The sequence below is a fragment of the Podarcis erhardii genome (assembly GCF_964252035.2).
Source record: "Podarcis erhardii genome assembly, chromosome: 7".
Classification (NCBI taxonomy): Eukaryota; Metazoa; Chordata; class Lepidosauria; order Squamata; family Lacertidae; genus Podarcis; species Podarcis erhardii.
The window spans coordinates 69,239,168-69,310,532 of record NC_138511.1 but is presented as its reverse complement, the minus strand read 5'-3'; the positions used below and the strand labels follow the sequence as shown (position 1 = coordinate 69,310,532).

Below are 71,365 nucleotides of genomic sequence, written 5' to 3'. Positions count from 1 at the left end.
TGGGTGCCCGGCTCCCACAATGATATTATTGTGGGTGCCCAAGCACCTACAGCTTCCTGGAGTTGGCTCCTATGGTTCCCAGGATTTTGTGTGTGTGTGTGTGTGTGTGTGTGTGTGTGTGTGAGAGAGAGAGAGAGAGAGAGAGAGAGAGAGAGAGAGAGAGACTGATAAAGCGACCGGGCTTTGAATGTATGTTATGTACACAACCCAAGCCTCCTTGTTCTGCTCCAGTGGAGGCAATGCTCCGAAAGGTGGAGTGATTTCAAGGTGTGTTAATGATGGGCTGGTGAGCCAGCCACACGGGACCTTCTAAGTGCTGCTGCTCACAGTTTGAGGGTGGCTGACCTAAATTCTCCAGCTCCGGCTTCAGTGGGATCTAAGATAGCTTTGTAAAATGATTCCACTTGACAGATAACATGAGATTTGTTGTCTGCCTTGCATTTGTGATGGAGAAGGAGGGGAGTGGAAACTTTCAGGGTAGTGCTCAAGGTCAGGGCTAAGAATAGGGATAGGCGAATCTGTCCATTTTGCTTTCCCTCCTTTCCTCATTTTTCCCATCTTAAAGTTCCATGCTTGATATTTTCCACATTAGTTTGCATCTTTGTTTTAAAAAAGTGCCCCTGAAAATTCACTAGCATTTGAATACACACACAATTGCACGCAATTTTGCCTAATATTCACATTTCTGCAAAGCACTTTCCCTTAATATAATACACTTTTGTGTGTTATTTTTGACTAAAGTGGCCCCCATCTAGTTCAGATTCCCAAGAAATTGAAATGTTAGGGTTACCACCTGCTTGAATGAATTCACTCCCATGATCATCATCACAGGTGGCTAATATAATTATCTCTTTACTACCCCTTAATAGAAGTGTTTCCATATTTCCAAACCAGTGGACAGGGTGGGGAACATATTGCAAATCCGCAGGAGAGCCAAAAGGTGCAGAATTGATTTTCTTTTTAAAATCCCATTTATTTCTTAATAAAATATTTTAACCCCTGCCTTTTGATTCATAAACCCACAAGGCAGTTCACAAAAGATCGCAATACAAATGTTGAAACACTAAGAACAGCAAAATAACACCAATGGTAAACCAGGGCAGTGCCAAATATTCCAACAGAAACAAAGAGATATGAATGAAAATAGCAATCCATATACACACACTTGCATGGGGCAAAGACTCACGGAGCTCAGTGGGACTTAATTCTGGGTAGACCTGGATACGATTGCACTGTAAGGCTACAATTTTAAACACCCTTATTGCATATGTCAGCTCAATTAAATAATTTGCACTCCCCCCCCCCTCTTTTAAAATAGGTTGAGCAAGGATGAGAAATCTCAGTCGGGAGGGGGTAGGAATAGGGTTCTCCAGGTCACACTCCTCCTAGGACATGCCTCTCTCTAACTTGGCACCTTCCTTGAGTGTTTTTGCCTGGCTGAACTCTAATCATGCTTCCTGTTGTCATGGATGGAGAATAAAGAAGGGTGTGCAAATGGAGAAACTAGCCTACTGTATAATGGTAACATTCACAACATCCATTGCTCCACCCATTTTTGCTTCTGACTCCACCCACTGCTGGGATGTGGCCCCTGGGCTGAAAAAGCTGCCCCACAGTTGATCCAATTTAGATGCTTCTTTTCAGCCTTAGAAAGGGCCCCTAAGCAGCACATCACAGGAGTATGCCAGTCAGTTCAAAGATGGGCTTCACTCTTTATTAGCAAGAACACAATCTCTGCAGACTTGGCAGAGTGTCATGCCTAATGAGCACAGCAACCCTCTCCAGTAGGTCTTGTCCCCATGAAGTAGCTGCTGAGACTGAAGGTCCCACCTCCCTGCAGCCATTTAAGTCCCCTCCTCTCTAGGATGTTTTCCAAGCAATTGGAAACTGTGCCTGCATGAGGCCGACCTCTCCTCTGCCTTTTTCATGCCTCTTCTGATTCTGGGAAACCAGGAGGAAAGGGAGCTTGTCACAGCAGGAGAGGGAGACACAACATGCCTCTTCACCAGCCAGGCTCATCTCTGCCTCTTGGCCTCCCTCCTCTTCTGCTTCAGCTTCTTCTGCTTCTAGACTTCTCTCTGCTACGGACTTTCCTAGCCTGTTACCCTTTCAGCTTCCAATACCTCCTCTTCCCAGCTGGTTCCTCTCTTTTCCCTCTGACCACTCATTGTCCCTCCACCACTCCCCTGGGCTCTGAGCCTTCTTCCCTTGGCGATTCTCCAGCTGGTTCCTCCCACCATTCCTCTGCATCCAGCCAGTTCATGACAGTGCACGCAAAGGCTCATCTCCACGTAAACATGCGCAGAATTCTACTGTAATTCCACGTAAACATGCGCAGAATTCTACTGTAAGGCAGTCAGAGCACCCCCAAATCTCCCACTCCTGTCGGCGTACCACCTTTGTTTATTTATTGTCAAAATTTTATTATATAATTTTCTTATATAAACTAAACTAAGTTAATAATTTGCTGGCAAAATTTATGAGTTTAGAAAGCAGGAAACAAGAGGTGTGAGGAAGTCCAAGGAAGTGTACGAAATGTGGATATTGGAAAATGTTATGTTATTATGTGCTTTTATTGTTAAACAAAAATCTAATAAATATTATATATATATATATATAAAATATTTATTGTCATTCTTCTATCTCTACCTTCTGGTGCAAAGCCCGTCTGAAGCAGCTTGCAACACTTCAAAACAACTGTTTTGTAACGGCAGCAACAAAGAACAAGGGAGCCCAAGGGGCAGAGTGGTAAGACACTGTCCAACGAGGATTTGACAGACCAGGGTTCACATCACCTCTCATTGGGTGATCTTGGGCCAGCCACTGTCTCTCAGCCTGTGATACATCACAGGGTTGCTGTGAGGAGGAAAAAAAAAAAAAAAGGAAGAAGAAGAAGAAGAAGAAGAAGAAGAAGAAGAAGAAGAAGAAGAGTAGTTTGGATTTGATATACCGCTTTATCACTACTCTAGGGCAGTGTTTCCCAACCTTGGGTCTCCAGCTGTTTTTGGACTACAACTCCCATCATCCCTTGCTAGCAAGACCAATGGTCAGGGATGATGGGAATTGTAGTCCAACAGCAGCTGGAGACCCAAGGTTGGGAAACACTGCTCTAGGGAGTCTCAAAGTGGCTGACATTCTCCCTTCCCTTCCTCCCCCACAACAAACACTCTGTGAGGTGAGTGGGGCTGAGAGACTTCAAAGAAGTGTGACTAGCCCAAGGTCACCCAGCAGCTGCATGTGGAGGAGCAGAAATGCGAACCTGGTTCACCAGATTACGAGTCTACCGCTCTTAACCACTACATCACACTGTGGAGAGGGTGAGAAGCATTGCATGCCACCTCGACGGAAAGGTAGAATAGAAATGTAATAAATAAGCAAATAAGGCAACCAATCAAAGAGTTTGGGTCAGTGGTCAAAATACAACACTGCCTGCTACACACAGCAAAAAGCCTTCCGGAATAAAGTCTTCAATAACTGGCCAAAACAAACAAACAAAAACCAGCACTTCATGGGGCAAAGTGTTCCATAATCTGGGTGTAGCCATTGAAAAGGCCCTTCTCTCTTGCCTCACCCAGTTGGGCTTCCACCCTTGGCAGGACAGAGAAGGGCCTCTCCTTCTGATCTGAGGACTTCTGCCTTTGCCAAATACCTGAAGGGCTACAGTGAAGAAGCATGAGCTCCTTAGGCAAGCAGGGATAAAACAAGGGCAGAATCCAGCTTTCTTGAGAATCTCCATGTGAAACTGTGACATGTGCAGGCTCCAGGTAGAAAGCTGGTGGGTGGGATCTGGCCCATGGATAGAGATGCTGGCTAAGGGCTTAGGAAAGAGGACAGAAATAGCAAGAAATGGGTAGGGCATGAATGACGCCCCTAGGCAGGGGTGGATGAACAGGATATGGGCATAGCCCTACTAGAACATCCAACACACCACAGGGCAATAAAGGGCCTGTCTAAATGTGAGACTTTTGATGTAACATGGTGTCAGAGCTGCCCGAGGTCCCAGCTCACAAAGGACCAACGCCAGTTCTTGTTATATACAAAAGTCTTTATTGAAGTTCAGTTTCGATTTCAAAGCCGCGGCGCGCAGCTCTACGTCTCAAACTCTAGACCGCTGAAGCTCCGTCTGAATCTCCTCCTCCCAGACACCAGTTTAAGACTCTAGCCTTGCTAGAGCCTTGCTCTTTCCTCCTCTGGGTCCGCCTGTCCGCTGGGGTCTTGCCCTTTCTAGACTCTTCTGACGCTGAGTCCCCTGAGTCTTCCCCCCCGCCTCCGGTGGGCTTTAGGACCTGGTTCCCAATCCGGGTTTTCTGCTGTCCCGCGCGCCTGTACATTTGAACTTGGCGCGCGCGCCCAGCCGGCAACCTTTCTCCTGACCGTTACACTGCTCCTGTCACTGCTTCCCCCTTCGGGGAGGCTAGCTGGACCTGACTTCCCCTCCGTTCCCTCACTCTCCAATAGAGGCGTGGTCAGCCCTGACTCATCTTCTCTCCCTGCTGGAGGAGACGCTGGCCCTGATACATGGGACTCTCCCCCCCCACTACGCTCTGGTGGGGGAGCTGGTCCTGATCTCCCGCTGCTGCTTTGGGAGTCCCCGCTGGCCCCTTGCTTCTGGTGCATCCCCCCTGGGACCCCCCTTGCCCTGGCCATCGGCGCCCCCCTCTGGGAATCTTCTGATTCGCTGGAGAAGCTCATGGAATCTCTCGGGCCACTGTCATACTCCCCTACGCTGCCCTCAGATTCTTCCCCTTCACTCTCCATTTCCTCTCTCCCCTGTGCCTCTGCTCCTGAGCCCCTGACACATGGTTTCAGTTTCTTTACTTTGTCAACAACCAGAAGGAAATTTATCATCCTCCAGCAACACATGAAACATTACGGCATGGATATCTCCACATTTCAGGGTAAATTGTAGTTGTTCAACATACCCCCAAACGCAGTTTTGTTCATTATGGATGAGAATTGTTATGATTTATTTTTTTGTCCGCCTCCCACATTTGTTATGCTTTAGGAAAATCTAATACAAATTACTTTAAAAAAAACAACAACAAGGAGGAGGAAAGGGGATAGATGTTTTATCAAGGCCATCTTTCCTGGGGCATCAGGTGTCTCTCTAGAAATCCGCCTATATGATTGACAGCTTTCTATTTTAAAGCTATTCTTGTCTAAAGCACACACTTTTGTGTGTGTGTTTATGTAACGAAGCACAGAGAGGCTGAAGGGCATCAGCTGGGATTTGCGTAGCCCACAGAAAACTTGGGTGATTGAAAGCACAGCACAATGGCAGAATCGTAATTTGACTAGGCTCTCTTAGAGCTTGCCAGGGATGCTAGCAGAGAGCAACCATGGGAAGTGAGGATGAAAGGTCCATCAGGGCCAAGGACCAGTAAAAGTAGCACTCAGTTGAAAAGACACGGGGGCCCTCCAGACATCCTTTTTTCCTGGCGCACTCACGGCGATTTGTGCTCATGATGTTCTCAAGGCAGTTGTACACAGTCCTGCTTCCAATACTGCAAAAACGTTTGGGTGGTCACAAAGCTTCACTCCCAATCAGTGCATAGCCCTGCTGAAATCCTGTAACATTTTACACCACAAATGCCCTAGTTTATTTTTTGTCTTTGCTTGTGTTGCGCTCCAGTCCCTCTGGACAGCAGTAATGCGGCAGCGTTGGGGAAGCCTCACAGACAGACTAATAAAGAATAATAAATCCGCCATGAATCGACTATTAATATAGTCAAGAGCATGTTGCGGGATACAGCCACAATAAAACATTGCTGTGGAGGGGTTTGTGGCCTTGGTGGCTTTTCTGCTGATCCAGGACATAATCACCAGCAGCTCGAGCCTTAAGGAAGGCAAGGAAGTCAGGCTCCTTGCCATTGTTGTCCCCATATTACAAGGTGGCCTTGGTGCAAAGTCTGGAGGTGGGGGAAATGTACAAGTTCCCCATTTGTGCAGAGAAATGAAAGAAGCATGGAAAGTGCTTATTCCAGTTTTATTCCCCCCCCCCTTCCCTTAACAAAAGAAACAGGCAGGAACTGGTATGAGTGCTCTGGTGTCTGGACTCTGCTTCTGCTGCCCCGAGGTATTGAAAACTTTAAAACAGGCATAGGCAAATTCGGCCCTCCAGATGTTTCGAGACTACCATTCCCATCATCCCTGACCACTGGTCCTGTTAGCTAGGGACGATGGGAGTTGTAGTCCCAAAACATCTGGAGGGCCGAGTTTGCCTATGTCTGCTTTAAAAGTTCAGCCACTTCAGTACCATGGAGAGCTCCTAGCATTTAAGTTCCTGAGGTGACTCTGTTCTTACAGAATGTTGCCGCTTTTGGTGAGAGGTGCAGAGATTTGATTATTGTTTGTTTTTGCAATAATGTCATAAGCTCCCACATTATGCATGTTCACAAAGTTACCATTAAAAGGTGTCCAAGTAATTTTTGTTGTTGTCACTCTCTATTTCCTTGTTTTGATTTTTTAAAAAAAAGTTTAATAAATTCAGCAGCAGGGTCTGGTCTATTGGTTGTGTAATAATTTTCTGAACTGCATCAAATGCTAAGTTCCAGAAGCTGCCAGTCCATGGACTCAACCGCTTCGTATGGCAATAGGTGTCTGGTTTGGCACAACCTCTCCAGGACACCAGAGAGGTTTCAGGGCTCATTTGGGATGTTCTCACTGGTGTGAGTTACCATCTATGGGCTAATTTCAACACAGATTCTACCGATTGGCTCTTTCTTTCCAATTCAGATAACTCTTTAATACAGGTTCCATGCAAAAGAAGCTTCCATAGATTTTCATAACACTGTTACAGACCCATCAGGGGTGCCTTTTATTTTCTCAGGATCTACTGCTGAGGTGAGAAGTGATGAATTAAAATACCGGCTGGGTGTGGGTGGGTGGGTGTGGGCAAAGAATTCAAAGCCATAATTTCTACTAGGATTGGAGCTTGGTCAGTAATGCTGATTGCCCCTACCTGCATGAAGCTGGTGTTTGAAAATAAACACATGGTCAATCCAAGACTCCGTTCCATGGATAGAAGAATGTGATGTGAACCTATGGTCTGTGTGTGGGGTTGTGTGTGTCTCAGTCCAGATATCTCACAGACTATAGTTCTGTACTAAGCATAAAATTGTGCCTTTTCCTTCAAAAATTTATTCACCCTTTTATTTTTAGATTTCTTTGTAGGACAATTGAGTAATTTCATGTCTACTCCTTCCAAGTTCCAGTTAAAGTCCCCTCCTAGTAATAATCCCCCTGTTTTAAATTTCTTAAGTTTAAAGGTAAAGGGACCCCTGACCATTAGGTCCAGTCATGGACGACTCTGGGGTTGCGGCGCTCATCTCGCTTTATTGGCCGAGGGAGCCGGCATACAGCTTCCGGGTCATGTGGCCAGCATGACTAAGCTGCTTCTGGTGAACCAGAGCAGCGCACGGAAACGCCGTTTACCTTCCCGCCAGAGCGGTACCTATTTATCTACTTGCACTTTGATGTGCTTTCAAACTGCTAGGTTGGCAGGAGCTGGGACCGAGCAACGGGAGCTCACCCCGTCGTGGGGATTCAAACCGCCGACCTTCTGATCGGCAAGCCCTAGGCTCTGTGGTTTAACCCACAGCGCCACCCGCATCCCTTAAGTTTAGAAAGGGCTTTATTCAGAAAGTTAGCCTGCCAATTATTTGGGGGCATACAGGAAGCATAATGTTATTGTGGTTTTGTTGTCTAATTTACCAATTAAAACCAAAACCAAAACATCCCTGAGGGTCTCTCAAAACTTCATTCACACCAAAAGGAAAATCTTTGAAAAAGATCTGTGACTTATCTGGATTCAGGAGCTCCAATTGCTGTTTCTCAAAATAACTGTTTTCAAACTTTTATGGGACTGAAATCAACCTACCTAAGTTAGTCATGTCCATCAGTTTCAACGGGTTGACTCACAGTGGGGCTAGCATTGAATGCCACCCAATGAGTCACCTTAACAGACTAATTTCAATCCAACCCCATGTTTATATATCTAGAGTAGTGCCCTTGACAGGTTGTTGCACCACGGCTCTCATAAGCCCCAACCAGCAGGGTCAACAGTCAGGGATGATGGAAGTTGGAGTCTAAAACATATGGAGGGGAATTCATTGGCTACCCTTTGGTACACATGTCTTCCAGTTTAGGATTATGCTTCAAGCATATAATGGAACCAGTTCTTGATCCACTGGGCTGGAACAGTCATTGACTAATTGCAAATTTATTTCATTTTATTAAATTTGCATACCGCCCTTCATCTGAAAATCACAGGGCAATTCACAACATAAAAATACAAAATGAATACATGATAAAACAAAAACAAATCAATAACCCCACTCCCACAAACACTTCTATGGCAAAGGCCATAGAAGGTTAATCAGCAAATGCCCCCTTTGAGGAGAGGGTGGTAGAGAGAGTTGTGATAGTGCTGTTCATTTAGATCAGGGGTCAGCAATTTTTTTCAGCAGGGGGCCAGTCCACTGTCCCTCAGACCTTGTGGGGGGCCAGACTATATTTTGAAGGGGAAAAAATGAATGAATTCCTATGCCCCACAAATAACCCAGATATTTATTTTAAATAAAATCACACATTCTACTCATGTAAAAACACCAGACAGGCCCCACAAACAGCCCAGAGATGCATTTTAAATAAAAGGACACATTGTACTCATGTAAAAACACGCTGATTCCCAGACCATCCTGGGGCTGGATTTAGAAGGCAATTGGGCCGAATCTGGCCCCCAGGCCTTAGTTTGCCTACCCATGATTTAGATCCATTCCAACCTGGATTTAGGCCTGGCTATGGAACTACAGTAGGTTGCCCTTGGTCTCCATGTTGGGGGACCTATACAGACCATGGGACAATGGGGAGTGTGACATTGTTTCTGCTTTTTGATCTCTCATTGGCTTTTGATGCCATTGGCTGCAGTTTGACAGCTACCACTCTTCCTGGACAAGGAGAGCTTGGCCACAGCAGTTTCATGCCCTGGTTCCTTCCAGGTTGGATTACTGCAATGCACCCTATGTGGGGCTTCCCTTGCATGCAAGCCAGATGCTGCAGTTAGTGCAGAATCCTGCAGCACGATTGCTGACGGAAGTGAGATCTGGTCAGCATGTGAGACCTCTGCTCCGAGACCTGCAGGGGCTGTTGATCTGCTACCAGGCCAAGCTAAATGCATTACTATTAGTATATAAACCCCCATAACAGCTTGGGACCAGTTTAGTTGCAGGTTTGCCTTCATGTGCCCACTTGACTACTTCAATCTGTGGAACGGGCACCGTTACAAGCATCATTTAATACTGTTGGGGATATATTGGGGTTCAATACCCCTGTGGGTTCAGCCAGTGAAATCCAGACACCCATCATCAGATGGGTGACAACAAGTAGTTGAGGGGTGGCACACCAAAAGAAAGAAAAAAATCATAACCATTCATATATTCTTGCAAGCAAAGGGGTAGTTGTGTCCATATATGGCAGTACTTCCTTCAGCTAGCTTCTACTAGTTCAGTCACAAGGCATAACAACTTTGTTCTCTTTCTTTCCTTAAAAAGGTTATAGTTATAGCCATAGCTCCTGTGCTTATGCTGCCCTGCAATTCTCTAATGGCTCTCTTGCAAACGCAACCTTCATTTCCCAACCTTCACTTGCTCAGACCCTACTCATTCAGTATTTCAATAATCTCAACCGTTATCCAACACCACTCATTCCTCCCTTGCGAGAAATCAACCTTTTCCTATGGCAGCACCCCCACTTCGCAACTCCTTCCTTGTTGACATCAGGCCGTGGCCCTTGCTGTGCTTCTTTTGATACCTGCTTAAAACATCTTTGTTTTGGTAAGCCATATGTAGAAAAGGTTGCATATTTTCATCTGGTTTAGCTTATTGATTATTTAAATTATTTTCTCCCCAAAATAGTGCTTCTTTTTTTTAAAAAAAATCAAATGATCTTTTCATTGTTTTTCTTCTTTTTGTAAAGCACTTCAAAGTTTTAGTGCAATCAAGAGGCATATAAACATTGTGAAATAAATAAAAATAAAACAAATGTGCAATAAGAAGGGCATTTGGAGGGGCCCTTTAGGTCTGTTCTCTGGTCCAGCAACTGATGATCAAGGGTCTAAGGCAGGAGTGGGGTATGTTTTTCAGCCCAGGGTCTGCTTTCTCATGCGGACAACCTTTCAGGGAGGGTGTATGTGAACGGCAGTGATGAGCGGGGCTAGAGGCAAAAGTGGGCGGAGCAAATAATACATCTTTTATCTTTGTACAGTAGACTAGTTTCCACACACACCAATACATCCCTCTCTATCCAGGCAAGAAAGAGGCATTCTCGGAGTTCAAGGACACAGTCCAGCCAGACAAAAACACCCAAGGAGCTTACAAAGCTGGGCTGGTGAGGGGCGTGGCCTAGGGCGACAGTGTGGGGCTGAGGAGGGAATGTGACTTGGGGTGAGTCGCAATGGCCAGGTAGGCAGGCCCTGAGGGTCACATATGGCCCCTGGGGCCTGAGATCCCCACCCCTGCTCTAAATGCCATTCCACACACAAAACTCAGTGCACTCGAGAAGGAGCAGTAGTCATTCCTGGCTCTCTGACAGCTGAACTAGCCCTGGTGGACTTCTAAAAATAGGCAAATAAATGAGAAGACACCTCGGGAATTTAAACAAAGATGCTGCGGCGGGAGTGGGAAGAGTGTGATGGGCTGCATGTAGCAAGCATCAAATGTGATATGATGGGAGTTCTCCATTTCCTGCATAATGGTTTTGCTAGAACTGGACACTATTCCTAACAGGAGAAAAGTATAGGTGTGTTAGCCCATGAATTGGGGGGGGGGGGAATCTCCCCAATCCATAATGGGACAATACCTTTCTTTAGTCAAGCATTTCATGATATTTTAGGAAGCTGCCTTATATTGCTGAGCCAGACCAATGGTCCCTCTAGAGCTCAATATGAATAAATGAATTATTATTATTATTATTATTATTATTATTATTATTATTATTATTATTATTTTGTCTACACTGACTGGCAGTGGCTCTCTCCAAGGTTTCATACAGTGGTACCTCGGGTTACATACACTTCAGGTTACAGACTCGGCTAATCCAGAAACAGTACCTCGGGTTAAGAACATTGCTTCAGGATGAGAACAGAAATCGTGCTCCAGCGGCACGGCAGCAGCAGGAGGCCCCATTAGCTAAAGTGGTGCTTCAGGTTAAGAACAGTTTAAGGTTAAGAACGGACCTCCGGAACGAATTAAGTACTTAACCCGAGGTACCACTCTACTTGGGTCTCTCCCAGTCCTACCTAGAGAGGCTATGGATTGACCCTTGGGCCTTCTACACTCAAAGCAGCTGCTCTGCCACAGAGCTGCCGAACGAAGTTATTGTGCCTTAATATGGATTTTGGAATCCTTAATGGGGAGGGGGAGGGTAGTTTCATTTTATGCTGCACAGTCACTGAACTCAGCAAGAATGAAAACAGGGAGGGATGTGCTCGTTCCATTTTCACGCCTGTGTTTTAAGGTTGCATTTCTGCTCTCCCTCACCCCCCCCCGGCCAGTTTCTCCTGCATCGCTGTCTCTTTAAGTTGACCTGCAGCCTCCTAACAAAGATGAGAGAAAGAAAATGGGTCTGGGCAGCAGCTGACTCCCATCTGCAAAAAAAAAAAAAATATCTCTGTGGGACTTGCTTACACTCCAATGGCCTCAGCTACATCTGCATGAGCTAGTTTCTTTTTCTTTTAAAACCGCCCTGAATTTACCCTAGCTTTCTCCTTGAAGGTCATCTTTGAACCAGGGTTATATCAGAAAGTGGGGTTGTGGGGGAGAGGAAGGATGTGTGTGTGTGTGTGTGTAGGGGGGGAAAGCCATGCTTCTTTTGTCCCCCACCCCACCCCAACAAATGTATTTAAACAGAAGTGCTTATTGGGCAAAGGATTATTCACAGCACTGCCATTTCAGCCCCCACTCCAATAACAGCTGATTTGGAGACTGTATAATATTGGCTCTGAGCTGAGCTCTCTCGAAGAACAATGGGGGTGCTTGGGATGGGGCTATGGGTGGGGAAGAGCCAGAGGCTGTCTTGCAGATGGGATGGAGCAGGTAGGCAGGCACACAAAAAGCCTCCCTTGGATTTAAGGTGCAATGCGCAGGAGAGGGTGGCGTGGCATTTCTGGGTCTTGCCAAAGGATGAGATGACAGGGGAGAGGAAGGTTGTTCTGGCAGTGGGAGGAAGGAGCTGTCTTAATGCTAATGGGTGACTTGCCTGCGGAAGGAATGGGCGAAGCTGGGAAGAGAGGGGGGTTTCTATGCGCTTCAGGAAGCAATGGGACCTGCAGGGGAAGCTGTGTGGAGGAGAGGGGAGACGGGCAGGACAATGGGATTCAGAGGAGTGGCTGTGTGGGGAGAAGATGCATCTGTGTTGTCATGCACTATAGAGAAGGATCTGCCTGCCTGGAGAGATGCAGCTATCCAGACAGAAATGGGAGTGCAGAGAAAAGCTTGGCCAGGGAAAGTGTGACAGTTGGAGGAAATCTGCATCTGAGGCATGGGGACACTGCTGGCAGATTTGGAAATGAAGCCATAGGTCTCTCTCTCTCTCTCTCTGGAGGTATGCAGCTAGCTGCTCCTTAAAATACATGCACAAAAAGAAACCTATCACCGGGCTATGTTTAAAAATGGCCCACATTAGTCACTCAATGCCAGCTCTTATCCTGTCTCTTATAGCAGGCAGACAGGCGCGCGCACACACACACACACACACACACACACACAATATCCCATCAGGAATCAAGAGACATCTCCCACCCACCCTCTCCAAGCCCTCTTCCCAAATTCCTTGCTTGTAGTGGAAACAATAGGGCATTCATTACAGGACAGTGTATCACCATTCTTCCCCCCCCCTCTCTGTTCTCCCTCTTCCCCCCTTCTTCCATCCCCCCCCCAACACCCGCTGCATCATAATTACCTTAATGTTTGAACTGCAGAACACTCCAAGCTGTTTCTTCTTGGTGAAGAGGGAGCAAAAGAGAGAGAGAGAGAGAGAGAGAAGGAGAGAAGGAGGGAGGGAGGAGACGGCTGGCTGGCAGACAAATAAGACCCAAGTGAGGGAATGATCTTAGCAGTGAGCTGATGGGTGACACCCAGGGTGTCAATGTCGCCTTTCCAACCAGAATGAGGGCACCACCGTTGTTAACTGGCCTCCACCCCACCCTTTCCTGGTGTGTGTGTGTGTACGTGTGTAGATTTAACCATTTTATACCAAGGCAGTGGAAGCATCTTCCGACAGCTCCTGCCAAAGAGGACAGAATAAAGAAGGTCACTCTGCACCCAAGTTCCTGGGAGGGAGAAGAAGGAAGCCTACAATGCAGCTGAAATTTTGGTCGGCGTACAAGCAAGGGTCCATTCCTGATACCCAGCAGGAACGGCGTTCTTTCTCCAAGCATCAGTATTTTGGGGGGAGTCCAGGTTACCTGTTGATTGACAAAGGGGGTTGGGTCTTTTGCACACATTCTGCCAATGGCAGCAGAATTATTGGTACATTGCAGCAGGCAGCATCAAAAGCCCTCCAATGACACAGGGGGTTCATTTTGTGCTGGTTGATGCAGAAGAAAAGAAAAGGTCCAGGCCTTAGAACAAGGGAGCAGTGGCCCTTTGGAGGTGGTTAGATCAAAACTCCCAAGATCCCTGGCCATTGGCTACGCAGGTTGGGGCAGATGGGAGTTGACGTCCAATAATATTTGGAGGGCCACAGACCTGCCTTAAGACTTTGAATCATGGCTGTGCACACAGTGCTGGCTGCAAGTGCAGCTAGGTCGTTGTTTTTTCCTCAGTTTGGATTGAAGGTGGGTTGGGGTGAAGCGGGGAAATGCGCCCAGATGCAGGATTTCCTAAGAAATGGGAGGACAGATCCAGACCGCGACTGACGTCGCATGCACACTACTCTCCAAACCAGTGACGGCAATGCACCAGGCGGAGAGTCAACAGCGGGCAGTGTGTGCAGCCCAAGTGCTTGGTTCTGCTCATCGCATCTCCTAAGGGACAGAAGGCAATGAGACGTGATAAGGAACAGTTTCAGAAGAGCCAAACTGAAAGGTCAGGGGCTGGAACGGCATCTGAGGAAGGCAAAAGGAAAAGGTGTGCTTAAGCATGTGGCATAATGGGTGGGTGTCAAACCTATTTTGAATACCGAAGGCAGCTACTTTGAAACAGGTTCCGGCAACAAGCCAACATATATCTGGTTAATCTATTCACCCCAGCTTAGCCCTCAGCAGCTGAGACTCCCGGGCCAAGGTCCCATGTAGTCCTCTGAGATGTTGGGCCAGCAAACATGTGCAGGAATAATGCTTTTGTTTCCACCATTACCAGGCTGCACGATTCAGCCTCCCTCTCACGTATCCGAAGGGGTGGGAGCAGCACAGGAAGATTCTTTATACTGAGTTGGACTGCAGGGCTCAGTACAGTGGTACCTCGGGTTACATACGCTTCAGGTTACAGACGCTTCAGGTTACAGACTCTGCTAGCCCAGAAATAGTACCTCGGGTTAAGAACTTTGCTTCAGCATGAGGACAGAAATTGTGCAGCAGTGGCATGACAGCAGCGGGAGGCCCCATTAGCTAAAGTGGTGCTTCAGGTTAAGAACAGTTTCAGGTTAAGAACAGACCTCTGGAACGAATTAAGTTCTTAACCCAAGGTACCACTGTATTGTCAACACTGCCTGGCAGCAGCTCTCCAGGACTTTTCATGTTTGCAGGCATTTTTGCACCCCATTTCTTCAGTCTAAAGGGCTCCTAGACTGGCTTCATGATGAACTTAAAATAGCAAAACAAAATTCTATAGCAAATGGCAGGGATAGCCAACATAGGGCCTTCTAGATGTTATGACTGCCACCATAGAGGATCATCTATGGTTTCCGAAACTCGCATCTCTAGCTGTTTTTGGACTACAATTCCCATCATCCCTGACCACTGATCCTGCTAGGTAGGGATGATGGGAGTTGTAGTCAAAAAAACAGCTGGAGGGCCAAGTTTCGGAAACCCTGATCTAGTCCAACCCCCTGCAGTGCAGGAATATACAGCTGTCCCATTCAGGAATCATGCTTGAACATCATCCATGCCAGCTGAGGCTGATGGAATCTGGAGTCCAACAGCAGCAGAAAGGCTAGCACTTCCAGGGGTACCTTGGCTGTCGAACGTAATCTGTTCTGGAAGACAGTTCGACTTCTGAAAAGTTTGACAACCAAGGTGCAAAGGGCGGTCTGCAAAGTCAAGGGAGAAAATTGGGGGGGGGGGGATGCAGCGGAAGCCGTATGATTTCCGAGGCATGTTCGAAAATGGAAGCATTTACTTCTGGGTTTTCGGTGTTTGAAAACCGAAACGTTCAGCTTCTGAGATATTCGAAAACTGAGGTACCACTGTATTTGAATTCCTTCAGAGGAGAGATCACTGGAGACGTGGGTCACACCCACACCATACATTTAAAGTACGGTGGTACCTCGGGTTAAGAATTTAATTCGTTTTGGAGGTCTGTTCTTAAGCTGAAACTGTTCTTAACCTGAAGCACCACTTTAGCTAATGGAGCTTCCTGCTGCCGCCGTGCTACCACTGCGCAATTTCTGTTTTCATCCTGAAGCAAAGTTCTTAACCCGAGGTAGTATTTCTGGGTTAGCGGAGTCTGTAACCTGAAGCGTCTGTAACCTGAAGTGTCTGTAACCCAAGGTACTACTGTACACAGCTTCTCTCAAAGAATCCTGAGTACTGTAGTTTGTTAAGGGTGTTGGGAATTGCAGCTTGGTAAGAGGGAAACTACAGTTCCCTGGATTCTTTTTGTTATTATTACTAGAGAAGACTCCCTGGAAAAGACCCTGATGTTGGGAAAGATGGAGGGCACAAGGAGAAGGGGACCACAGAGGACGAGATGGCTGGACAGTGTTCTCGAAGCTACCAGTATGAGTTTGCCCAAACTGCGGGAGGCAGTGGAAGACAGGAGTGCCTGGCGTGCTCTGGCCCATGGGGTCATGAAGAGTTGGACACGACTAAACGACTAAACAACAACAATATTTATACCCTGCCTTTCCTCCATGGGGCTCAGGGCAGCGTAGCATTTCCCTCAAGGAAGGGGCAAAAGCAGAGCTGGTAAGGGATGTGACCTGGTAAGGGAAGCAGTGCGGCTTGGGAAGAAAGTCCTGAGGGCCAGGTGGAGAGGCCTGAGGGGCCATGTCCCTGGTGCAGATGATTCTGTAAAGTCAGCAGCACATTCAGTACTAAAGAGAACAGCAGATCAGGAGAAAAGCAAAAATCAAAGGCGGAAGCAGCCATTTTGATTAAGATCCTAAATCAACACGCTATACCTATTTCCCACCCCACTGAGCGACAAATGTCCCTATTTGGAGCTTGGTGTTCTCTCCCTGCCCCCCACCCCATTTCCCCCATCTATATTACTTTCTGAGCACGTTGATTGTGACCTAAATTGCTTGCACTGGGATTTTAATTCATTCTCAGCTGCAGTAATCACTTGAATTTAAGATTCTCTTCCCCTCCCAAACACGCAGTTTTACCCTGCAATTTAATCCACAATGCAATTTCCCCCACCGATGGATCCTTTTAATGACACAGCCGCTCCTGCCACAAAGCACCACATCCCTCCCCCATGGAGTTTCCTTTATGCCTTTCATGTCATTTCAACATTATTGGAGAATCTAATGAACTCGGAGCTATCTGGTTCAGCTGCCATTGTGCGGGCCACGGAGGAGGGTTTCACTTCACGTGGTCTCCATCTTTGTTTTATTTCAGTTGTAGGTGTTTTCGTTCGTGGGTCGCTGGATCCATCATCTCTCCCCCCCCCCCCGGTGCTTTTACTTCTGATGTAGTCCACTGGCCAGGGATGTGGGTGGCACTGTGGGTTAAACCACAGAACCTAGGGCTTGCTGATCAGAAGGTCGGCGGTTCGAATCCCCGTGATGGGGTGAACTCCCGTTGCTTGGTCCCTGCTCCTGCCAACCTAGCAGTTTGAAAGCACATCAAAGTGCAAGTAGATAAATAGGTACCGCTCCGGTGGGAAGGTAAACGGCGTTTCCATGTGCTGCTCTGGTTCGCCAGAAGTGGCTTAGTCATGCTGGCCACATGACTCAGAAGCTGTATACTGGCTCCCTCAGCCAATAAAGCGAGATGAGCGCTGCAACCCCAGAGTCGTCCACGACTGGACCTAATGGTCAGGGGTCCCTTTACCTTTACCTAGTCCACTGGCAGCTGTCACTTGGATAAGGAAAGAGAAGAAAACAGCTGATCATCTGTCTTTTTCATCTTTTAAGATCTTGAATTCGGGTGATGCTGATGTTAAGCCTGGAAAACACACTTAAGGTTATGGATCAATGCAATGCTGGGTCAATCAACATTGGGGAAGGGCTTCAGCTCATGTGGTAGAGCAGGCATAGGCAAACTCGGCCCTCCAGATGTTTTGAGACTATAATTCCCATCATCCCTGACCACTGGTCCTGTTAGCTAGGGATGATGGGAGTTGTAGTCCCAAAACATCTGGAGGGCCGAGATTGCCTATACCTGTGGTAGAGCATCTGCTTTGCATGCAGAAGGTCTCTGGTTCTTTTTCCTTTTTTGAAATAATTTTTATTTTACAAGTGTAGAATTACAACAATACAAAATACATATCCATAAAGATTTCTCTGAATCTCCAGACTTCCCACCCCCTGTAGGTCCTTTTGTCAACCTTTTGAACTGCATATTATTTCATAATCCATGTTTTATATCTCTCCATATTCATATTTGCTACATTACAAGTGTTATTAAAATCCTGCTAATGTTTTCATCTGCTTACAGTGGTCTCCTAAACAAATTATAATTTTTTCCCATTCTTTATTGAAGTTTTTGTCTTCTTGCTTCCTGAGCTTTCAGGTCAGTTTTGCCATTTTGGCATACTCCAACAGCTTGGTTTGCCATCCCTCTCCGGTAGGGACTTAGTCTTCTTTCCTTCTCTGGGCTAGTAGCATCAGTGCGGCTGCAGCTGCATACATAAAAAAACTTTTCTGCTCCTTTGGGATATCGGTACCTATAATTCCTAATAAAAAAGCTTCTGGTTTTTTTAAAATAAAGGTTATTTTAAACATTTTTAAAAATTCATTATATATCAACTCCCAGAATGCTTTTATTACCTTACACGACCACCACATGTGGTTAAAGGTACCTTCTTTCTCTTTACATTTCCAGCAGGTATTTGTACTTCAGAAGATCCCGGTTCAACTCCTGGTATCTCCATGTAGGGCTGGGAATATCCTCTGCCTGAACTCCTGGAAAGCCACTCATAGCCAAAAGGCAGCAGAATGTGGGACTGAGGTGGCATAGTGGGCTGGGCCAATGCAAATGGAGGAGGTGCTGTTTTTGAACACTCCTTCAAGTAAAAATTTACTGCAAGTCCATCAAGGAGAAGGGTTCTAGTTCTGTCCTCCCCCTGCTGTGCTAGGTTTCTAGAGAATTATTTCTGTTTTTACATAGGGACACATCTGTATGCTACACACACACACACACACACACACACACACACACACACACTCTCTCCACTGGTTATTGGTACAGCTTCACTAGCTTCTCAGGGGTCCCCCACCTCATTCTTCCAGCTGTAAGTGTAATCTGGTGGGCATGGTGCAAAAACACAGCCAGGCACTTGAGCAAGTCAACCAAAGCTTGGTTCACCTCTGGATTTCAGAGGTGTCTCGGGCGATTGGTTTTTCAGTGGGCTCCAGTCCTCTTGGTACCATGCTGCCCCCTCCCCTATTAGCCACAGAACCAGAATTCAGCATTTAAAACAAGCAATCAGAGGCCAATTTTCTCTTCCCCCAGGCCCCTCTGCTGAATGAAGTGAGAGGGGAGCAGCTACTAGGAAGAGGGCCTTTTCAGTGATGGCACCCTGCTTATGGAATGCCCTCCCCAGCAGTGGCGGAGCTTCAGGCTCAGGGTGGGGCAGAAAGCAGGCGGGGGCGGGGCTGGCACACGTCCTGGGGGTGTGGCGCACCGCCCACAGGGGCGTGGTGAATGTCCTGGGGGCGTGACACGTCACCCGCAGGGGCGTGGCACACAACCTACGAATGTGTGGGGCCCAGCACGGGCAGGGGGCAGCCACGATGGCACTCCACCAGGATCACGCTGCTGGGGACGGTGCGCTCCCCCCCCACTCCTCTTCCTCCAGCACTGCTCCCCAGAGACGCTCACCTGGCAACGGGGAACCTGTGCCCCTGCAGCCATTCCTGGACTGCAACTCCCATCATCCCTGACCAGTGGCCATGCTGGCTGGGGCAGATGGGAGCTAGAGTCCAACAATATCTGGAGGTTTGCCAGGTTCCCCACCCCTGGCCTACACTATGATCTTTAAGTTGCCAGCTTGAGGACCTTCTGGTTCTCCCAGGTTCTTTGCAGCACAATCCCACCCAGCTCTTCAGTTTCTGCACCAGGTTCCCCCTTGCTGGGATTTATGCTGCTTTTATTTGTTACAGTTGCTGTGCTTTATGCTTATTTTAGTTGTGCTCTGCTTTGCCAGGCTTTTGTTGGTTTCATAATTTATCTTGATTTTAGAGGTTTTTTATTGAGAACTGTATTTTATTCCTTACAGAAACCGCCCAGAGCACTTAGGTGGATGGGCGGCATAAAGATGAAACGAATGAATGAATTGGTTTCATTTATACAGGTAGGAGGCTCCTTTTGCCTCTGGATGACACATAATTTGGATTGCCTTCCCCCATAATTTTCTTTTTTCATCTCATCTCGCCTGTTTATTTGTATGTTGCTTCCCCGTGAGATTGTGCCCAAAGTTGTTGTTGTTTAGTCGTGTCCGACTCTTCGTGACCCCATGGACCAGAGCACGCCAGGCACTCCTGTCTTCCACTGCCTCCCGCAGTTTGGTCAGACTCATGCTGGTAACCTCGAAAACACTATCCAACCATCTCGTCCTCTGTCGCCCCCTTCTCCTTGTGCCCTCCATCTTTCCCAACATCTGGGTCCCAAAGTAGCCCAAAGTAGCCCACAACAACTCAAATAAACAGCAACAACTAAAAAACATGAGAAACAATTACAAATCATAATATAAATAAATGTGCACACACAAAAATCAATCCATGCAACATTTTGAAAAACAATGAAATTAAATTAATTCAACAGCCAGCGGTTCTCAACCTGTGGGTCCCCAGGTGTTGTTGGACTACAACTCCCATCATCCCTGAGCTCTGGCCTTGCTAGCTAGGGGTGATGGGAATTGTAGTTCAACAACATCTGGGGACCCACAGGTTGAGAAAGGCTGGTAGACTAAACAACATTGTATAAAGCAATACAAAAGAGCAAGCCTAGTTTTTAAACTTAGCACGGGAAAAATGACTGCATACCCACTATATGTTTAAGGCACACACCCTGCTTGGGAACCGTAGTCTGCTCTTCACAAAACAACAACAACAACAACAACTTATTATTATTTCTATTCTGCCCATCTGGCTGGATTTCCCCTGCAACTCTGGACGGTTCCCAACAGAATTAAAAGTACAATAAAACATCAAACATTTAAAAACCTCCCTAAACAGGGCTGCCTTCAGATGTCTTCTAAAAGTCAGGTAGTTGTTTATTTCCTTGACATCTGGTGGGAGGGTGTTCCACAGGGCGGGTGCCACTACCGAGAAGGCCCTCTGCCTGGTTCCCTGCAACCTCACTTCTCGCAGTGAGGGAACTGCCAGAAGGCCCTCAGTGCTTATACTGTACACTATACTGAACGATGGAGGTGGAGACGCTCCTTCAGGCATACTGGGCCGAGGCCGTTTAGGGTTTTAAAGGTCAACACCAACACTTTGAATTGTGCTCGGAAACATACTGGGAGCCAATGTAGGTCTTTCAGAACCGGTGTTACATGGTCTCGGCTGCCGCTCCCAGTCACCAATCTAGCTGCCACATTCTGGATTAGCTGCAGTTTCCAAGTCACCTTCAACGGTAGTCTCATGTAGAGCGCATTGCAGTAGTCCAAGCGGGAGATAACTAGAGCATGCACCACTCTGGCAAGACAGTCTGCGGGCACAATTCCCAGCACCCATAACAAACAACAGTTCCCAGGATTCCTTGTAGGGAGGGGACATATATTTAAAATGTTTGATAGGTACATAGCCCGAGTGTTTGTGGGGAACATTGGAAGCTGCCTTATACTGAGTCAGACCGTTGGTCCATCGAGCTCAGTAATGTCTACACTAACTGGCAATGGCTTTCTGGGATTTCAGGCAGGGAATCTTTCTCAACCCCACTTGGAGATGGCGAGGATTGAACCTGGGGAGTTCTGCATGTAAAGCGGACGCTCTCCCATTGAGCTATAGCTGGGGGATTTTGGATTGTGCAGGCGATGAAGCTCACATTAGCCTCCCATCATTACTGTCATTTGTATTGCTTTCCACAGCATGCTTCTCTTCCCAAAAGCCAGCCCAGGAGGATGGGCACACAGTTCTTAGGCAGTCCTCCATGCAAACATTGGCAGGTCTGAACTCTACTTAGCATCAGGGAGGATTTCATTTAGTGGTTTGAGGGCCTTCTCTGCACCTAATCTGCCATGCAGATGGATGGGCAATGGACCAGCAGGAGCTGGAGCTCCAAGCCCTGAGCACATCTGATCTTGAATGAGAGCCTTGTGAGGACTGCAGAGTAAAGCTCAAAGCTGGAGCCCTGTGTGGATATTCACTGTTTCCATGAAGGGGTGGATGTCACAGACCCTCTAAGTGTCTCTATTTTCCGGAGATAGTCCCAAATTTACAGAAGCCATCAGGGTTTCTGATTTAAACCCATTTTCCCTTAAGATGTCCCTATTTTCACCAAAGAAATGTTGTAGGGTATGGAGTTATGCAATCCCCGAGCCAAGGAGATAAGTAACTACAGTGGTACCTCGGGTTACATATGCTTCAGGTTACACACGCTTCAGGTTACAGACTCCGCTAACCCAGAAATAGTGCTTCAGGTTAAGAACTTTGCTTCAGGATGAGAACAGAAATCGTGCTCCAGCGGCGCAGCAATAACAGGAGGCCTCATTAGCTAAAGTGGTGCTTCATGTTAAGAACAGTTTCAGGTTAAGTACAGACCTCTGGAACGAATTAAGTACTTAACCTGAGGTACCACTGTATACATCCTTTAGAAGACACCCAGAGTAGCTGGGTATTCCTATTTTCATAGCAGAAATGGATAAATGTTGGGGGGTTGGGGCATGATGCCATGGCCCAAAAGGAAACAAAGCAAGCAAGGAGGAAGACAAAGGGCCGAAGTCAGAGCTACAATTCCCAGAGTGGTTTAACAGGCATTCCCACTTCCCATGGGAATTCTGGGAATTGTGCAGCTCTGTGATGGGGGAAAGGGTCTCCTAACATGTCTCTGCACCTTTAACAAACCACACTTCCTGGGATCCTTTGGGGCAAGAAGCCATGACTGTTTAAAATACCATATTTTTCCCTCCTAAAAAGTAAGGGGAAATGTGTGTGCGCCTTATGGAGCGAATGCAGGCTGCGCAGCTATCCCAGAAGCCAGAACAGCAAGAGGGATTGCTGCTTTCACTGTGCAGCGATCCCTCTTGCTGTTCTGGCTTCTGAGATTCAGAATATTTTTTTCTTGTTTTCCTCCTTCAAAAACTAGGTGCGTCTTGTGGTCTGGTGCGTCTTATGGAGCGACAAATACGGTAGTTTAATACTGCTTTAAATGTATAGTGCAGATGGGCGCCTAAGAAGAAGGAAGCTGCTGGTTGCAAATAAGAAGGCAGGCAGGCAGGCAGGCAGGTGGGAAAGACTGAAGCTGGTGATTTCACCCGCAAGGATCAGCCTCAGCTACTGCCCTGGGCTCTTCCCCTGCAGCCTGGGTGGAAATTACAATAAGGAATTGCATCCTCCTCTGGGTGGCTTTTTGCTCAACCTGGCTCTGTTGAATGGTTGTGGCTTTTTGGCTCTTCATTACTGCTCAGGCTTCTCCCTCCTCCAGATTTCACTCTTTCTCATCTCCTTTCCACACAAAAAAGGAGACTTAAATCAAAACAAAGGAGTTACGAGCACAATTAGCAGAGCAAATGGAAGTGAGGGAGAAGAAAGCAAGAGAGCTGTGAAGTAGGGGGTGTCTCCCCCTTTCTCTCTCCGCTGGCAAGAGTGTTATTAGGCACTCACAAAGATTCCTTATTAAATGCCTTTTGACATCAAGTAGGAAATTATAGGACGTGTGCATTCATTCACTCACTCAGGTGACAATTGAGCCCTGGCTGCCACACTCAGGGAGGGGGGGGCGTGGGGGGAGGATAATAAAGGAGATACTGGAAGAAAAGCAAAAGACAGCAGGTTTATAAATCATGTTTCCAAAGCTTTTTTCCCCCCATCAAGCAACAATACCTCTTAGATCCGAAACAAGAGATGGAAATGAGAAAAGCCGATGGTGGCTTAAGCACAACACTGCATCTATGTATTTATTTAATCCTTTCCAACAAAAGATGCTATCTTATGCATGGGGCTGCCCTTGAAGACTGTTCAGAAATATCGGTTGGTTCAGCCCTATTATCTGGGGCTACACACACCCCATATATTCCAAGCACATGATTTCATGCAATTCTGAGAACTGCAGTTCACTCAACGCAGAGTTACAATTCCCAGCACTCTTCACAAAACAACAGGGTCCAAGATTCTTTGGGGGAAGTCATGTGCTTTAACTGCATGGGGCATAGGTGCCAACTCCCTGGGGCCCTGGGTGCCCGAGCACCCACAAAAGTCCCCATGAAGGGACCAGGCACCCACAATTTTTGGTGCCAGGGCCATTCACCCTGGGCACACACAGTTGTGGGGCCAAGTTGGCAGCCCTGGTATGGGGTATGAGCAGCAAGAGACTTGCTGGTCCAGTTCTATTTGGCCTGTGTCAAAGGAGCTTCACTGGCTTCCAGTGCATGTCTGGGAACTATCTGAGGTGTTCCTTATAATCTCACAAACCCAAAACCACAAGGGGAGGGGCAACCATTTCCCCTTTCCATTTAAAAAAGGTGATCAGGGAGAGACAATGCAAGAGGAAGTCTACCTCCACCTGCCACCCAACTCCAGCAATGGAATGTTCTCTCCAGTGAGGCCTGCCTAACATCTTTGCAGCTCCAGGTTAAGACCTTTCTCTTTTCCAAGGCATCTGGTAGATTGTGACAGTTTATCATGGCTCAGATACCGCTGATCATTTTACTGGTGCTACTGCTGTGATTCTGATGCTTTTGTTTGTTAGTATATTGATTATTGCTATTTTCTGTAATGTTATTCTGTTTGTAAGCTGCCTATAGACTATTTTTGTATTAGCTAATAAACAAAATCATCATCATCATCTGTTTGGGACCTGGGCACTTCAAATAGCTAACCTTAAAAAAGAATTATCTGCTGCCCCATGATTTTAATTGATCAATGAACCAACTAAACCTTGCAGCCTTTATTGTTATGTTGTGCTTTTTTTGGCCACTGCTTACAGATTTTTAAATATTAAGCATCTTAGAAGCTTTTTTAAATATAAGACCCCATCTTAGCACTATACATACATTTAAAGCAGTGCCACACCACTTTAAATAGATGTGGCTTCCCCCACAGAATCCGGTTTGTTAATGGTGTTGAGTGTTGCGAGGAGAGCCCCTGTTGCCCTGCAGCTCCCAGAATTAAACCAATTCGGAGAAGGGAATCTCGGGGGCGGGCAGCAGCCTTAGCAAACTACACTTCCCAGGATTCCTTGGGGAGCGGGGGAGCCCTGACTTTTAAAGCGGTATGACACTGTATTAAATGTACAGTGCGGACGTGTCCAGAATTAGTAAATATATCGGGTGTGTGTAAAAATTTCAAACGGTGAGGCGAGGGGGTCAACGAAAGGCAGAAAAGTAGGTAGCGAGTGGGCTCCTGACGACGAAAGCACCGATTATGGGATGGAGGCGGGTGGATCTCCCAGCAGCTCACCCCGCCCCTTGCACCGCTTGAAGCTTCATCAGCTCCACCCACCAGTTTACGTCACACTTCCCGCCCCTTGGCCCCGCCCACCTCTTGTCCCGTGACTGAGAAAAAAAGTGGAAACTGGCTACTTACTTGCATGTGGGTAGCGGTGGGGCGCCCCGTTGTTGAACTGCGTCGCCATGCCTGGTCCTGTACGGATGCCCTCTCGGGAAGAGGCTCTGCTAGGCAGATCTGAGGCAATCGTAGTGTCAGGTACGGGAAGAGGGAGACCCACGCGTGTCCCTGTACTTTCGTGGCTTGGGTGCAGCCGAGGTGGGAAGGGGCTTAAGAAATCCCCACCCACCATGATCAGCTATGCTTTCTGTCCTTTACCCGCCCAAATCTATCTCACAAGGCACAAGCGCCTTCCTGCTAGGAAAAAAGGGAACGCCAGTCAGTTAAGGCAGGGAAGCTCCCCGTGGGGTTTGCTCCCGCGTAGACCTGCACGGGACCGGCAGAGAAGAGCAAGAATGAAGGCATCCAACGCCGTGTAGCTCAAGAGGATCGTTAGATCCCAGGTCCTGAGTGTGGAGACTGCAGGAGGGATCCTGCGCGCACACACGCGCGCACTGCCGTGGCGCTCCGGGGGAAGTTTTGAGCCTCCAGGAGCTCTTGGAATGTGCGTTGTTTTGTGGTTTGCAAACTGACTCTGACGCATGACGCTCCCGGGGAAGAGAAATCGGGAGCTGGGATTTTTATCCCAAAATAAGTTATGGGTGTGCAAGCTTCCGTTCGTTATCCAAGCTGCTCACGTGTCTGTGTGGAATAAGGGCTGGGTGCATGGGCTTAGCCAAAGGACAGGCAGCTGCCCCCCCCATCAAGAAAAAATATATAGCAAAAATATATTGCCCCCCCCCAACAAAAGGCCCGTGCCCCCTAAGAAAAATCCTGGCTATGCCCGTGGCTTGGTGTTGAGAGTCTATGGTTCTTCCCAAATGGTGGGTCTAGGGGACCCTCCTCCTTGTCCTTTGCATGTTACCTGCAAAGCTGAACTTTTGGATGGAGATGAATAATATGAGATGTAGAAGACTTCATCCTATAAAAGACTGATGAGTCAGTGTGGTGTAGAGAATTTCTCACAGGTCACATTAGTGCCATCATACATTTAGAGCACATGACTCCCCCCAATGAATCCTGGGAGCTGTCGTTTACTCCTCAGAGAACAGTTCCCAGAACTTTGAACAACCCAAAGGTTCCCAGGGTTCTTTAGGGGAAGTCCAATGCTATACAGTGGATGTGACCTCAGACTATGGCTGCGGGGAACCCAGGTCCAGATTTCCGTGCCCAGCCACAAAAAGCTGACTGGATGACTTTGGGAGAACCTACCTTACAGGGTTGTTGTGATATTAACATTGAGAACCATGCATTGCTGTGTTGAGCTACCTGGTGGAAGTGGGACAGGAATGTAAAGCAGTGTAATAAAGTGATTTTTGACAGGAAAAGTGCAAAGGCTGAAGTCCAAGGGAGACTGCATGCTTGACCTCATTGCTCCCTGAAGCTCACACGGTCTAAAGTTCTAGTTTGTGCATGCAGTAGATAAGATTGTAAAGCCTCCTTGTCTGTTCCATTTCTAATTAGCACTAAGGAGCTGCCTGGTTAAATGTTTCCCCATTTGGCAAAGAAGGGATCGTACACATTCAAAACAGTATCAGGGAGAAGGCTAAGCTAGAACTCTTCACCCTGATTTCTAATTTGGATCCCTCACCCAGAGAAAAGTAATTCATCTCTGTCCCACCCCCCGCCTCCATCTGAAGTGGTAGATTCCAAGAGTTGACCATTGCATCAAATGTTTATTACATTTTTTTTTAAAAAATCCCACCTTTCCCCCAAGGAAATGTAGATGGTGTATAGGACTGGGCAATACCTGGTTTTCAACATCGTTATATATTTCACCAGCTAAGCATCACAATATACCAATAGATCATGATGTCAGAAATAAGAATGGAGCTATGTAGAGGCATTGGCTGGCTTCACAGTTTCCCCCGCATTGTGATTTCTGCATAACAGCCTTGGTCCAGTATACCTGAAGGAGCATCTCCACCCCCATCGTTCTGCCTGGACACTGAGGTCCAATCCCCAGCAGGACTGGGACTGCCCCCTGCATGAAACTCTGGAGTGCTGCTGCCAGTCAGAGTATGCAGCTAGATGGACCGGTGATCTGATTCTGTATGAGGCAGCTTCCAGCACTCTTAATATTTTCATAGTGTTCATTAGCACCGTGACTGAGCAACATGCTCAATAACTGTGTGTGAAAGTAATGCCATTATGAGCTGAACAGGGTGAGTTGGACATGTGCTCTTAGTAGAGGAAAAGCTCTGAGCTACATTGCTTCAGATCCTGAAGGTCCAACTGAATTCTTCTTACAAGCAATAAAAGAAAATAATGACTTGACCAACATTTGATGCACTTTGCATTTCAGATAAGCTCTGTTGATAACCTGGAGGTGGCGTGAGCATGTTTTATGCTCGCTCCATAACTTGTGTTATCTATATTATTATTATTATTATTATTATTCTACTTTGTGCTGGAATGAATGGGTGGATGGTTATATGCATTAGGGTGGGGGGAACTGCTTGCTGATTTCCCAGCTGCTCTTCCCAAGAGAGTGTCATCCCTGTTTACATTCTGAACATGTGCCAAGGGCCTGTGCTATGGAATGATACTGATTGGGGATGGGGTATACTGCACTCTCCATGGCAACAGATAAGTGTTGCTAGGAGACAGCGGAGGAATAAAAGGCTGGGAGGGATGCCCAGCAGCCTTCGTACCCCTCCTCCTCCTCGTCTTCCACTCTCTCTCCCCAAAGTGTCTTTTGGAACAAGATTATTCCTGAAACGTGGCGACTGTCATTGCAACCATCACATGGTAGCGCAAGGCGGTGGAGGAGTTGGGAGCATCTGAAGACCGGGTTTCTTTTTTTTTTGCACATCTACCATGCAATAATGTCAGTCGCCATTAACCCCTGTAGTCTTGCTTGGTACAAAGTCTTGCTTGGTACAAAGTCTGTAAGAAATGAAAAGGTCTCACCAGTGGTGGGGCATCTTGCTTAGGAAGGCAGGAAGCTGCCTTCTGCTGAGTCCCATTGTCTACACAGGCTGGCAGTGACTTTCCAAGATTTCAGGCCTGGAGTCTCTTCCATCACTACCCAAAGATGTTGGGGACTGAACTGGGCACCTTCTATAAGCTGAGCAGATGCACATTTAAAGCAGCCCGTAATATGTTTTGTTGGAAATTGTAGTTTATCCCTTCCAGAGCTACAATTCCCAGCGCTCTTGAAGACTACACTTCCTATGATTCTTTAAATGTATGATGTGTATGCAGCCTAAGTATTTGCATGGGAACTTCGGAAGCTGCCTAACCCTGAGTCAGACCATTGTTTCCTCTAGCTTGAAGGTAAAGGGACCCCTGACCATTAGGTCCAGTCATGACTGACTCCGGGGTTGCGGCGCTTTATTGGCCGAGGGAGCCGGTGTACAGCTTCCGGGTCATGTAGCCAGCATGACTAAGCCGCTTCTGGCGAACCAGAGCAGCGCACGGAAACACCGTTTACCTTCCCACCGGAGTGGTACCTACTTATCTACTTGCACTTTGTGCTTTTGAACTGCTAGGTTGGCAGGAGCAGGGACCGAGCAATGGGAGCTCACCCTGTCTCGGGGATTTGAACCGCCAACCTTCTGATCGGCAAGTCCTAGGCTTTAACCCACAGTGCCACCCGCATCCCTATTCCTCTAGCTTAGTAATGTCTAAATTGACTGGTAGTAGCTCTCAAGGGTTTCAGGCATGGAATCTCACCCAGTCCTACATGGAGCAGGCAGGGTTTGAACCTGGGACCTTCTGCATGCAAAATCAGATGCTCTGCCACTGAGCCACAGCCCCTTTGTTTTAGATTATGAATGCTATGCAGAAGAAGATGCTGGGTATTGCTATAGTTCCGTTGACCATAAGATGTACCCTACTGAATTGGAATGAAGGTCCATCCAGCCCACCGTGGCAAGTTAGATTATTTTGTGCTTTGCAACGGAGGAGATTCCCAGCTTTAGTTCCTGGCATCTATAGATAGGGCTGGAAAAGACCTTCAGTCTGGACCGCTGATCACTCACAGTGTGGCTCTGCCTCACCTTGGACTGCCCAAGTCAGAAGGGGAAGGTGGAAGATGAGAGTCTGCAGAGTGGATGTTTGCCGAGCGCAAGGGGCATGGTGGTGAATTCAAGAGCCTTGCAGAGGATGTATGTATTGCCAGATTAAAAATGATGAAGACTGATGGAAGGGGATGCTGGTGAAGGCACAACAAAGCAGGCCTGGGAAGGGTTGTAGCTCAGTGGCAAAGCATGTACCTTGCATTCTGAAGCTTCCTTGCTCAACACTTAGTGGAAGCCTAGGCATGGTCACACAGAAGTAGGACCCAGGATGGTCACTGAGGCTTGTTCCAGGTAAATGTGCCTATGATTGCAGCCGCCAGTTTTTTGTTGCAGCTGACTAACACAGTCGACTCTCTGGAACTCATAATCTTGAAACAGCACCAGTCCTCTTTCTACTCAGATGGCCAGTTTGCCACCTCGACAGTGCAAGAAGATCTTGGATCGCGTCTCAGACGAACTGGTTGCAGATCGACTGCTCCTCAGTCAGGTTTTTTCCTTACAAACTGTCCAGGTTTTTTAAAACAATAACAACTTCTCCCTATTCTGGTTACTCCCCTGTTTCTTAAAAAACCAAGCCAAACTGCTACTTTACTCTCAAGCAAGTCACGGAGCGTTTTGTTTCATATGCTTATCTGTACTTCTAGACTTCGGAATTCCCTCCCTAGAGAAACTGGGCTGGATCCCTCCTTGCTGTCCGTCTGACGGCAGGTGAAGACTTTTTTGTTTCCACAGGCTTTGAGGAACTGACTGTTTTTAATGACTACAGGGCTGGTGCTGTAGTGTTAATTGTAACCATCCATGTGGTTTTAGATCCTAGATATTCAGCAGGTTCCCTCTGTGCCAACTTTTCAATGCCTGTCTTCTCTATTCTGCCAGGCCTATGCAGGCAGTTAATAATACAGCTATAGTTGGTTTGTTTTTTATTTCTTTTTGCTTTTAACTTTAAAAAAAACACAACTTTTTATGATATTGTTTGGCTTTAAGTTTTTGCATTGTTGCAAACCGCTTTGATAAATTTTTTCCCTGATACAGCAGTATATAAATAAATAAATAAAGCAAGCTTTAATTGTGTGTTTTTTAAAAAATGACCCCCCCCCCGTGTTTTGAGTTGTTCTTATTTTTACCTGTAAGCCGCTTCAGGTAGGTCCTGTATGGGAAAAAGGCGGGGTATAAAAAAACACACGAATAAACAAATACTTTATATTTCCTTCTGTTCTCCGGGGTACAAAACTTTGCAGCAGTGCCAAGCAAAACAGTGTTACTAGTCTGGGAGAGATTCATATCAGGTACTTAGAGCAAGCAAGGTATGAATTTGTTAATGAAGTAGCCCCGGTCAGCATAGCCGCCAGGGATCAGGAATGATGGGAGTTCCCGACCTCTGCCTTAGGAAGAACTCTTAGCAGCTTGGTGTTTTGGCTCCTTGGCTAATCCTTATCTCTTTTTCGGTGTGTGTTGTCTGGACACACAAAACACGCGTGCGCATCCTGCCGCAGAACTGGCATGTTTAATGTAAATTTGCTCATTGTCTCCCCTTCTCCTCCTGCCTTTACCGAGTTGTTCTTTCTCTCTCCTCCCTTTCTCTTTCTCTCGCTTTCTCTTGGTCCCATGATGCTTTGCACCTCAGCAAGCTGATGCCATATAAAAAGAGTGGCTGTTTTCCTGCCCGTTCTTCTGATGGCAGAAGGGGGGAAGCAACCCTGGCACTGTTTGGAGGCGAAAGTTGCCAGGCTTCCGACAAGGTCCTCCTTGTCTTGTTTTCTCTGGCTTGTTTTATCTCCCTCCCACCCCTTTCCCTGACACCCAGAACCTCTTGTGCATAGAGGGCACAAGGCGGGCACCCACAGGAGTCCAGGGCGGGTACTGACCTGAAGGAATTGGGGGACCGCGCACCAGAGGAGGTAAGCTTCTTTGCTTCTTCTGTGTTCTTTCCTTTATCTCTGTGGGTGTTTTTAAATAAATAAACTAGTTGCTGTGAATGTTTGGATCTGCCTACTTTTTTTTTTTTTTTGGCTAGCTTTCTGGGTTCCGCCAGGCAGGCGTAGAGCGAAAAGGGGGGGGGGGAGGGTGGCATAGAACCACTACAGTTGGGATGAAGGTTGGCAGGGAAGCTGTGAGACAGAGGGAGAGAGAGAATAAAGCTGGCACGGGCTGGAGGTCTGCCAAGGATGCTTGGCAGAGATGCCATGGAAGACTGGGGCAGCCTGGACGCGGCGATGTTGTATGGATGGGAGGTGAGGAAAAAATGGTGAATCGCAGAAAGGAAGAGAATAGGAATTACAGGCTACTGAATTGGACATTTTCTTGCGTCTACATTTTTAATTTTTTATTTATTTTGGAGGGGGGATCCATTTCATATTTGATATTTTTCTCGTGGAGGCTGTTGGTTGGCTCGTTCTGTTTTGCAATATATTTTCAGGCGGAGGGGGGGGTTGCGTTTAGGGAATGTGGCAGTTCCTATGCTGATTGAATTGAATCTGGGCCAAGGAAATTATGTAGCCTGCTTATTCCCGCTCGGAAAAGGGAGTGAGAGTGAGAGAGAAAAGCAGAGAGACAGGGAGGAGTTGGCTGGGAGCTGCCGAGCTGCCTGGCCACTTTGGCAGCCAAAACATCAAGCCGATCCAAGCGGGCCTCCGTGCCTTTGGACTCCTCCTTGGGTTATCTGCTATCTCCCCTTTTGTGGCTCCCCTGCATAGCCCCAGCTTGTTGGGCTCCTGAATGGGCAGCGTCCGGAGTCTGTGGCAGGTAGCTCGGGACAGGTAGGAAAATCGAGGACCAACTCACACACGCTGGGTCTCTACCATTTCTTTTTTGTTCTGCATGCCAGATGGTTGGGTGTATGGTTGTGGGCTGGGCTGGCTGAGTCCTAGGAACATATGATGCTGCCTTGTACAGAGTCAGAATCTTGGTCTCTTCTAGCTCTATATTGCTTACACGGACTGGCAGCACCACTCTCCAGTGTTTCAGATGGCGTTCTTCCCAACCCTACTTGGAGATGCCAGGGATTGAACCGGGGACCTTCAGCTTGCAAAGCAGGTTTTCCACAACCCTTCCCAAGCCTGCTTTGTTATTTCTCGACTGGCATCCATTATTCTCCTGATTTCTGTATTTGGCAATGCATCATTCTCTCCATGGCCCTTTTCCTGGGCAAATTCCACCTTGCAGACCCTGATTTTTCCAACCTTTCCCATTTGCTTTGTGCACTCTGAGGTTTAGGGACAGTTGGGGCAGCGCCGCAGACATGGCTGCATCTTTTCGGGTTTTGGATTGCCAGTGCAATGCACTGCAAAGCGTATCAGGTGGGTGTGGTCCAGAAAGCCAGAGATAAAACGGGGAAATAGCTCTCTGCTAGAGGGCAGCTTGGGTTGGCTGGAATTCTCCCAATGCAGACATGTGTTAAGGAGAACGTTAGAAAGAGAACAGAACCACAGTCCTTCCCTCAGCTCTTCTTTACATGTTAACACAGTGTTGATTTATTATATATAGCCACCACCTGGCTTGTATGCTATATCCTGAGGTACAAAGAGGCAGGGATGCTTTGAAATGTTAATTTCGCTTTTACGAAGTAAGGATTTAAGGAAGCTGGGCAAGCTATCTTTTTGGATGTGCCTTACCTTTCTGTGACAAGGCTGATTTCCTGGTGCCTTTCTTGCCTCTGGAAAATCATGCTTCCTAGTTGTCTCTTTAAAATTTCTCCTTTACAATGAATTCCCGCACGCTGGAGGCCTCGTTTTTTGAGGTTTCAGCCTGCTTGTTTAGGTTTCTGGGAAATTAAATGGGTAGGTAAGGGAGCAAATTCATGTGAACTCTTTAATATTCACATATGTAACTGCACATGCATTAACTCAAGGCATGGGTGGCGAACCAGCTATCTATATGTCGATGGACTCCAGCTCTGATCAGCTCCAGCCCCTGTGGCCAAGGGGTCAGGGATAATGGGCTCTGGAGTCCAGCAACATCTGGAGGGCCACAGATCCCATATCTCTGCCTGAAGGCATTGTCATCCCGCCTTGTACAGCGGGCCATTTCACACTGCGGCTGGCGAGTTTCCTTTTGAAGTGGGGGTGTGCTGTGGCTTTGCAATGTACACATAGCCAAAAGGGAGTGCATACAGTTCCTTTGTTGTTGTTTTTTTTTAAAAAAATGGTATGACTAGACCAGGATGTGGCTCAATTGAAACTTTCTTAGCTGTCCAAACACACAATGGCAAGGCAGCAGTTTCCTACAGAGGCACACAGTGAATTCTTGTATTGCCTCTCGTTTTGGTACTCGGTTCATTTTGTTTGTTCGTTTCAGGCATTTGTTTTATGATTCACACATAGAAACCACATATTTCCTTACTTGCATTTCTTTTTGCCATTTCTTTCTGGTCCTCTTTTTTTTTTTAATCCCTGCCTGCAGTGGCAGCAGCTAGGCTGATCAGGAAGGCAGGAGGGTGCCTGATTCTTGCAACCACTGCTGTATTTACCCAGAATCCCCTGTGCTATGACATTGGCACAGGGAGGGGGGAATTATGGCAGGTGGCATGGGTAGGGGGAAACCACTTTTGATGGACGGGGGGAGACCACTTTATTTACCTACAGTGCCTGGAATGGCACAGATGATGAGAAGCCTCCCCCTTTGCTGCCAGAGCAGGTGAGCTCTCCTGCCTCCAACCGACATGAATGAAAGCAGTGAAAAGCATATCCATTCATTCCCCAATGCATTTGCTTCGGAACAAATGAAAGACAGAAGCTGATTATCCCTATTCATTGATTTCAGATATGCTCCCCCCCCCCCGTTTTCTTTTCATATCCCAGTACATTCAGTTCCATTCTGATATTAAATATATTTTTAAAATTAATAAAGCTTTTAAGAACAGTTTGCTGACACACTGCTTCAAAAGCCACTGCGGGTCAGTCTTAACATTGTGTGATCTTTTCTATAATACATAGTATTTGTTATTAGAATTGTTCTTTGGGAATTTGGGAGGGAAACACTATTTTATTTGTTACAGTTGGTGTACTCTTATTTTATTATTTTTATTATTCCTCCAAGGAGCTCAGTGTGGCATGCATAGTTCTCCTCCCTTCATTAAGCCCCACAACAGCCCTCTGAGGTAGGTTAGATTAGGAGATAGTGACTGGCCCAAGTTGACCCAGTGAGCTTCCTAGCTGAGGGCAGATTTGAACCCTGGTCTCCCAGGTCTTAGTCTGCCACTCTTAACTGTTATACCACACTGTCTATCTCTTAATATTTTACTATATAAGCCGGCTTGGATGAATTTTTATTAGGAAAGGAAGCATGCAGGTTTTTAGTTATGTAGTAACATTTAAATATTAGCTTTCCTCCAGGGACATTAAAGCAGCCGCTGTGTCCCTCTCCCCATTTTGTCCTCTCTAAGCAACCCTGTGAGATAGGTTAATGATTGGCCTCAATTTCTCCCAGTGAACTTCATGGCTGAGTGAAAAAAGCTCAGAATGTGCTGTTGGGCAAAGGTTCTTAACTTCTTGAGAATCGTGTGTTGTGTGTGTTTCTAGTGTTCTACAACTGTGAAGATTTGCAAAGCTTGGCGGGTGGGCTTCAGTCTCCTCCAGCAGGTCTCAAAACCCCCCTGACTCAAAATCAAAATAAATAGTGCAAAAACAAGAGAAATCATGCATATTTTGCACTGATGTTTCTCAACCCACATCTCTTCCCTGACTACAATGTTTGGTGGTATTCTCTGCATGTGCGAGAGGCGAACATTGCATGGGCACTCAGCCTTCTCCTGTCTTTTTGGCTCCTGGAGTCATGGCCGTTATTAAGTGTAAAATTCTTTAAAACAGTCCCTATGGTAATTTTTTTTTTTTACCTGATAACATGGGTGTATGAATTCCATGGACTGCTAATTTCATCCAGTAGTTGTTTAAAAGTAGTGATGTAAGAAGAAAGAGTTTTCTGTTCTGTCCTATATTCATCACATGCAGTCCTGTTCCTTTTCCATTTCATCTTCCACCAAAACCTGTGTTGTTCGTCTCACGGTCTACTGTGGCAACATTACATTTAATTACAGAAATCACACTGCCATTACGTTCTTCCAACTCAGTTTCAGTGCAAAGGGTTGTGGGGACGTGATCAGTTATGTGTCGTTTGTAGACTGAAAGCAACAACAACAACAGTGAATGCCAATCACATTCACTGGATTGATTGCTGTTCTGTTCATGGGGCAGATGAAGAAATGCTGGTGAGTTCCCTTCCCATTTCCCATTTTTGTTGGGATTCCCCAATCTCCCTATATAAAATATAATTGGAAAACACTGGAATGCATGTTTATTTACTGAACAATTATGACTCATCTACACCATGCAGGTTATGAGACTGCAGAGCTGTGTTCTGGTTTGGGTTGACTAATCAGCTGTTTCCCTCTTACATGCCTGCTGCCAAATATTGTTGATCTTCACTTTCTTCTTGCGTATCCTCCTTCGGCTAAAGCCCATTCCTTCCCCTCCACCCCCTCCACCATTGCATTCTGCTCCTGCTGCTTGGGTATCCTAGAGAAAGACTTCCTGCTTCTCTCTACGCAAGCAGCCATTGTGCCCCTTGGCACTGCCCCTTCTCCGCTGATCCGTATAATAACCAATGGTGCTTAAGGTCAGAGGAAGCAACGGGGATGTCCTAACTCACAGGGTTGAGTTATGTGTGGCTGCCCACATTGAGAACGTCCAGGCTAATCTTCCAGGGAGGTTTGCGGACTCCCCCTCCCTCCCGCTTCACCTCGGGAGGCCCCAGCAAGCAGCACTAAAGCCAAGGCAGGACTCGGCTGATCTGTCCCAGGCCGTCTATAAACATAGCCTGCTTCCATCTGTTGGGGTTGGAAGCTGCTCATGAAGCAAGCCTTCCTGCTGATTGATCACGTGCTGTTGGGTAGAGTCTTAAAATAGAGATCTGCAGCGGAAGCAGGACTGGGGCGGAGTGCAGGTGAGGAGAGAAACCAGTCCTGGGCTTTTGTAGCCTTAATCTGTGATAGAGGGAGTGTATAACTTGAGTGTGCATTCCCTAGAGATGTTGATGTTTGCCTGTGGATTCAGATTAGCAGGAGGCCTAGTTTTTGGGCTGCGCAGCACTGTTCTGACATCATTGCTCCCCAGTGGTGCAGTGGGTCGGTGCGTCTGGCTATTAACCAGAAGGTTGGTGGTTCAAGCCCACCTAGGGAGAGCTGTGGGCAAGATTCCTGCATTGCGGGGGGTTGGACTATTTTGGTTCCTTCCAACGTCTACAATTCGATAATACGATACGATAAAACGATAATGTTTATTGTCATAGTCCCATACAGAATGACAAAATTGAAAAAAATCTAAATCAGACATTCAAAAACCAACAAGCCTGCTATCCCAGCTATCCCAGCCTGGTTAACCCCCTAAAAACTCTGATACCCCATAATTAAATACAATGTACTCCCATAGAGAATACCTTACACTGCGTTTAAAACCAAAATCGCATTTGGATAGAAACTGTTTCTCAGGCAGCTAGTCCTAGTCTTTCTGTGGTTCTATTCCATGAGTGGTCTGACCCAGGCGCTTGGTATTGGGACCTGCATCCTTGTTCAACTTGCTGCCAGTCCCCTTCCTGCTGACAACCCCCTTTTAAGGAATGTTTGGGGCTTTTTGCTTTAGAGCAGTGGTTCCCAAAGTAGGTGCTGCTACCCTCTGGGGGGTTGTGGGGGAGTGCTAAGAGGCAAGCGGGTGGCAGGGAGGAGGTAGAGCTGTAAAAGTCTTTCAGACTTCGAAAGGTTGGCATCCCGGGATCAGGTTCACCCATTTTGTTGAATAGTCTTGATTTGATTTTGAATAAGCCTGCAATTAATTGCTGCCTGTTGTGTTATTATCATACTTAGTGGGCTGTGGAAGTTTTTATTCTGAATCATGGTTTTTATAGGGTAGGGTAAGGGGTACCAGGGATGAGATGATGGAACCAAGGGGGCGGAAAGAGTTTAAGAACCAGTGGATTAGAGAAAAAGCAAGTGAGAGAGGAAATGATACAGGTTTATTAAATGATGCAGTGTGGAGAAAGTTCATCTGGAGAGGTTGTTCTCCTTTTTTCATTATAATAATAATAATATAATAATAATAATAATTTATTATTTATACCCCGCCCATCTAGCTGGGTTTCCCCAGCCACTCTGGGCAGTTTCCAACAAAATATTAAAATACAGTGGTCTGTTAAACATTAAAGGCTTCCCTAAACAGGGCTGCCTTCAGATGTCTTCTAAAAGTCTGGTAGTTGTTCTTCTCTTTGAGATCTGGTGGGAGGGTGTTCCACAGGGTGGGTGCCACTACCGAGAAGGCCCTCTGCCTGGTTCCCAGTAACTTGGCTTCTCGCAGTGAGGCGCTGGACCTCAGTGTCCGGGCAGAACAATGGAGGTGGAGATGCTCCTTCAGGTACACATGTAATACTCGTTTTGCGTGGAAGTTCCATCCTGGAGCCCTGCACGCATTGGCAGAGTGCACATAAGCCCGCTTTGCCCCTTTGTATGACGTTTTTGTGATGTTTGGGGGCTACTTCAGGGTTCGGCGCTGTGTGCATGATTGCTCATCATTCCAATGCGCCTAAACTGCGAGTTGCCTGGACTAGAACTCGGTAACATTCAATGAAACCAAACGTTGGAAAAATTCGGATTATTTAAAAAAATACAGTGGTACCTCGGGTTACATACGCTTCAGGTTACATACGCTTCAGGTTACAGACTCCGCTAACCAAGAAATAGTACCTCGGGTTAAGAACTTTGCTTCAGGATGAGAACAGAAATTGCGTGGCATCAGTGCAGCAGCAGCGGGAGGCCCCATTAGCTAAAGTGGTGCTTCAGGTTAAGAACAGTTTCAGGCTAAGAACGGACCTCCGGAACGAATTAAGTACCTAACCCGAGGTACCACTGTACTATAGCGTGATGAATTCGCGAACAGGATTTGAACTACAAGCAACAGAAGGAATCGGAGATTGTCGTATTGTTGTTACGGTATAAGAGAGAGAAGATAGGGTGCAGCAAGGGGGAGAAATAAAGAACCCAATGGAAAACGGGGTGAGAAGTTGACAAAATGAAAGAAAAACTTATTACGTATTGGAATTTTTTGTGCATGTAGTTAGAACTATGGAATTCGTTCGCCAAGAGGTGCCAACCACCAACTTTTGAAAGGTGATTAGACAAATTCATGAAGGATAAGGCCTTCAATGGCTACTAGCCATGATGGCTGTTTTTCACGACCTGCATCAGAGGCAGTGTACCTCTGAATTGCTTCGGGAGAGTTTTTGTTTAGTTACTTGCATTGCAGAGGGTTGCTTTGGATTACAACTGTTTTGGATTACAACCACGTCAAACCCAGAAGTGTGTGTCCCTTTTTTTGGATCATAACCCATTTTGCGGGGGGGGGGGAGGCCCCATTGGCGAAAGTGCACCTTGGGTGACAACCTATTATGCTTTACAACCGGACCACCAGAACAGATTATGGTTGTAAACCAAGGTACCACTGTTTAGTGATGGGTGGGAGGAGAAATTTGATTCAGTTTGCATTAAAAGTTGGACCTACCTGCTTTGCATTTTTCCAAAATCCTTCAAAATCTGTGCTTCTCCTAGTTTTGCAATGCAGTTCTCCAGCATAGACGAAGTGTGCATATAAATTCATGTACAAGTGAAAGTAACATACAAAATATTGGAGAAAGCTCTTTTTGGTGGATGGGGGGGGGCAATGTGTATATTTGGAGAAATTGCAAGAAATGCAAATGAATTGCAATGAGGCCATTACCGTATTCATATTTTAGTCTTTTGCAAACTGAAATGGAAAATTTTTTGGAAAACTGAACTTAGGGCTGGAAAAAAGAGGAACTCAAATTGATCTATTTGCTCATCCCAGAAACCTCTGCAGTGATTTCTTGGCCAGTGGGTGGGTGGGTGGGTGTGAGTGCCCATTGCCGCAGGGGAGAGATGCCTGGTGGAGGAAGAGGAGATTGACTCTTGCACCCTTCTTTCTCCTGCTGCTAATGAGAGATGGACTCAGCATCTTGGGTCAGCAGTGAGCCCTCTGATGGCCTCTCAACCTCAGAAAGCACCTAACCGTGCCAGTGTTATAGTACTTAACAATATTCTTGTCATCCTATCAACCAAATACCAAATTGTTGTAATAATGGGGGTGGGTCTCTTTTCTGGTTGGAATAGGGGGGGTGGGAAATAGGCAGGCAAAAAGTTGCAGTTTGTTAAGGGTGCTTAGATAGTCTCTCGCAGAGCTACAATTCCCACCATCCTTAACGGTTCCCAGGATTATTCTTTTTCGGGGGGGGGGGAGGAATGGGGAGCCGTGACTGTTAAAGTGTTATTAGATTGCTTTAAACATTATGGTCTGGATATGACTTCCACCAAAGAATTCTCTCCAGTTTGTTAAAGGTGCTGAGAGTTGTTAGGAGATACCTATTTCCTTCACAGAGCTACAGTTCTCAGAGTTCCCTGTGAAAAAAAGGATCGATGGCTAAACCATTCTGGGGACTGTAGCTCTGGGAGGGAGAACAGGGGTCTCCTAGCTCGTCTCAGCCCCGTAATGAAGTACAGCTTCCAGAATTCTTTGGGAAGAGCTTGTGACTATTTAAAGAGGTTCCCCCACATTCCAGTGTTCTGACAGACAGTGATCCTTGGATGAAGGGTGGTATAGAAATTTAATAAATAGAAATTTCAAAAATTGGAAAGGGAACTGGGGAGATGCCAAGCACTCAATGTAAAAGAAATCTTGCTGGTCCACAAGAAAAGGAATAATAACAATAGTAAGAGATACATCCATGGAGGATAAGGCTCTGCTGTTGGTGAGCCTTTGGCCTGGCCCAGCAGTCTCTTTTTATGTTCCTGCATGGCAGATCTTGAACTGGCAAAGCGGATTGGAATAGATGACCCTCAAGATCCCTTCCAAACATATGATTCTATGACAGTAGGTGTATACCACAAGGATAGCCAAGGTGATACCTTCCAGATGTTGTCAGAATAAAGTTCCAATCAACACTGATCATGGTCCATGCTGTCTGGGACTGTTGTGAGCTGGAGAGAGCAGGAAACAACAACAACAACAACAACAACAACAACAACAACAACAACAACAACAACAACAACTTATACCCCGCCCATCTTTCTGGGCCTCCCCAGCCACTCTGGGCGGCTCCCAACAGAATATTAAAAACACAATAAACATCAAAAAATAAAACTTCCCTAAATAGGACTGCCTTCAGATGTCTTCAAAAAGTTAGATAGCTGTTTATTTCCTTGACATTTGATGGGAAGGCGTTCCACAGGGTGGGAGCCACTACTGAGAAGGCCCTCTGTCTGGTTCCCTGTAACCTCACAGTGAGAGAACAACCAGAAGGCCCTCGGAGCTGAACCTCAGTGTCCGGGCTGAAGGATGGGGGTGGAGATGCTCCTTCAGGTATACTGGGCCGAGGCCATTTAGAGCTTTAAAGGTCAGCACCATTTGCTACCCCTGTGTATAGGATTGCAGTGTGCCGTCTCAGCGGTGTAAGCCCCACTGCACTGTTTTGTGATCCTTGTTACGACCCAGCTCCTGGAGACTTAGTGAGGAGATTTTCACATCTCTTTCTCTTTCCCCCTGCCAGCCAGCCATGCCGTCAACAAAAATCCAATGTACCCGCCATTCCCGGAAGGAATGCAGATGGCAATATTTGGTACGTGACTGGTTCTTGTTTCGTGGCCAGGTTTGAGTACAATTTCTCTCCGCCCCCGTTGGGTTTCAGTACTGGCTGTCCTCAAATCTTGCCCTAGAACAGAAAGTAATGAAATGAATCCAGAAATCATTTGGCCCACCGATGGACAGCTATGATTTCCCTGCAAAGAGAACTGTAGCTTACCCTCGCAGTCTCAGTTCTTCACACCCATAATCTGTGATACTTGCCCCAGTTTCTTTGGGGGAAAGCCATGACTTTTCAAAGGGGCATAAGAGTCCTTTAAATTTATTGTGTAGGTGTGACCTGAGACAGCCGTGGTGTGTTCGCTGAATGCATGAAGCATGCTCACTGGCCCTGCCCACTTCCTCTGCCCCTAGGTGTTGGCGCTAGTTTGAAAGGAGCCTTATGTGTATTGACCCCCTCCCCATCCCTGACATTGAATCTGCCATGGTTGGGATGGAGCCAAGAGACATGGTCCCACCCCCTTCTGCATATTCAGTGGACACATTGCCTGGGGCGAGGAAACATCAGCACACACCCTTCATAGCAGTGATAAAATGCTGAAACAATTCAAAAATCCAAGAATTCTTTCTGCAGCCTTTTCATAACGTTTGGGTTTTCTCCTACCTCTTTTTCTACCCAGGCATGGGGTGTTTCTGGGGAGCGGAGAGAATGTTCTGGAAGCTGCCGGGTGTCTTCTCCACCCAGGTGGGCTTCTCAGGAGGGTTTACCCTCAATCCTACCTACAAGGAAGTCCGCAGTGGTGAGTGGTTTTTCTCCCCACCTCTCTTAGTCCTTGTGGAGGGTTTTGGTTATGATCTTCTTGCCTAGTTAACCTGTGAGGTAACATCCCAACATGCAGCTGCAATCGAAATTATTCAACCCCCATTGCAAATTGGGTTATTATCAAAATTTACAGGCTTTCAACTGTTTGCAATGAGAAAATCAAACAAAAGCAATTGATGTCTGAGACTCTAAAGCAGGGGACTCTAGATCTTGTGGCCCACCAAACATTGTTGGACTGCAGCTCCCATCATCGCCAGCCAGCATGGCCAATGGAAGATGAGAGTTGTTGTCCAGAAATAGCTGCAGGGCCACAGGTTCCCCACTGCCAGGCAAGCCTTTCTGGGGAAGGCATTGTGTAAGCAAGATGCCGACAAAAAGGCTGCTTTCCTAGCAGCCACCCACCTCTCATTCCATTGGGCAAGGTATCTAAGGAAGATAAAACTAGCATATGTTTGCATGTCTGACGTACTTAATTCTGGTTCCGGAGCCCACAAGAAGTGGCAGGCTGTACTTCCTCTGAGGTTTTTAAGCAGTGGTTGGATGGCCATCACTCACGCATGATCTAGTTCAGGCATCCCCAACCTTCAGCCCTCCAGATGTTTTGGACTACAATTCCCATCATCCCTGACCACTGGTCCTGTTAGCTAGGGATCATGGGAGTAGTAGGCCAAAACATCTGGAGGGCCACAGGTTGGGGGTGCCTGATCTATTTGATATTCCTGCATTGAACTTGGTGACCCTCTGGGTCCTTTCCAACCCTACAATTCCATGACAGTTTGGTACCCAGAAGACTGGAGCCCCATCTCCAGCCTATTGGAAAACCAGTCGCCTGGGACACTTCTACATTACAGAGGTCAACCAGGCAAGAATACCAATCTGCTAAGAACAGGCTTTGGACTCAAAAGTAGAGGTGGGGACCTCTAGAGTTGTTGGGACTCTCAACTTCCATCAGCTCCAAGGTAGCACAGCCAATGGCCAGGGTTGATGGGAGCTGTGGTTCAACAACATCTGGAAGGCCATATTTTGCCCCACCTCTGCTTTAACAAAGAGGACATTCTTGGATGATAACTTCTATCATGCCTGACTGTTTGTCCTGATGGGAAACTAGGAATGTCAGGAGTGCACCTCATTGGCTAGTCCTGCTGGAGAGAAGAAGTTGTTGAGGTGCCCTTCTTCCGAAACATTAGCATCAACTCACGTGTTTGGCTTTGTAAAGGGAGGTCGCCTGGGCCTCCCCATCAGAATCTGGAGCAGCTGTGGAAGGGTGTGAGGGCCCCCCGCTGTTAATGAGAGATAGCACTACCCTTTTAGTAATATCAGTGCAGGATGTGGCTGCCCCATTTTCCCCTCGGCACGCCAATGCATTTATTGGTGAAGTTAATCCCCCCCGCCGTCCGCAACATCCCCAACCTGGATCAATCAGAACAGACGGTTTTGCAGCTTATCTGTGAAAACATTTTGAGTGCTGGTACAGGGGATTATCTGTCTGTAAGAAATATTATCCACGTCTGTTGTCTACATTCTGGGTATTAACACAATGCAGCTGGGAAAAGGAGGGGCTTTAATTATTTTATTTATGGGAAAGTATTTCTAGGCTGCCATATTATAAACTTTTGGGACGCAGTGTTAAAAACACGGTTTAAAGCAATACAGTAACCACTAAAGGGACTGGCTAATTAAACAGATGCAAAGGCCCATTGACATAATAATAGTAATAATAATAATAATAATAATAATAATAATAATAATATTTTTATTAATTTGTACCCTGCCCATCTGGCTGGGTTTACCCAGCCACTGTGGGCGGTTTCCAGCAAAATATAAAAAAGAATACTATGTCAGACATTAAAAACTTCCCTGAATGGGGCTGCCTTCAGATGTTTTCTAAAAGTTGTGTAATTCTTCTATCTCCTTTTTTAAAAAATGCTTTTTAAAAATGCCTGAAAGTCCAGAGGGAATATAGGTCCTGAATCTCTGCTAAAGTTGTCTCCCACAGCAAAGGGTGGACCACACTAAATGCCCAGACTTTCAGCTGAGGCCATTTGGGTTTCTGTAACATGGGCATCAGCTTACAGCGCTCCTCTGATCAAGATGGGATATAATGCTCAGGTTTTCCTTAAGGATCTCTCTCTCTCTCTCTCTCTCTCTCTCTCTCTCTCTCTCTCTCTCACACACACACACACACACACACACACCCTCTCTGGAAGGAGTAATTTGAAGAGATTACAGTGGGGCATGCAGGACTCGGAGTGAATGCCTGACTGACAAAATTTTCATGTAAACCAACGATAAATATTCGTTGGATTTTGGATAGAGTTCTGCCCACAGCTACTGCTATCTGGTTGGCAGCCATTTTTGTACAAATGTAATTTGATTCTTTCTCTCCGGTTCCGACCATAGACTTGACCAAACCTGCCTATCATAGATAAACTATGGAGTTTGTTCCCCCAAGAGGCAGGGATGCCCACCAACAACATGGGCAAATCTATGGAGAACACATCTTTCGATGGTTCACCAGCATGGAAACCCATACTCTGCACTGCTTTTTTTGGCAGAGCTGAGCCCAGAGGGTGCCCAGGAGGGAGACAGCGGCTCAGGCACCCTGCAGCCTCAAGTGCTGCCCTGGGGTGCCACACAGCCCTTCCTATGCTACTGCGGTGGCTACTAGTCCTCATGGATATGTTTGGAGGTCATGTGCGACTGAATAGCAGCTGCTGGAAACTGCAGGAGGATTGAGTGCTGTGGTGCACAGGTCCTTGTGGGCTTCTCAGGGCATCCAGGGAAGCTGAATAGCAGAAGAATGTTGAAAGTACTTCTCCATAGATTTATGGAATTCCCTCCCATGAGAGGTTGTGGCGACGACCACCAAATTTGGGCAGCTTAGAACCATTTTTAGAACAATCCACTCCTGAAGCCAGCAAATACAGGACACCTCATAGTATAATCACAAGTCTGGCAGGGAAAAGCCACCTCCTTTTCCTTAGTATCTGTTAACAATTTAAATTTTATCCTTGGTTTCTTCCCCTGCCAGATAAATTTTGAAATATCTTTCTGCCATTGTTTGAATAATAATAATAATAATAAAATTTTATTTATATCCCACCCTCCCCAGCCAAAGCCAGGCTCAGTAATCCTGCTCCACTGATTACTGGAATCGACTGGAATAGAAATAACATTCTTGGCAATACATTCATTTTTATTACTGATATCCTTCCCCACAATGATACGTTCATCCTCCCCCATAACTCCAAATTTCTTTTATTTTCTTTCCAAGTGGTTATATAGTTGTGTTCAAAGATATTTATATTCTTTGCTGTCAACCATACCCCTAAGTATTTCACCGTTTTTCTATTAAAAGTTCTGTTTTTTGTTGTAAGTCCTTTTTGTGTTGTTCTGTCATTTTTTTTTACCATTTTTGTTTTATTTTTATTTAACTTAAAGAACGAGAGGATTAGACAAATGGAGGATGAGGCTCTCTGTGGCTCCTACACACAATGGTTGTGTTCTGTCTCCCCTGGCAGAGGGACAAATAGGAATCTCAGTCACTTGGTGTCAGAAGTGGGGAGGGAGCTGCTGCCCTCCGGTCCTGCTTGCTGCATCCCCATCGGCATCTAGTTGGTCACAGTGAGAACAGGATGGTCTAGAGCTGGGCTGATCCAGCAGGGCTGTCCTTATCTCTTGCCCTCCTAATGAAACGGTAGTCTTGTTTACAATTGCTGTGCTTGGCTATTTGGGGTAGCAGCTCTTTTGCCCGGCCTTGCTGAACACACCCTTCCCAGTCGACTCTTGCTGGTTGGCTGGCTGCAGATAAAAGAAGGCAACAGACTCTTATCTCTTCATCCTCCCCATACATACATACTGTGTTGGGCTGTAAATGTAGCAGAGATGCATCTAATTATAACCTGTCTCTGAGCTTAACCCTTCCCTAACTGGGCTGAGATGATGCATCTTGAGAGAGGGAGGGAGGGAGGGAGAGAGAGAGAGAGAGAGAGAGAAGAGTGTCCAGCTCTTTCAAATTTAAGTCTGTATGTGCTCCCTGGGTGCCATCTGGGAGGAAAGGAGACTAGGAGATCCTTTGGCATCTCTGGGGAGGAGAAGCGAGGCCTGATCTTAAGTAATACTGGTGCAGATGTTAAAATCCCCAGCTCAGGATTAAATGTCACATTTTTGGTTAGGACTCAGATATGGGGAACCTGTGGCCGCCTCCTGGATGTTGCTGGAAAACAACTCCCACCATTCCTGACACTACGCTAGCTGAGGCGGATAGGAGTTGAGTAACATGACAGAGGGGCACCAGTTTCCTATCCCTGGGCTAGAAGCTGCCATATTTTGAAGAGCAAAAAAGCGCACACATTTGCCGACTTCTCCTGTTAACTATGGGTTGCTGCAACGACTCCACCCCCCAAAAAGAGGACATGTCCTGGGAAAAGAGGACATATGGCAACTGAAAATGGTTAAATTCCATACTGTATTGTGTCAGTTGGCATCATTTCCCTTGCCCATATTTACAGTCAGTGTCAGTGTTCAGAGGTGTTCAGTGTCAGTGTCAGTGTTCAGAGGTGGCTTCGTTGGGCAACTGCTTAAGCCCACCCCCACCCCCACAGGGGTCCTCCTGTTTCCACCCAGGGCCTCACAGACCTGCTCTTCCTCCTTGCTTTTGCTACCTGGCTTATTACAGAATGCAGCCTATGCACAAACCAGATGATCTCGTCGCCCCAAGGAGGGTTGGCATCATGAGTTGGCACCTTGCAAGCCCCTCTCTGGTAGCTGGGCTGTCTCAGCTTAGCCCCCTACGTCCTGTCTTCATTGCCTCTGCTCCACATTCCTGTTCGACTGCCCTCTCCTGGTGTACAAGCAACGACAAGAGCAGCAAGCGGCCTCTGCTTGCTTTGACCTCTCCATCTGGATAGACTGGGCCTCGGAGGGTGAATTGGCAGTGATAACAAATGAATGGGCAGGCGATGCCAGGAGCAATAGTACTGGATTACTAAAGTAGGGAGGGCTGTCCCAGAATCTGGGTTTGGCCTAGTTCTTTATTACCACTGCAAAATGGTCAGGGCATAACCCGGTGGTTTATTTTACCCCCTGCGCCCCCAGTGCAATGTACCGTAGGACCTTCTCCTTCATCTTTTACCTACAGGTAGTTTTGCAGCAAAGCTCAATCAGCACACCCAGGCAGGCAAAAGTGGCTTAACTGTGGCTGTGCTTCAGATCATAGTGGTGACATCAGCTCCCCCCGCCCCACCCTTGTGCCTATCCATGCTCCTTCTGCTTTTGCCTTTCAAGGCTGTTGGAGGAAAAGTTTTGCCCAACCGTGTAGGGATTCTGGTGTGCAGCTCTGCAGTGCCTCCTTGGCTGCAGCAGAGGGCAAGAGATGCACGGCTGTGCGCATCGGCACGCTGCAGCAGCTTCGAGATGCAGGCCTATTTTGAGGCTGCAGCTGCAAATCTCTCTCTGCCGCAGGGGAGTGTGATTCTCAACACACACACACACACTTTTTGTGTGTGTGTGCTGGAGGGAGGAGTGGTGTTTTGCTAGCATGGCTGCTCCCTGAGCCACACAACTCCTTGCTCTGCCTGCAGACCTTGGCCTGCCAAGCAGGAGAAGACAGGGAGCAGGGATAGAGATGGGAAGGCTTTTCCCTTCCCTTCTGCTTGTGATCCCCACCTTAATGCATCCTGGGCGAAGGAGCCTGTGGCTGTTCCCCATCTGCTCCTCCCCATCCGCCAGTATATAGGGCATCTCTCAGCAGGCGCTAGTGGCTCGCTCGGCTGCCTCGCTCATCACATTGCATGGCAGCCCCTCCTTTTCCTCTTAATTACCGTGTGAGGGGCAGCAGGTTTGCTTGAGCAAAATTAACTGGAAACTGCTCAAGGGAAATGGCCTCCCCAGAAGCATCTCCAGCCCTGTTGGGTTGGGGGAGGTGTTGCGGTAGTGAGCACCGCTCTCCCCCATCCCCATCCCGACTTTGCATCTACTACCAATAGGGAAGGAGGCTCTGGGTTAACCCTTGCAGTGTTGCCTGCCGTGGTTCTATCTTCCCTAATCCACCCGCATGCATAAAATTCTGCTCAGTACTGTTAAGGCGGATTTGTTTTGCTTTGGGGGCTTTTTCAGCCATCGGTTGGCCAACTGTTTGTTTTGGAGTTTGGAGAATACCTGGGTGGCATGCAGAAATGCGATGCAAAACATAATGCAGATCATAAAACAGTTCGGTGAGGCTTACTCCGCATAATGCAGATGCAGTCCTATACGCAGGCATAGCAGGAGAAGAAGGAGGCCCTGCTGGATCAGGCCAGTGGCCCATCTAGTCCAGCATCGTGTTCACACAGTGGCCAGTTGGGTGCCTGTGGGAAGCGGGCAAGCTGGACCTGAGCACAATGGCCATATTGCCTTCGCTGGTCTGGATCTTGCGTAGCGTTAAGCCAAACTATGCTGCTGCCATGCTGTTGAGAGCTAAGCTATGGTTTGGCTTAGTGTCACGCCCAAACCCAGGTTCGTGGTTTGTCTTGCTCCAAACGCATCACAAGCTGTAACCGAGACTTGTCCTTGGCTTGCTTCTCATGGTTTGTTTTTTGGAGAACCGTGAGCCTAAGTTCAGATATGAAGCTAAGCCAAACCATAGTATAGCTGTCGGTATCATGGTGGCAGCTGGACAAAGGGAAGAGCAAAGCAGCTATTTTCTAAATGTGCATGCTTGCACGTTCATGCTTCTTCGTGCTGATCCCAGCGGCCTTGCTGTAAGCTCTGGTCAGCCACTAGGGGCAGATATCAGGTGTTTGGGCCCACAGGCCAGACTTCCCAACTTGGAATTCTGTAGCGCAGCTGATCCCTGCCCAAAACAGGCTAGTTGTAAGCACCAATCAGCTGATGGGCACTACAGCAATCCCTCCTTGGAACGGTGTTTACAACAAGCCACTCTGCTAATCCAAAGGAGCAATAGAATTTTCAGGTTTATGGAATAACAATCTATTCCTCCACCTTCTTCATTCCCAGGGATGACAGGACATTCGGAAGTGGTCAGAGTTGTGTTTGACCCACAGATCATCAGCTATGAGGACCTTCTCAGGTTTTTCTGGGAGAACCACGATCCAACCCAAGGTAACGTCTCATGTCGGAGGAAAGGGAATGAATGAGAGCTCTAACTTTCCCCAACTCAGTGCCAGAATTGTGTACCATCACCAACATCAGCATGCAACAATTTCCAGCAGGAACATTTCTCAGCCCAACCTGGAGATCCCTGGGATTGAACCTGGAGCCTTTTATGGGCAAAGCCTGTGCTCTTGTCACAGAGGTACAGACTTTCCATTTCTAGATCTGCAAGAATCTCAGTGGTCTGTAGTTATTTGCTGTCCCAGCACCATGAAGGGGGAAGCTGGGACAGTAATCTAGTAATGTTGGAGGGAACCTGTGGCCCTCCAGAAGTTGCTAGGCTACAGTTCCCATCAACCGTGACCAATGGCTGTGCTAAGTAAGCCATTTTTCTAAGTAGGGTGCCACCACAGAGCAGGCCCCGTCACTGGTTGCCACTCGCCTAACCTCAGGGTGGGGGCAGCCAAAGCAGGGACTTAAGGAATAGTTGGCTTCATGTGGGAGAGGGCAGATCTTTCAGCATACCTTGCTCCCAAGCCAAATAGAGCATTGTGCCTAGAATGGCATGGAGCTGATGAAGATGTCCTAACCCTGGCTTAAGGGGGAGAGACCATGGTTTAGTAGTAGAGCACACCCATTGTCCCTGGTTTGACCCTCGACATCTCCACTTAGAAGAATCGGGTGATGTGAAAGACCTCTACCCGAGACAAAGGAGGGATGGAGTAATCTATTTCTGACATATGTCAATTCTGCATGTGTTAAGTCATTAAGTCTGTTCTGCTCCACTCATCTGTGATTTCCTCCCCCTCTAAAAGAAGACCTGCATGGATATTCCCACTTAATTTTTCATTTTAAGTAGTATTTACGTATTTTATTATCAAAATGCATATTTAAATGTGTATCCTTATATATTGCGCAGCTTTGTTTCACCCTAAGATCACACATTTTAAAATGCATTTTGCTATGTGTGGGCTTTTTTTCCTTTTTGAAGGGAGAACTCTCATTCCAGAATTCGGGAGATGCGACGGATAGTTGCATCGTGGTTTGCTCATTTGTCTGGGTAGGAGCAGAACAGGTTGGTGTGCATGAGGGTTCTATAGCACTCGTAGATTCCTCAAGCATCCTTACCTGAGACCCTGGAGAGAAGCTGTCTGTCAAACCAGACACTAGTTGGGTTAGAAGTACAAACGATTTGACCCGGTCTATGGCAACTCCCTGTGTTCCTCAGCTTTCTTGGCTCTTGCTAGCAGGAGGACACGTGATGCGGCAAAGCTTGCGGATACTGTGGGGGTCTGGATCTGGGCAGAGTCTGGTTGGGCACTGCCTGGGAACTCCACCTCCGTCCCCTTGAGTCAGGCTATCGATGCTAAATCCTTGGGAAACGCTGGGCCGAGCCACAGAAGAGCACACAGCAGTTTGCCCAGGTAACTTCATGCAGAGGACATGCAAAGCTCTTCACCCAGAGAGGTTTTGCTAATGCCTCTTCTAAGGGGCGGCTGTGTTTGGTTTTGGTTTTGTTCGCAATCCTATAGCTACGCTTGTCAGGCTGCCTCCATGTTCAACCTTCTGCTTTTAAGGTAGTTGTCTCTTTAAGTGCCTTCCAGTCTCCCCCCCCCCCCAACACATGGGTGGGGAATGGTGAGGATGTTGAAGGGAGGGGGCCATGGAAGGAGAAGGGAGATCAGTTGCAAAGAAGAGGGCAATGGGGACTTTTAATGTTCTCTCGCTCCCTCCTCCCTCCGTGTGTGTTTAATAACCAGGAGGTGTGGGGGGGAGGCCTGTTTGAAACCCGCCTCACGTCAACACTGAGTGACAGCAAGGGATAGGGGGAAGGGTTAGAGGCTTGGGGAAGGCTGAGCCTTTTTTTTTTTTTTTGTAATGAAGTGTAATTTTAATGAGGAGATTAGCATTCTCTCTGTGTCACCGGCAGGGCACTCCTCTGGGTTTGTAATTGCGTGTGGGTGCTTTAATGAGTTGCGTCTGCGTCGATGGCTTTATTTATTTTTTAAAAACCATTTATATCCCGCTCTTCCTCCCCAAGGAGATCAGTGCGTGTGTGTGCACACACAGACACATATATGCATTAATATGTATACACACACATATACGGTGCTTTTTGTTGTTGTTACAGTAAGTGCCACACTTTTAACTTTTTTGGGGGGGTGCTGGTACTACATACCTTTGAGTACCCCCAACGATATGATGATACGAGCATATGACATGACAAAGCTCACAGCTTATTACGGGGGAAGACAGGTTTGAACTCAGACAGAGCCAGTGTTGGACTTTGCAAGTTTGGAGAAGGTTACTCCCCACCCCGGCATCTCATAATGGTCCCTTGTGACACCTGTCCACCACCTAACCACTAGGAAACACTGCCTCCAGCTTTGCTGATTCATCAGGGAACTTAGGAAGCTGCCTTATACGGAATTAGACCATTGGTCCATCTAGCTCAGAATTGACTACACCGGTGTTTTTCAATCTCGGGGTACCCAGTGTGGGTGGACTACAGTTCCCATCATCCTTTATTTACCATTGCGCTAAGCAGACTGTGGGTGATGGGAATTGTAGTCTGCCCACATCTAGGGACCCAAGGTTAGAATTGTAGCATTGTAGAGTTGGAAGGGACCCTGAGGGTCATTTAATTCAACCCCCTGCAAACATAGGAATCTCAACTAAGGTTGCAGAACACTGCTCTACACTGAGAGGCAGCAGCTCTCCAGGGTTTCAGGCTTCCATGTTTATCTGTGATTCTCACAAAGCCTGCATTTAAACACATATTTTTGAATGTATTTTATGTCACATTTGAAGTCATTTTGCTATGTTTTTTTGAGTTAAGAATTGCCTTGCAAAATTCAGAGCAGTATGAAATTCCCACTTGCCCAAAAAAGCTACATTCTGATCCACGCATTAGTTTAGGAAGTGCAAATGAGGTCACTTTTTTGTGCAGTATCAGGATTTGCAAAAAATGAATTCTTCAAGCAGCCGTCGGCATAAGAATGACTGATGTGTCCCTTAAGACATGCCTTAATAAATCCTTGGCCATGAGGCCTAGGACGCTGTTGATGCTCATTTAAAACTAAAACAAGTAAAAACATTCAAATACATCTGCAACCCATCATCATAATTCAGCAAATAAAATCTTCTCCTTGAAAAACTGCATCAGATTAGCTGACCCAATTAAAGTACCAGCTGATTTTTTAAAAAATGTTGGCAGCTTAAATGTCTGGAAGAAAAGAAATGGCTTTGTTTGGTGCCAAAAAGAATTGCAAAGTGGGTGCCCAGCGATCCTCTTTAAGGAGAGCATTCCACAAGCATGGGGCTACTACTGAAAAGACCCCTCTGCTTTTGCCACCCCCCAGATCTCAGCATGAACGGTACCTGGAGGATAGTTTCAATGTGGAGTCCAGGCTCTCTCGATATTCCACAGCCAGGCGGGCCCCGGCGGGCCCTCTTATAGCAGCAGCAGGCTCTGGTGGGCCTTTTGGAGGGTGAGACAGGCCCCTTCAGTCCTCATCCCACTGTGTGTCTCACACACATGCTGTGTCCCCACCACCACCAGCCTTGGGCGGTACCCAGGATGCCTGGTGTCCATGGATGACCTTAGGGCCTGGATAGCTTATATGGAGAGAAACTCTCCATAGGATATTGGGCCCTCATGCTGTGTTAAGACAGCACCTTGAATTTGGCCTGGGAATGTAATGGCAACCAGTGAAATCAAAGTCAGGCTAATCCCTGTGGGTTTACCTCGCTTGCCTAGGCAGATTTGTGCAGTAGCATCCTGGAAATGGCAACACTGGTCCAAGCAAACTGCCAGCTGATGGCTTCTTCCTCCCTCATGGAAGCTGTTTTGTAGGAGCGAGCCCAGCTCCTTAGTCCAGAGCTATAAGCACACGCCAGGAATACCATTGTTACATAATAAGAGCTGTGCTGGATCAAGCCAAAGGCCAGTCTTGCTCAGCAGCGTCTTCTCACAGTGTCCAACCAGATGCCTGCAGGAAGCAACTCCCCCCCCCCCCCCCGCCACTTCTGGTATCTGGTGACCGGGATTCAGATCTCCTCTGCCAGTGGAAGTAAAACAGAGCCATGGAGGCTAATAGACATCAATAGCCTTGCCTTCCATGGATTTGTCTAATCATCCTTTAAAGCCACTCAAGATTGAGGTCATCACTGTGTCATGTGAGAGCGAATTCCATAATTTAACTCTGTGCCTTAGAATCATAGAATCATAGAATCATAGAGTTGGAAGAGACCACAAGGGCCATCGAGTCCAACCCCCTGCCAAGCAGGAAACATCATCAGAGCACTCCTGACATATGGTTGTCAAGCCTCTGCTTAAAGACCTCCAAAGAAGGAGACTCCACCACACTCCTTGGCAGCAAATTCCACTGTCGAACAGCTCTTACTGTCAGGAAGTTCTTCCTAATGTTTAGGTGGAATCTTTTTTCTTGTAGTTTGGAACCATTGCTCCGTGTCCGCTTCTCTGGAGCAGCAGAAAACAACCTTTCTCCCTCCTCTATGTGACATCCTTTTATATATTTGAACATGGCTATCATATCAACATGCCCAGCTCCCTTAGCCGTTCCTCATAAGGCATCGTTTCCAGGCCTTTGACCATATTGGTTGCCCTCCTCTGGACACGTTCCAGTTTGTCAGTGTCCTTCTTGAACTGTGGTGCCCAGAACTGGACACAGTACTCCAGGTGAGGTATGACCAGAGCAGAATACAGTGGCACTATTACTTCCCTTGATCTAGATGCAATACTCCTATTGATGCAGCCCAGAATTGCATTGGCTTTTTTAGCTGCCGCGTCACACTGTTGGCTCATGTCAAGTTTGTGGTCAACCAAGACTCCTAGATCCTTTTCACATGTACTGCTCTCAAGCCAGGTGTCACCCATCTTGTATTTGTGCCTCTCGTTTTTTTTGCCCAAGTGCAATACTTTACATTTCTCCCTGTTAAAATTCATCTTGTTTGTTTTGGCCCAGTTCTCTAATCTGTCAAGGTCGTTTTGAAGTGTGATCCTGTCCTCTGGGGTGTTAGCCACCCCTCCCAGTTTGGTGTCATCTGCAAATTTGATCAGGATGCCCTTGAGTCCATCATCCAAGTCGTTGATAAAGATGTTGAATAAGACCGGGCCCAAGACAGAACCCTGTGGCACCCCACTAGTCACTCTTCTCCAGGATGAAGAGGAACCATTGATGAGCACCCTTTGGGTTCGGTCAGTCAGCCAGTTACAAATCCACTGAGTGGTAGCATAGTCAAGTCCATATCTTACCAGTTTCTTTACAAGAATATCATGGGGCACCTTGTCAAATGCCTTGCTGAAATCAAGGTAGGCTACATCCACTGCGTTCCCTTCATCTACCAGGCTTGTAATTCTGTCAAAAAACGAGATCAGGTTAGTCTGACATGACTTATTTTTCAGAAATCCATGCTGACTATTGGTGATCACAGCATTCCTTTCTAGGTGCTCACAGACTGTTTGCTTAATGATCTGCTCCAGAATCTTCCCTGGTATTGATGTCAGACTGACAGTCTTGCCTTGTGACAAAGTATTTTCTTTTATCTATCCTGGATCCTCAAAACACATTCAGCTTTGTTGGTTGCCCCTGAATTTTGGTGTTATAAGAATTCTCCCCATCGTGCATCAATTTAGTCATCTTTTGCATGTCCCCTCCTACTTGCCTTTTCTCTCTCAACTAAAAAGACCCCAGTGTTGCAACCTCTCAAGTCACTTCAGTTCTTCGATCATTTTGGTTGCTCTTTCCTGAACCTTTTCTAGCTCTACAATATCCCATTTTTAAAAAAACAAAAAACCAACAACTTTTGTTTCAAACTATGTATGGGTAGAAAAACAAATCCTAATTGTATATATTCTTACTAGAGCAAGAATAGGGTTTGCAAAACTTGGAAAAGGAATTTGAGCCCCAACAGCATTGGGATCAAACTTGAAATCGTTAAATTGCCTATATGTGTGTGTGTGTGAAATTATAGATTAAATTGGCTCAGCAGGGACTCAGTAAATCAGTTTATAAGGCTAAATTTGGCTTTAAAAGAAGAATTATATGATATTGTGATAACGGGAAAGGTTAGGGTGTTAAATTTGGAGTTAAAATCTATGGAAAAGAAGAATGATACTGTGTAAATAGTTGCCAAGTAGTGATTTTTGTCATACGATAATATTTTTTTAAATCTGCTTTTTCCCTACCATGAGCAATTTTACAGACCATTGCCATGTCCTTAAGGAGGAGTACCATGAAGAGGAGTTCAGGGGATTAAAAAAACAACAATAATTTTACAAGTTGTGTATCTTTGCTGCTCAATTTGTATTGTGTTATTTTATGCACTGTGACTTGCTGCTATTTTTATTGCTTATAGTCTAGAAGTTATTTATTGTAATTGTGAAGAGTGAATTTCTGTTTAGTTATTTTTTTGGGGGGGGCTGATATTTAATTTTACTGCGTACTCTTATATCCTAATGGATTACTGAATATTACTCATATCAAAGAAAGCAATATGAGTTGTTTATTTTAAACCTATGTTTTTATTATGATGTTTCTGCATTGCATCGGAGGTGTGCAATCTTTGTTGCTTCTTCAGCTTGTAAATCTGCCTCGCACACAGTCATACAGAAAAGTGACGTACAAATTACAAGTGAAATGGAAGTGAAATGAAATGTCTTCCTTTATTGGCCTGCTGTGTCCCTGGTCCAGATAGGCCAGGCATAGGCAAACTCTGTCCTCCAGTTGTTTTGGGACTACAGCTCCCATCATCCCTGACCACTGGTCCTGTTAACTAGGGATCATGGGAGTTGTAGGCCAAAACATCTGGAGGGCGCCGGCTTGGGGATGCCTGATCTATTTTATATTCCTCCATTGAACTTGGTGACCCTCAGGGTCCCTTCCAACCCTACAATTCTGTGACAGTTTGGTACCCAGAAGACTGGGGCCCCATCTCCTGCCGATTGGAAAACCAGTCGCCTGGGACACTTCTGCATTCCAGAGGTCAACCAGGCAAGAATACCAATCTGCTAAGAACAGGCATAGGACTCAAAAGTAGAGGTGGGGACCTCTAGAGTTGTTGGGACTCTCAACTTCCATCAGCTCCCATCATCCCTGACCACTGGTCCTGTTAGCCAGGGATGATGGGAGTTGTAGCCCCAAAACATCTGGAGGGCTGAGTTTGCCTATGTCTCAGATAGGCAAGGGCTGTAACTGAGTGTTAGAGAGCATCTGCTTTACATGGAGAACATCGCAGGTTCAATTCCCAGCATCTCCAGGTAGGCCTGAAACCCTGGAGAGCTGCTGCCTCTCCATGTAGACAGTACTGAGATGGACAGAGCAGTAGCAGCATCCTCGTTCCAGCACACCACAAGAGTCCTTCCCTGCCCCATCTCTGGTAACATTGACGTCTCCTGTTTGGTGCTCCCTTCAGGCACTGCTTTCTCCCTGGGCTCCGTTGTCTGTGTTCCAGATGAGGGCTTCGTAATATATTCACATTACGCAGACACAGGGTCAGGTGGGCTGACAAGTCACATAGCGGGCACAGTGGATTTGTTGTGCCTAGGTGATTAACAGCCTTTCCCATGAGAGGAATAGCAATCGTTTGCTCGTGGCTGGGAGGCAGAGGGGGCAGGGGGAAAGTGCGTCTGCATGGATACATGGGGGCAGGCCAGTGTTTGGTGAGGGCGGTCAGCCGGGGGAAGAGCACCACTCAATGGGAGAGTATGCCTTTGGTTGGCTGAAGGTCTCAGGTTGAAGAGGAACAGTAGGCCAGCCTTCTCTAACCTGGCATCCTCCAGATGTGGTTGGACTCCAACTCCCATCATTCCTTACCAGTGGTGATGCTGGCTAGGGCTGATGAAACCTGGAGTTCCACAACATCTTGAGAGCATCTGGGTAGAGAAAGCTGCTGTAGAGAATCCTGGGCTAGATGAACCAATAATCTCATTCCACCATCCCTGACAAGTGACCATTCTGACTGTGGCTGATGGGAGGGTACCACAATGGCTGCCCTGGCTTATACCCGCAGACTCAATAGTTGGCGGAACGTGCAGAACTCCAGTTTTTACCAGTTGCTGCCGAACAAGGGGGGCTGCCTTGCAAGCCTGCTCCCTTTAACAACCGCTTTCTTTCCAGGCATGAAGCAGTACGAAGACGTCGGCACCCAGTATCGTTCAGCCATCTATCCCATTGGAGCTGAGCAGCTGGAGTCTGCCCTGAGATCGAAGGAGATGTATGAGCAGGTATGGGCATTTGGATGGGGGAAGGTTGGAGGGTAAGGACACCTTAAGTTGCCTTGTGTGATCAGTCCGTTTCGCCCCCGTGTTAGCACCCTAAGGTCTGAGACTAAGACCTGGGTAGCCCATGTGGTGGTCATCTGCAGCTCCCATCAGCCTCAGCCAGCATGGCTACTGGTCAGGGATCATGGAAGCTGTAGTCCAGCTACATCTGGAGGGGCTACTCCTGGGTTAGGTTCTTTTGCAGCCCAGCTATCTGACATCTTTCAGCTAGAGATGCCTGGGACTGAACCCAGGACTTGCGGTATGCAAAACGTGTCCTGCTATTGTCCCGCTGTGCTGTTACTCCTTGAGTCTGGTGCTAATGAAGAAACCTGCTTAACAGCGGTTGTGCCCCATAACCCTAAAAAAAGAGCTCAGCAGCTATTCTGCAGCCATAAAGCAAACCTGAGAATGTATTTCATTTATGATCAAGGACTTTGTATATGCCAGTGCAGAAGCCCATTCAAGTGCAAAGTAAGATCTTGGTTTCAACACCCATCTTGCTTGTTTGCAATTATAATTGTGAAGGTGGCCTTAAAAGTGTGTGGGAAGGGAAGTTAGTAGAGCCTTCAAGACATTCATCCCTGTGAAAAGTTCTCCGTCTTTGGCCACTTCCTGATACACATCAACACAGCTGCCTCTAACAGAAGAAGACACCTTCACCCCGGTATGGCTCCCCTTTATCACATACACAGCCCAACAGGACAATGACAATAATCCACCAACAGCATACAAATCAATATGGCTAACTTGATCCAAAACACCCACCCACCTCACTCACACACGAAAACAAAGATCACCACAGCCAATCACAAACAAACAATCACATCCTAGGCCAACCCCAACCTCTCTCACCACCAAAGGAACACAAGTGAACAACACAAGCACGCTGACACCAAACTACATACATTAAGCATAATAGAAACACCGCTACCCCACCCCACCCCCATCCATCTCCCCTCCTTCCACCCTCCTTTCTTCTTTTTTTTTTCTTTTCTTTTTTCTTCTCCCCCTAATGCCTCAACAAATGAAATGGATTTGTAAAAATGTTACACGGGAAAAAAAAATACACGAGGCATTACACTTACACTGTAAAACAAGAAAACCCTTAATAAAATATATTTTAAAAAAACACACAAAAAAACACAGCTGCCTCTGTGGCAGATTGGCGAGGTGGTATTATTTATTTATTTATTTATTTATTTATTTATTTATTTATTTATAATATCTTCCTGCAAAGGACTGCCATTGCCCCACACTGAACTGCCAATGCATGCATTCACTGGCTTCCTTTGAGCTTTGAGGCCCTGGGCCAAATGTGCCGACCCACAACCCCGATTGGCCCTGGTTATGCTGGCTGGAGCTGCTGGGACCTGGAGTTCAAAAACTCTACGGGGCATCAGGTTCTGGAAGGCTGCCTTGAACGGTCTGTGTCCTGACCATCCCAGGAAAATGCACTTCCTATCCAAACTGCCAGGAGACTTAAGATCAGCAAATAAAGCCCTGCTGAGAGAACCATTGAGTACAGAAGCTAGGCTGGTTGCTGTAAGAAGCAGCATCTTCTCTGCAGGGGTCCTGGACCACAATTCCCATTGTCCCTGACCACTGGTCCTGCTGGCAAGGGATGATGGGAGTTGTAGTCCAAAAACAGCTTCAGACCCAAGTTTGGGAAACCCTGCCCTGGAAGCTTGTGAATGTCCATCTGTTGTCTTTTCAGAAGGCAGGGGAAGAGGTTTCTCTTTTGCTGTGCCTTTGAGGGGCGGGGAGCAAAGCTCCTGTTAGCAGGATCCTGGTGCTGGGATCCGCCCCCCCCCCCATGGCTTGCTTGCTTGTTAATATTGCTTAATATTTTAATCCTCCTTATGTAGGTTGATGTTGCCACCTGTTTTGGAAACGGGTGTTGAAAGGCGGTTTATAAAATCCCTTAAATAAAAGGGTCCCAGGGGAGATATTCGCCCACTGTTTCATTGCTGACATTTTCATAGGACCTGAGATACCATTGGGGCTTTTGGACACACACACGCACACACACACACACACACACACACGCATTGTTTCTTTGCCCTCCGGTGAATAGGACTTGCCCTCTGAGCCATGCCCACAACAAAGGCAGGCGGGAGTGCATGCAGATAATTGCTCCTCCAAGGCCATATGTGTACTATGGGCTGGAAAAGAGGGGTTGCACCAGGGGCGGGGAGAGAGAATATGTTGGTTTCCTTGGCAACTTGCCACCATGGCAATTGGCAGCTAGGGTGCAAAGGTCAGCGGCACAGGCAGGTGTAGCCTCTCCACCCACCGCCCCTTTCAATGTGATTCATTGCCGTAAGCCATTTGCCACCCCCCCCCCGGCCGCCATTGCAGAGGCAATTAAGGGCAACCCTGCTTGGAATCGGCACGTGCTGGGCAGACGTCGGCGTGTGCCTGAACTGGAGGGGGGGAGGTGTGCGAGGATAGATGGGGCTCAGGGTGTTGGTGAGGGGGTTGTTGTAGGCAGAGCTGGTTGAACAGCAGCCTCTGGTGAGAAAAGAAACTCCACATTTGCGGGCTGTTGGGAAGAGGTGAGATCAAGGGCAACCTGGATGACTTTGGGAAGCTTCCGTCTTCCTAGGTGGAGCCACAGTGAGACGCTTCTGACTACGGATGGACAAATCGGTCAATTTCAGTTTCTTAATATTTTCAATCTTAAGGTCTGTTCTCCACATTTCCACATCAGCTTGCAAATTCCAGTTTAACGTCCTCTTGGGTAGGCAAACCAAGGCCCAGGGGCCAGATCCAGCCAAATCACCTTCTAAATCTGGCCTGCGGACGGTCTGGGAATCAGCGTGTTTTTACCTGAGTAGGATGTGTGCTTTTATTTAAAATGCAACTCTGGATTATTTGTGGGGCATAGGAATTTGTTCATCCCCCCCCCCAAGTTTAGTCTGAGGGACAGTGGACCGGCCCCCTGCTGAAAAAGTTTGCTGACCCCTGCCCTAAATATTCACATTTTTGTGTGCAGTTTTGCCAAACATGTGCATCTTTTCAAACAGGTTTTCCCTAATACGATGCATCTTTGATACCCCCCATCTCCAGGTAGAAGGGAGAGACGCTCGCCTGAAATCCTGGCAAGCCTATGCTCCTAAGTCATAGCTGTCAACTTTTCCCTTTTCTTGCGAGGAATCCTATTCGGAATAAGGGAATTTCCTTTAAAAAAAGTTTTAAAAAGGACATAGTTGACAGCTATGTCCTAAGTGCCAATGGGCTGCATCGAGTTAACCCTAGCTATAACAGGTTGGTTACTCTTCGATGCATCCAGAATATCTTCTTTTTTCACGCTTGTGTTTGTATGTATGTGTCTCTGGCTAGTCAGCAGCATAACTTTGAGACCAGAAACTGTCTCCGTCTTGGTGATCCCAAATATGACATGTCGCTCAGCTCTGCACTGATGGCAGGTTTGCTTCCAACAGCCCATTAGTCATGCTAAGATATACCCCACCGGGGAGAAAATATTCAATAGCCCCCATCCCAGAGGGTAGTGGGACAGCATGCTGCCTCTAGGAACAATCTGTTATTTATATATTCTGTTCTCTGCGGAACCTAAATACTAGGCACTTTGCTCCCTGCTTCCTGGAGGGGCCCCTAGAGCTTTGCTCATCTGAGGCCTGCATGTGGCAGAAGAGACATCTTAGCATTTATTAATAGCTCCAAGGGCAGGGAGCCTTCTTGCTGTCCAGAGCCACCTGGGATCCTGTCTCAATAGCATTGCCTTTTCCTACGGGGGCGCCTTTCTCTGCTCTCATTTGCTTACTTATTTAAGACCATCTTTATGCTGATTAATATATCAATAAAATAAAATAAAATTCTAAAGCATTGTACTGCGAATTAAAACACACATATGCACATATCTTTCCAAAATTTACAATAAAAGCATCGTTACAAGCCACTAGGAATAGCAGTAAAGTCCAGAAAAGCAATAAAGCTTTCCAGCTTTCAGAGAAAATGCTTTTTGAGGTTGGAGCAGGAGGTGTGTCTTCAAAAGATGACCAAAGCAGGTAACTGATGCTGATGACAGAGGCAGCAGCATGGAGGCAGGATCTGTGTTTCCCATTGGCAGCTGCTTGGGTGATCACAGATGGAAAAAGACACGGATCTTTAAGTGGTTGGGCATAAAGGGGGCACGGAAACCTCTTGCTTCCACCAGCCAATCTTGTTTGGCTTTGGGGTAAAGATGCAAGATACACGTGTTCATACACCCCCCCCCACGCATGTATGCGCCCCCACACCCACATGGTTGCTTTGGTGTCTGAACCAGTGGTGCATTATGCTGTTGAGAGTGCCTCATTGTACAAGGGCTTATGGCAGTCATTTATATGCTGCTTCTTTACTCCCTATAAAGCAGGGGTCAGCAAACTTTTTCAGCAGGGGGTCGGTCCACTGTCCCTCAGACCTTGTGGGGGGGCCGGACTATATTTTGAAGGGGAAAAAATGAATGAATTCCTATGCCCCACAAATAACCCAAAGATGCATTTTAAATAAAAGGACACATTCTACTCATGTAAAAACATGCTGATTCCCAGATGGTCCACGGGCTGGATTTAGAAGGCTATTGGGCCGGATCCGGCCCCCAGGCCTTAGTTTGCCTACCCATGCTATAAAGGGCCTCTCTTCAGCAATCTTTCCTGGTGGCTGGTAAGAGATAAGTGAGTGATGGGCAAACCAGCAACATTTTTAGCTGCCACCAGGAGCACTCAGGTGGGAATGGGAACTTTGCATAGGTTCAAAGAGTTGCTCTGGGATGTTCCAGGATAGCGATAGTGATGCACTCCCCCCCCCCATTTAGGGTGTGTTCTGTGTAGGCTAAAATACGGATTGTTTGATTGGTAGATTTCAAGGCTTCTAAACTGATTGTGATACATAAATGCAGGCCCTGCATTCATGCCATTGGGTACCAGTTGCTGGTGGGCATCCTTGAAGCATCTGATTGGCTAATGTGGGGGAATGGAATACTGACTAGCCAATTCTTTGATGTGGTCCAGTGGGGGGCTCTTCTTTTGAATCTGACCCTTTATAAGAAGGGTAGGGACCCTTGGCCTAATTCTTTTCAGAGGAGGAGTCTGGAGGGAGGGAAGAAAGGTTGCAAGAGGGGCGGGGAGGGATAGGAAAAAGGCAAACATGGGTGGAGTTATTGGGGTGGGGGCGGAAATGCCTCTGCAAGCATCTAGTTCGGGCTTGAGACAAGAGCAATTTGTCCTTTCCCTGGTAGCCCATGGGGTGGGGAGGAAGAACAGGCATGGGGGAGAGAAAGCAGGTTGGGGGGGGGAGAGAGAGAGAAGGTGGCAGAGAGAGAAAGTCAGTGACACACAGAGAAAGTGGGTGGCAGAGCGAAAGAGAAAAGGGGGGGGGGTGACACACACAGAGAGGCAGTAGGGAGAGGCAGCGGTGGCGGCAGAGAGCCAGCAAGCAAGCAGGGTGGATGTATCCACTTCTATGCATCTCCACCCGCTATCAGCATCCTGAAATGTGGCCCTCAATAGTTAAAGGTTCCCCATCCCTTGTCTATGCCCTAGTGATGCTTGTATGGGAATGGATGTACCTCCCAAAGCGCTGCAGAGAAAGCAGTGCTGGATGAGGGAAAGTTCCTGGGGGCTGGAGATCAAAGAGGTGAGCTTTTCAATTAGTTCCACCCATGCCCATCCTGCTAATAGAGAGAACTGGGGAGCAGGGCGGGGGGGAGGAAGAAAATAAATTCCTTAGGATCTATGACCCCTGTAACATCCACAAGCACCCACATCACCCTGCCCATTCTCTCTGTCTCTGCAAGCCTGCTTTCCGCTGCTCTTTTCCCGCTGCAGCTTCTCTGCCAGCACCAGGCCCAGCTGGGTTCCAGTTAATTAACTGTGTTGTCTTATCGGCTCTCTTGCACGCACCATCCATGATGCCTGTGAATTAACTCTGCCTGCGATAAGCCTCATTGTTCTGAGCCCTGGAGAGCCATGCACCTCCATCCTCGCCTGCCTCCCTCTCAGCTGTTACGCACTCCCGCCCCCCCACCCCGCCCAAAACATGTGCAGCCCAGTGTTGTTGGCTGGAAGCCCTCCAGAGTTGGCAGAGCCTTTGAAGTGGGCAGCATCCTTAATTGCATTTAAAGAGATGGCTGGGAAGCTGGGCTGCGTCCGCCATCTCCCCCCCTCCACATTTCTCGTGATGCAGATCCCTCCCACCACTGCTGAAGACATCCATTGGCTTCTCCTCTCCCTCCTTACCATCACCTCCCTACGTGAAGGCCGCCAACTAGGAGGAGAGGGGGAAGCTGTACTTGGCACCAAGGCTTAAGAGGCTCGCTAACTCTATCGCTAAAGGGGAAAGGGTAGAGGAGATGCCGGAGGAAGCAGGCCAATCCCTCCTAAGCCCATTGGACGGAAGTAATTCGTTTTGACAGTGTCTGTCTCCTCCTACCTCCTTGCTTGAGAATTTGCCTAGAAATTTCAGTGCCGCTGAGCGTCTCCAAGCTTGACAGGGAGGCCCAAGATGGAAGTGGTGGGCAATGGCTTGCCACCGCCGTCGTTCTGTGGTCTTGCGGCAGGCGGCGGCTGCGAGCTGCCTGCCATTTTAATTATCCACAATGGCATTTCTGGGAAATTTAAAATGGCGGCCAGCTGCGGTAAGCCCCAAATCCAGGGAGGGAAGGTAGCAATTTCAAAGCAGGTGTCAACGCCAGTAGGCTCTGCTGGGGCATCAGAAGCTGCCTGAGGATGCAGAGTGGTAGTGCCAGCCATGGGTTTGAAGGCTGACTGAAACCTTCAGCTATTGCTCTGCCCAGGTGAAAGCAGGGCACAGAGCACCACCCTAAATTTGGCGCTGAAGAGTGAGTTAGGTTGCAAGGAGGATGCTGTGGCAATGGCTTTACATGCTGTCCTGACTCATTTGGAGAAGCAAGGGAACTACGCGAGATTGTTATTTGTAGACTTTAGTTCTGCATTTAATACTATTCTTCCGCATAGATTGGTGCCCAAATTATTAGACCTGGGACTTCCACCATGTTTGTGCAGGTGGATATTAGATTTTCTATCAAACCGTTGGGTTCCCACGTCTCTGCGGATCTCATCACGAATACGGGGATGCCGCAGGGGTGTGTGTTGAGCCCGCTTTTATACATGCTCTATACAGATGACTGTGCCCCCAAATACCCCAGTAATAAGATCATTAAGTTCGCAGATGATACAACGGTGGTTGGTTTAATTACGGCTGGAGAGGGGGAGACGGCCTATAGGAAGGAAGTTGAGCAGTTGGGGGAGTGGTGCAGGAAAAACAACTTACTGCTTAACTTAAAGAAAACAAAAGAGATCATTGTGGACTTTAGGAAATGTAAATTGAATATTCAGCCACTTATTATTGAGGGGAAGTGCGTGGAACAGGTCTCAGTGTTTCTATTTCTGGGAATGGAGTTGAGAGACGACCTAACCTGGGGAGAGAACAGCAAAGACCTGGTGAAGAGAGCACAGCAGAGGTTATATTTTCTGAAAATCCTCCGGAAAAACAATCTCTCAAAGGACCTGTTGATGGCATTCTACCATTGCACTGTGGAGAGCGTACTAACTTATGGTCTGTGTGTGTGGTTTGGGAGCTGCACGGCCAGGGAAAAAACAATGCTATCCAGGGTTGTAAAGACTGCAGAGAGAATTATTGGGTGCACTCTTCCCACCTTAGATCAAATCTATGCTGCCAGGTGCCATAAGAAAGCGGCAGAGATAGCACATGATAGTACGCACCCCGGAAATGATCTCTTTCAGCTTCTGCCTTCTGGAAGAAGGTATAGGGTTATAAAGGCCAGGACTCGCCGCCTGAAAAACAGTTTCTACGCTAATGCAATTCTGGTTCTAAATGCAGCATAAGGGTTCTCTGTAGTATAGTGTATTTTAAAATGGGGTTTTAGAGTTTTTAAGGGGTTTTTGAATGTTTTGTGTAGTTTTTATGTAGTTTTATGTAGTTTTGTGGTAGTTTTATGTAGTTTTTATGTAGTTTTATGTAGTTTTTCAATTTCATTGTTCCGCAAGGGACAGTGACAATAAAGATATCATATCGTATCGTATCGTATCGTATCGTATCGTATCGTATCGTAAGGGCTACCAGAATGGCGATGGTGCTCTCCAGGCTGTCAGTGGACCCCTCCACCCTGAATTTGTCCAATCACCTTCTAAAGGAAAAGTGGTTGACCTGTGACCCCCACAGATATTGATGGAGTCCAGCTCCCATCAGCCTCAGTCTGACTGGGATGGTGGGATGTTGTTCTCTGGCAACATCTGGAGGGCCAAAGGTTCCTCACCCCATTCTAAAGCGATTGGAGTTACTGATCATCACCTCACTTTGCCAAAGTCCGTCCTTCCCTATGCGTTAAAGGTGGTTTGCATTAAACTGACAAAAATTCAGTAGTACCTCGGGTTACAGGCGCTTCAGGTTACAGGTGCTTCAGGTTACAGACTCCACTAATAGTACCTCGGGTTAAGAACTTTGCTTCAGGATGAGAACAGAAATCGTGCGGCGGTGGAGCGGCGGTGGCAGTGGGAGGCCCCATTAGCTAAAGTGGTACCTCAGGTTAAGAACAGTTTCAGGTTAAGAATGGACCTCCAGAACGAATTAAGTTCTTAACCCGAGGTACCACTGTATACAATGCAAAAATAATGTTAGTCTACAGGACCTTGGTAGTTAAAGCACAAATTTGTAATAAGATGAGACAGACATATAAAAAAATATATTAGGCATTAATCCATTAAGCAATTCATCAAAATGTGCAATTTATAATTACTAGATCATAACATTTCCAGGCAACGTGAAAACATAAGTGACAGGCCGAGAAGTAACTCAATTAATGCAGATTGCAGGAGAATCAATCATGTAACAAATCCACAAGCCCAAAATGCACAGGAGCCACCGAGATTAAAAATGATATTAACTTAAGATTCCATGCACAAACCCCAGCTGATTAAATGTGCCACGATAGCCTCATCTTTCCTCTGTTCTCACCAGACCCCAACCTTGTGGCAGTGAGTCTCACTGACTGAAAATGTGTTCTGTGAACAACTTGTGTCTTGTCTGCCCTCCATCTACTGCAGGGGCAGGAAACCCTCTCCAGACTCATTCCTTTCTGGATAACCTTCCAGGGCCACATGCCAGTGGGCGCCCAGAGGCCAACACTGAGCAGAGCCTGTTGGATCAGGGCAATGGCCCATCTAGTCCAGCATCCTCTTCTCAAGGTGCCAACCCAGATGCCTGTGGGGAACCCTCAAGCAGGACCTGAGCATGAAAACCCTCTCCCCTCCCATGGTTTCCCACAGCTGGTGTTCAGAAACATATAGCCTCTAACCATGGAGGCAGAACACAGCCATTGGACAGTCTCATCCTCCATGAATTTGCTCAGTCCTCTTGAAGCCATCCAAGTCGGTGGCCATCACTGCCTCCTGCAGGAGAATCAGGGACACGGGTGGTACCGTGGTCTAACCCACTGAGCCTCTTGGGCTTGCCGATCAGAAGGTTGGCAGTTCGAATCCCTGTGACAGGGTGAGCTCCCGTTGCTCTGTCTCAGCTCCTGACAACATAGAGGTTCGAAAGCATGCCAGTGCAAGTAGATAAATAGGTACCACTGTGGCGGGAAGGTAAACAGTGTTTCCGTGCGCTCTGGTTTCCGTCACGGTGTTTTGTTGCGCCAGAAATGGTTTAGACATGCTGGCCACATGACCCGGAAAGCAGTCTGTGGACAGATGCTGGCTCTATTGGTCTGAAAGCGAGATGAGTGCCGCACCACATAGTTGCCTTTGTCTGGACTTAACACTCCAGGGGTCCTTTACCTTTACCTTTACCTTTTACTTGCAGGAGGAACAGGCTCCATAGTTTAATTACACACTGTGTGGAGTATTTTCTTTGGTCTACCCAACATTCCGCTTCATTTGGTGCCCATAAATTCTAAATTTTATAGACTTCTGTCATGTCACCTTTTCCCTAAAGTCCTAAATGTGGCAACCTTTCTTCATAAGGGAGCCACTCCCATCCCCTTGATCATTTTGCCTGCTCTTTTCTCTCTTCTTTTCCAGCTATCCCATATCCTTTTTGAGCTGAGGCATCTAGAACTGTGCACAGTATTCCAAGTGCAGCCACCTTCACAGTCACGTGGGCCATAAACATGTGTTCTTTTCACACATGGTGAAATTAGCATAAGCATCTTGATATTTTATATCTCCAGCACCAAGCTTCCAAACTTTGACGGATGCTACGAAGGCGGTGGTGGCGTAGACTTGTAACTAAAGATCTTGCAGGCAGGTGGGGGAAGGCCATACATAGCTCATTAGTCGAAGACATGCTTTGCAAGCAGAAGGTCTCAGGTTCCAGTACCCGGCATAGATGCATAGAGCTGGAAGAGACCATGAGGATCATCTAGTCCAACCCTCTGCAAAGCAGGAATATGCAACTGCCCCATACAGGGATTGAACCTGCAACCTTAGTGTCCTCAGCACCACACTCTAACCAACTGCTATCCAGGCATCTCCAGGCCTAGCTGGGAAAGATCCCCTTCTGAAATCCTAGAGGTTGCTGTCAGTGTACTAGGCGATAGTGAGCTATGGCCCTGCGGATAATGGTTGAACTCCAAATCCCATCAGCCTCAGCCAGTACAGTCATTGGTCAGGGATGATGGGAGCTGTAGTCTTGACAACATCTCGAAGGGCACATGTTACCTGTCTGTGGTTTGCGTTTTGCTCTAACCATCCTGCTGGGAGTGCTAACTATCTGAATGTCTCTTCTGTTACTGTCATCCTTTGGCAGGAGCTGTCTAAGAAGCAAAGGGGACGGATAACGACCGAGATCCAGGAGGCCGGCAAGTTCTACTACGCTGAAGATTACCACCAGCAATACCTGCACAAAAACCCAGAGGGGTTTTGCGGCTTGAAAGGCACTGGGGTTGCCTGCCCCATTGGCAAATGAGAGCCCACCTCCTCCACAGGGGAGTGTTCTTGGGAACCATGGTGATCGGAACCCTTCAGCAGTTGCCATGGAAACCGAAGCAGCCTAGCATCCTCCTTAATTCAGCTGTAATTTAGCAATTGGGGCTGTCCTTTCCTTCCTTTGTGTTTGTGGGATGCTGCAAGATTTGGGGAAGCAGGCAGACAACGGCCAGCCTGCCAGGAGACCGTCCTGTGCCTTGGATAAGATACAGCTACCCACCTATACAGGCCTCACATAGGAAAGTGGTGCCTTCTTCCTGGTTGCGGCCTCTTCAGATGTCCAGTCCTGCCTCAGAGAGGGCCAATGCAGAAATACGAGACTGCCATTGCTCTGAGGCTGTGTTCACACTGAGGCATTAACACATGTGTCGCACCTTGGTTGTCCACACACAAATGCCTTCAATTTTCTGTGCAGATGTTTCCCATCCACAACAGTTGGGCACTGCTGGCTGGGTTGTAATGGGGCTGTGTGTTGTTCTCTATGCCCTTCCATTAGCACTGCCATCACTTCTGGACTCCTGTGGTTTTTGTGTTTTTTAAAAAAATAAATACATTATTGGGACCAACTGGGCCAGTTAAGCTATTGAAACCCTTCCGTATGCAGAGTCAGCAGCACCTGGCTAGTGAAAATTGGGCTAGAGAGCAGACTTTGTACCAGTTGCCATTGCCCACATAGAGGTGCTTGCAGCTAAGAAAGCAACAAAGTTGTTTATTGTAGGAAATCTGTAACTTGGATAGAAAATTTTCCAGTCTAGAGATGAACGAGGCAGCCATACCTGGTTCTTTGTTTTCATAGAGGATAATTAAAGGTGACTGCTTATCTTGAGGTTTAAGTAGGAGAAGGAAGAGGAAGTTGTAAGCAGGATGCAACCTGAGAACATCAGTCTAACATCAAAGAGAGAGAGAGAGGTCAGCTCAAGAGGTTAAAGGTACAGGGATAGTCTGGGAATCTGGAAGTCCATAACATTGTCTGTTTTAACCCACGCAAAACCCCTCTTCTGCAAGCTGAGTTGCACCCAGACTTGCAACATAGATGTATGTGTGTGTATTGCGCATGATTCCACCAACAGCCTGCTAAGGAGCAGCCCTCCAGAGGGGCAGAGAGAGGAAAAGGGTGGGTGTCCTTGGCACAATGCTCACAATCCCATTGGCCCTCACCAGTAAGAAGCCATTTTCAGCTCTTCTGGAGACAACCGAGACAACCTGCAATGTAAGTAGGTGGTTGTAGGCAGCGGGGGGGGGGGGGGAATTACAGTGCAGTTGCATTTAAAGAAACTCTTGACTCGTACCAAAAGTTGTCAGGAGAACTACTGGAAGACAGACAAGAGCCATAGAGGAAGCAGAGGATGTGGAAGTGGGAAAGGGATTTTTCCCCCCAAAAAAAGTTCTGACATGCCACCCCACAAAAAAGCCCCACTGCAATGTGTCCAGCTCACTGATGACAGTGAGGTAGCCTTTTCAGATTGTCCCAGGGATAGGGGGACTCTTAACTGAATGCTCAAAAGGAGGCTGTCATGGGGATGATGGGCCAAAAATTTAGGTTCCAGGAGCTTCAAACACATGTTCATTGGTACTGTGGTCAAGCCCGGAGTGTTTTGGCAATGGTTTTTGCATCAAATACTATCTCTCCTGTGCTTTCCTTTGTAGCGTTCTCTTTAGGTCACCGTGACTTAGAGAGGCTGCCTGGAACTATGAAATATTATTCAGGATTTTCCACATCTGTGACCTGTGACTAAAGCCAAGACCTTGTTTTCTCCCTCCGCTGTGTCTTATGGGCACACAACAGGCCAGCTGCTATTGAACGCAGCTACGCAGCTCCTTCCTCATTTCACCAATCTGCAGTGAGAGACAGCTGGCCTGTGTCTCTCCTTCCCATTCGTTCTACCCATTGGCTGTGGCAGGCTATGCCACACCCACAGGGCTCTGATTGGCTCCTCTCTGCTCCTGCCCCCTGATTGGCCACGGGACCATTTATAACCCCGCTCTGTTTTCAAGGTGCATTTCACAGCCCAATGGTTAATGGCGATGGGAGTTGTAGTCCACCCACATCTAGGAACCCAAGGTTGAAGAAATGGCAATAGATCACAAATCAACTACTTAAATGTCTTCAGTTCGTGTAGTGGGATTGAGAGAAGAGTCTCTCTCAAAGATTAGCTATTAGCATTGTTTGTGTGTGTTGGGGGACGGGACTCATAGTATCTCCATCTTTTGGAAGTGCCCTCTGCCCTCTGATGTTTATGGTGGTACTGGTACCAGTGCAGGCATCAAGTCACTGAATTCAAAGTAGATCACAACTGGGGGGAAACAGCCCTGCTTTGGCACCCTCCAAAACATCCTGAAGTAATGCTGCTAGCATTTTTCAAGTTGCTACTGCTTCCAGAAGAATTGAGGGGGAAGGGGAGAAGTGGAGCAGCAGCTCATCTGCATATGCTAATTGTACTGTTCCAGTGACTGGTGGTGCTTTAAAAAAACCACACCAGCCAGGCAGCTGTAAAGCAATCCATGTGTCAACATATACAGTGATAAATGCATTTAGTGGGGGAAAGCATGTGTTGTGGGGTGTGGGGAGGGGATATGTCTAAGGCTGCAACCCTACATAAATTTACATGGGAGCCACATTTAATTCCCATGTGTCCTACATGCGAAGGATTGGGTTACATGGAAGCACGCACCCACACCCGTTTTAGAACATGGAAAGAATTGAGGTGCACAGGATCCTGCCTTATAACCGAATCAGATGATTGGCCTATCTAACTCAGGTCTGTCTGCACTGGCTGGCAGTGGCTCTGCGTTTTCAGACATGATTCTTTCCTGGCCGTACCTGGAGATGCTGGGGATTGAACCTAAATCCTTCTGCATGCAGAACGAAACTGATCTGCCACTGAGTTAAGTAAGGCAGCCATCTTATATGCAGTTAACCCAAGCTCCACTGAACATAGTGGGACTTGCTCCTGGGGGAACCTGCAAGGGGTTGTGTTGCACATCCCACTGAATTCAATTTAACTCCCCCCCCCCACACACACCTTAATGAAAAGCTGCCTTAGAAGGCTGTCCTTTAAAAAGAATTAATTAAACAAATAGAAGAAATACAGAACACTCTGGCACATCAGTATTTCAGTGTATGTCCCTGTATTTATTTGGCAAACTTATTTTTGTCCTGCCTATCTGTTGGAAAAGGAGCCCAGAGTGCCAAGAATGATAACTCAGCATGAAAGAACAGCAGCAAAAAGAAAGAAAGAACAGAGTGTTTTCCCCCCAATTGCTGAACTTAGAAAAGAATGTTGACCCCCGCAAACATACCCAGGGCCCCTCCAGACTTTGTTTTTATTGTGCATTCATGACGATGTGCTCATGGTGGTATAAAGGGGAGCTGGTTATATCCTGTTCTTCCGATACTGTTTCTGCCTTCAAATGTTTTGGGGCTGCCCTCTTTTTTTCCTGCCTTTGTA

At 47.1% G+C, this 71,365-nt stretch overlaps 1 protein-coding gene across 7 annotated transcripts; it reads left to right on the top strand.

The window, feature by feature from the left end:
* The first annotated feature begins 25,032 nt into the window (after positions 1 to 25,032).
* LOC309346037 (mitochondrial peptide methionine sulfoxide reductase-like) lies at positions 25,033 to 68,482 on the top strand. 7 transcript variants are annotated; one of them, XM_081869680.1, is made up of 7 exons: positions 25,074 to 25,191; positions 30,742 to 31,015; positions 40,716 to 40,784; positions 41,428 to 41,547; positions 48,567 to 48,671; positions 56,804 to 56,910; positions 67,738 to 68,482. In XM_081869680.1, the coding sequence occupies exons 3-7, from the start codon at positions 40,742 to 40,744 to the stop codon at positions 67,894 to 67,896; spliced, it is 534 nt and encodes a 177-aa protein (XP_081725806.1). In that variant the 5' UTR covers positions 25,074 to 25,191; positions 30,742 to 31,015; positions 40,716 to 40,741; the 3' UTR covers positions 67,897 to 68,482. The 7 variants fall into 7 exon arrangements, with proteins under 7 accessions (XP_081725804.1, XP_081725808.1, XP_081725806.1 ...); XM_081869678.1 differs by lacking the exon at positions 30,742 to 31,015 and having other exon boundaries at positions 25,033 to 25,191; XM_081869677.1 differs by lacking the exons at positions 25,074 to 25,191; positions 30,742 to 31,015 and adding an exon at positions 31,192 to 31,348.
* Positions 68,483 to 71,365: the final 2,883 nt, after the last annotated feature.

Bases quoted from the DNA above. Each gene is read 5' to 3' on its own strand.
- LOC309346037 (XM_081869677.1), top strand. From the start codon at position 31,207: ATGAAGGTTGGCAGGGAAGCTGTGAGACAGAGGGAGAGAGAGAATAAA. The intron at 41,548-48,566 runs GTGAGTGGTTTT...CTTCATTCCCAG, and splicing joins CTACAAGGAAGTCCGCAGTG to GGATGACAGGACATTCGGAA. The intron at 48,672-56,803 runs GTAACGTCTCAT...CTTTCTTTCCAG, and splicing joins GAACCACGATCCAACCCAAG to GCATGAAGCAGTACGAAGAC.